Below are 69,487 nucleotides of genomic sequence, written 5' to 3'. Positions count from 1 at the left end.
ACCTGTCAGCAGTGAAAGAGGCGGGTGTTGGGGGCTGCGGAGTCTGCAGACACGGGGAGCAGGGTGAAGCCAGGCTGCCCATTTTGGCTGGCGGCCCCTGCTCCTCGTGGTGGGCTCCAGGGGAGGGCACGCTAAGAGCAGAGGGATGCAGATGGGGATGGAGGCAGATTAGTATAATCACTATATTAGCAGCCCCACTCACTCCCCCACTTTTTCCCTTAATGGTGATGATTAGGCTTATTAGAGGCTCAGCTGCCAATGGCTATAGATTCTCCCCGCTGCAGCATTGTAAGCCGAGATTTGTAGCTATTGTTGGTACCACGAGCCTCCAAGCCTCCGAGGACCCCAGGACAGGTGTGGAGCTAAGCGATGGGACCTTTTCAGCCAGGCAGGCGAGGTCCCCAGGGTTCCGGAGTCACACAGAGCACCTAACTCAGAAACATCCGGCCTCAGTCTTCTGGCAGCAAAGTGGGGGATGGAAAGGGCAGCGGCCCCACCCTGGGCTTCTCTCCACAGAGGCCGATCAGCAGTTTTTTTCCAGCTGGGGCATGGCTGGCACTGGCTCTACGGGATGGACCACCGCCCACTCCCCTGGCCAAAGTGCCCGATCTTCCCTGCATCCCTCCTTGACCACCCGGCTGGCTCACCCACATACCTCCCCGTGGTGCAGAGGGCTGAGCAGGATAGAGCTTGGGACTGCGGAGCCAGGAAGGAGCAGTGGTCGTGGTGAGGTGGGTGTGGCCACGACACCGTGCCGAGGTCTCTGGGGTCAGGGGCGAGGGTGAGTGAATAAACATTTGCTGAAGCCCAACTATGTGTTAGGCAGCGTGTTAGGAGCTCTGCCTGTGTTATTTTCTTCAATCTTCACATCAGCCTTTCCAACGGCAGGCGCATCACTAAACCCATTTTACAGAGGAAACAGAAGCTCCGAGAATCAAAGTGACTTGCCCAAGGTCACTCAGCTAGGAAGGGGCAGAGCTGGGCTTGGACTCAGGTCTTGTATTTTGTAGGTGAGGAAAACCACATTTCATAGACTGGTGGTGGCAGAATCTTCTAGATCTTTGTGGATGTCAGTCCTGCACGTCCCAACCTTGTTCTGTGCAGGCATTGAGGATCCTCGATGAGCTTTAGAGTCACCCTGCACTTGAGAGCAGGAGAACGGAACTTGCCCCAGCTGAGGGCCACTGGCCTGGGCTCTGGGGTTGGGCAATAGCCCTGGGCCACCGAGAAGAGCTCCTGGGCCCCCTGCCCTGGGCTTCAGCTCTGGCTCCTGGTGTGCCCTCCAGACCCCCTTCTGCACTGGTGTGCTGTGGCTGAAGCCCAGCCAGGCAGGAGGGCTCTTGTGGTCCCAGGGTCCTGCTGCCGGCTGGCGCCTGGCGCTCTCCCACCCCTCAGGATGCCATCCTGTCTCCCGGCTGGGTTTGTGCAAACCAGGGCCATGCGAAGCTCTTGAAGCAAGCGCAGAAGGGGGAGTGGCCAATAAAAGTCAAGTGAAAATTCAATAAATCAAAGATATTAAACATTATGCAAATGGATTTCATACACCCACAAACAAATGGATGTATAATGTGAACAGTTTTCAGTTCAACTGAAAAGATTAAGTGAATTAGGTGTTAACAGTTAAAAATGATTGCAGGCCTTTGTGGTTGGCGACTTCGAATTCTGGGTCCTTCTGGGGGCCTGCCCAACGGCTGGCTTATGCCCGAGGGTCAGGACAGGCAATGTCCCAGGCTCAGTGCTGCCAAATGCTTGTACTGGAAATGTCGCAGAAATCCTGTAGGGGGGATTTGTCCCCGCACAGAGCCAGGCCTCAGTGCTCCTTTGACCCGGGGCCCCTCTACTTTCTGAGAAGACCAGAAGGAGGAGGGAACATAAATGTCTCCAAGGCCTGCCCCCCAGCCCCATGAGAGGGGTCCCTTTCTCTCTCTCTTTTTTTTTTAAGATTTTATTTATTTGTTTGAAGAGAAAGAGAGAGCACAAGCAGGGGGAGCGGCAGAGAGAGAGGGAGAAGGAGACTCTCCGCTGAGCAGGGAGCCCGATGCGGGGCTCCATCCCAGGACCCTGGGATCATGACCTGAGCTGAAGGCTTAACCGACTAAGCCACCCAGGCGCCCCCTGAGGAGTCCGTTTCTCACGCTGTGCATAGAGCTCCTGCCCTCCCCCTCGTGTCCCCAGCTTCCCTTTCCTTGCCCCCTTCCCCGTCTTCTCTGAGAACTGCCTCAGGGCCTGGTGCACAGGCAGGCCAGGCTGTCATCTGGGAGCTCACGCGGGAGACCTGCAGGTGACTTCTGCACTTTGGACAGGATCACCCACGTCCAGGGCAGGGCCAGAGCTGGGCGCCTCCTCCAGTGGGGGCGGCCATAGCCTTGGCCAGCCTACTCGGCCCTCGACCCCAAGGCCGGGGCTCTTTTGGCCCTGGAGCCAGTCCTGTTGTTATTGTTATTATTACTTTGATTGGTTTGTGCCTCTTTCTCTGCCACCCCTCCCCCATCTCTCAGAAAACTGCAGGCACCCTGGGCCCAGCTCCCCACTCAAGGGGAGTACCGGCTGTCCCCTGGTTTCCCCCCAGGGTGCTGCTCCAGGCCTCTGAGGTTCAGGCCCAAATACCACCGGCTCGGCCGGCCCACCAAGCTTCACCCTGCTCTTGCCCCCTGACCTCCAACACTCCCCCGCCCCGAAGCTCCAGATACAGCGGGACAGCCGCCCCCGCATAATTGCGGGGAGGGTACATTCCTCCCTGCGGGGACATAGCCTGGGGACAGGAGAGCTGGGGCTGGAATCCTGCTGATTAGCTGTGGGTCATGTGGTAAAGCTCATCATCCTTCGGAGCCTTAGATTTTTCTCATCTGTAAAATGGACACAGCACCTGGTCCGAGGTCTGGATCGAATGCGAGAGTGAGTGTACAGCGCTTAGCCTGGCATCTGGCGCACAGTGGGCCCGCCTCCCTCCTACTTCTCCATTTCCCTTCCCTCCTCCTAGCTAATTTGTGTTCTTTGCATCTGGTTGGGGCTGGGATGTGACAGGCCTGCGAGTCGTCCAGCACCAGGGAGCCCTGATACTGGCCCAAGCCGCTGTCACCTTGGCCTCAGTTCCTGCTCCTAAGAAACGATGTTTCTGGATCTACATAGCTTCTGTGGCTCCTGATGCAGCCTGAGACTTGGCAAATGAGTCACAGCAAAGCTGATACCACAGACAGGAGAGAAGCCAGCACTGTGATCTTGGTATGATAATGAGCGTTAGGAGCTTCTCCCCTGAAACTTGGAAATGCATCAGAGAGGCAGGCTGCTCTCAGTCCCTGCCCTCAACAGCTGGGATTCCGATACAAAGGGTCTTTGTTAATCTTCCCTCCCCTTCCACACACCTGTTGCTCCTATTTTTAAGTGGCATCAGGTGGAAGTCTCCTGGGAAAGGAGCCTTTCTGGGGAGAACGACCTGGCCTCACATTCCAGGTCTCTCAGAGGCCCCGGAGCAGCCCCCTTGGTCACCACGACTGCTGGCTGGGTTCCAAACGGGGGCTCCCAGAGGGAGAGGTTAGCACACCTCGTATTTCTCTCACAGCACAATTCAGTATTGCTTCTGTTTGTCAAGCTCTACGTGTCAAACAATGGCAAGCACGGTGTGTGTGTACGTTATTTAACTTAATCCTCATAATAACCCTGAGAGGGAGTGCTATCCCCATTTTAGAGACGACAAAAGTAAAACACAAGAAAGATAAACTACCTTGTGGCAGAACTAAGATTCAAGCCCAGGTTCCTCTCCATGCGTTACCCAGACAGGGCCTTGTCCCAGGACGATCGTCTAGGGGCAAGTTTTCTCCCTCTTTCCTCCTACTGGTGAGGAGAGAGGCGCCAAGTATGTGTGAGTTGGGGTCTGTTGGGGGGAGTGATGGCAGACACACGCGGGCAGGGCGAAGGGAAACCTGCAAGGGGGGTGTAAACTCCCCTGAAGGGACACGGAGAAGAGCTATCCCAGGGGCTGGGGAAAGCTGTGGCCTCCCTAGAGGGGTGTCACCAGAACCTTCAGGCCTGGCAGGAGGTGTGGAAACCATAGTGAATGAGGACCAAGCGGTCTTTGCCCTCCCATAGCCCGTCTCCATCAGCTGACCCTGTGGAGGCTGCACGTCCAGGGAGCCCGGTTCTGCTGCCTTAAAGTGGTCAGTCTTCCAGGCACAGAGCACAGAGCAGGGGAGAGAGTCAGGGGGTGCGGAGGAGGGAGGGATGGCAACTAGTCCATGCAGGGAGCTTCTGGAACTTTCTGAGAATCATACACGGCTTTACGTTCCAAGAAAGGGGTGGGCCGGGAAAAGCAGACGGTGCTGTTTGGCCTGTATTCGGGGCATCAGCTTTTTACCTGAAGTCCTGGATGCTTGAGCTCTAGGGCAGGAGCGGAGGGGAGGAACTGAGGCCCACCTGTATAGAGAGGGAGGCCAGGTAGAGAGGGGAGGAGTTGGAGAGAAGAGGACTGTCTGAAGGAAGGAGGAAGGGGAGAGAGGGAACAGCAAAGGCCAGCCCACCCAGGACGAGCGCCTGCATGCTTCTCACCTTTAGAAACGCTCGCGTTGCCAACATCTGCATTCTGTTCTGACTGCAAGGCCCGTCCCTGCTGTCGTCATGGGTGCTGCTGTCCATGGGCCGCCTGGCCCGTGAGAGCTGGCTTTCTACGTGAGTGAGGAGGGGGCGATGCCGCTTCACGCACTGCCTCCTCCAGGTAGTCCTCCAGCTGAGCACAGCCCAGCCCTCCGGAGCTTCTGTGCTCATACTGCTATAGCACTGCTAACAGGCCTCCCTCTGTGGCCCTCAGAGGGCAAACTCCCGAGGAGGGGGTACCTGTGTGATTCGTCAGTATAAGCCTCATACCTGGGAGTAAGGGAGCTACAGGGCGGGAGTGCTCAGTTGAGAGATGCTCTGTAATCCTCCCCGCCCGCCCCAGGCTCACCTTCAGAGAAGAGCTCAATGACCCGATCATGCGGTCCTTTTCTTTTCTTTTCTTTTTTTAATATTTTATTTATTTATTTGACAGAGAGAGAGAGAGCAAGAGAGGGGACACAAGCAGGGGGAGTGGGAGAGGGAGAAGCAGGTTCCCCACCAAGCAGGGAGCCCAATGTGGGGCTCGATCCCAGGACCCTGGGATCATGACCCGAGCCAAAGGCAGACGCTTAACGACTGAGCCACCCAGGCGCCCATGCGGTCCTTTTCTGTCTGTTGGGTGGGCGAGCCCAGGAAGGGAGGCTGCCTCCAGCCCCAGGACCCCCTCCCCCAGGGCCCTGCCTCTATCAGGGAGCCACTGGCGAGGGTGGCTCTCCTGACTGTTTCTTTGTTCCCACCCTCCCCCAGCAGGTGATGGGGAGTTGGGGGGGGGGCGGCCCTAACCCGCTAGCATCCTTGCTGGCCTGTGTGTGCCTGGATAGGACACCTGCGGCCCGGAGGCCTGAAGCGGCCCTCGAGGGCTGGGGGAAGGGTGGGCTGCAGCCTTACCCACACACTACGGACGGCCCAGCCTGCCTGGCAGCTCACGTGGCAGCTTCCAGAGAGATCACTGCAGGTTTGTTCTACCTGGGGCCCTGGAATGGAGTCCCGACTGGACCTACTCCCAGGAGATGTGTCTCTCCCTCTGCTAGCTGCTGGCCCCAGTGTGTTTTATGCCTGAAGACGTGGGGTTGAATGGAGGCTGAATTCACGCCAAGAGAGTTGGGGGCTGGGCCCAGTTCTGGGGCCCTGGCACTGGGAGCAGGCTCGGCTGCTGGGTGAGCCACTCCTCAAGGTACCCCGCGGCTGTCCAAATCCATGTCCCGGAAAAGAGGGAAGAGATGATCTTTTGGATCTTCCTCTCTCACCTTCCTCTCTCAGCTGTCCCCAACCTCTCCGTGTCATTTGTGTCACAGGACTTAGGACCTGGTTGGAGAGACAGAGAGGCAAGGGGAGATGGCTGAGAGAGGGACCAGCTACCCCGCTGCCCCCATCCAGCCCCCGGGGCCTCTCTCTTGCTTCCGAGTTGCTTTGCCATCATATTTCTCTCTCTGCTCAGCTCCACCGGCCTTGGCTGCCCCGAGCAGCCCTTGCCCGCTCATCCATCATCCTGGCTGCAGGGCTCGGAGTCCATCTCACAGAGAAACCTTCCTGCCCTAGGCCTCCAAGGAGATGGGCTCAGCTGTCAGAGGAGAGAGGGGTTTCCGAAGGGGTCAGTCAGAGCGCCAGGCCCTGCAGGATTGATTGGCTATGAATTATGGATGTCACATCCCACTCGGTCCCAGTGCTCCCGAGCCAGAGAGGGTGTCCCTGCCTCCTTCCTTCCCTGATCGGCCCCTTCTCCCTGGCATGGCTTTAGCATGCACTTCTTTGACAGTAGGTGCGTTTCTTATTAATATTACTTGGTTGCTTTTTTAATGAGTGGGGGTTTTGTCCCGCCCCTGCCCCCTGCAGCGAGAGCTCTCTGAGCAGGAGGGTCTTGCGGTGTCCATCCACTGGAGCCTGCCAAGAAGTCTGGATGGCCAACTGGTGCTCAGCATGGAGCCGTCACTGTGACTGATGATGGGTGGCTGGAGGAAGACCCAGGGGATGAAGGGAGAGGCAGCGGTGAGCCCAGACTGCTCGCCGGGCGGCCAGGGCACCGCCAAGCCCACCGCGGACTCTGCCCCACCGGCTCCCAGGGAGGCCGGCCCGTCTCCCTCAGGCTTCCTGCCTGCCCCCTTCCTGCCCTTCTGGGTCCCCTCTGCGGCAGCTGCTGCTCTGCCGCCCTGGTGTCCCTTCTGCGCGCGCGCCCACGGGGCCGTCCGGGGCCGGTGCGGGGCCAGGGGCTCCGGGGAGTCGGTCCCAGGGCCACTGCCGGATGCCGCTCGCCCCTCGGCGCAGAGCCCCACCCGCGCGATCTATGGCAGGACCGACCCGCTCACAACTCACACCTTCCTCCTGATTCCCACCGCCTCCGCCCCCAAGCCGGCTCCACCGCCTGCCTCCGGCCTCATCCCGGTCCAAACCCCCTCGCACAGGACTTCCCCAACCCCGGCCCGGCCCTCCTGAGCCCCAGTGCGAAGCCCCGGCCGCTCCAGGCCCCTTCTCCTGAAGCTGCTCAGCCCTGCGCACCCGCCCCCTACGGCCCCAGCCTCGCCCAGCACTGAACGCCGAGGCCACTGGTCGTGCCTGCCAAGCGGTGGGCCTGGAGGGCCTCTCGCCCGCCCGCCCTTCACCCCGCCAGCACCCCTCTCCGCCACAGGTCTCTTCTCCAGCACCTTCCGTACCACCCCGCTTCCTGCGCGCCTTCCTGGGGCTCCGTCGCCACCGAGGAATGGGGAGTGGCCGTCCCACCTTGGCGCTGAGGGCCACCTTGGCAGCGGTTAGGCTTTGTATTTTAACGGTTTATCCCTGGACCTGCGCACCCCTGCGTCGGGCCTGGAGTCCTCGGCACCTGAAAGAGATGACTCCAAATGACTGAATGCACCGAATGAAGGAGTGATGGGGCGTGGGTGGGCCCGGGGGGCAAAGGCTCACAGGTGAGGGGCAGGAGGACAGGGGACCCCAGGCAGGACAGAGGAGCAGCCGAGCAGGGATGGGAGAAAACAGAGCCAGATTCAGCCACGGAGGTAATAATGCTTTCACCCTTTCCCTAGCTGTCCCTGTCAGCACCTTCTCAAAGTAGGAAAATAAGGCTGTTTTCTTTATGCTAAAGCCTGACTTGATGATAAACCTTCTCAGCTTCCCGGGAGGTGGCAGTGGCTCTGACGGGTGGGGAGGAGGCAGGAGGAGAAGGTAAGGGGTGGGGGAGAGAAACAGAGAAGGGAGGAGAGAGACAGGAGCGGGGGAGGAGAGGAAGAGAAAGCTCTTGTTCTGTGCACTGATTACTAATGTGGTGGAAAGCGCAGCGGGTTCTGTGGGGGAGCATTTATTGTGCATGAGAAAGCAGGCAGTGTGTCCAAGAAGCTATCCCCAGGCTCCTGCGGGAACTAGAGGGAAGGAGCCAGGAAGGAGAGGGCTGGCCAGGGTTTGGAGCCTGTTTGGCCCTGAAGCAACAAGGTGAAAAGGACGCAGGGCCTGAAATCTTGGCTCTGCCCGCCCCCGCCAGGCCCTCTCACCAGGGGGCAGGGCTCTGCTGCTCTCCAGGGTGGGGATCGTTCCCCCACTGAAGTCACAGACTCCTTCCTTGCAGGGGCGGTGTTTACACGGTCACTGGGGCCCTTTCTCTGCCTTGCAAGGAGTGGGGGCTGCATCCAGCCCAGCCCTGGCATGGAAAGATGGCCACTTATGGAAGCTTCTGGGAGTTCCTGTCCCTGAGGGAGGGGCAGTTCCTTGGAGGTGGCTGGGTCTGAGCAGTGCGCAGACACCAGGAGTGAGTGGGCATGCCCCTGGAATGCTGCTCCCTCAGCACTAAGTGGAGCAGAGGGACCCACCACAGTGGGGTGGCCGCTGTTCCTAGGGTGTCATGGGGGGGGCGCTGCACACTGGTTGGCTCTGAGACTCAGTAGGTGGCCTCAACTCTAAGCCCCACCTTCTCAGGGCTCTCTCAAGAAAACCAAAGGCCATGTGGCATCTCAGGGTCCCAGACTGTTTATACCTTGGGGATCATCGAAACCAACTCTGTCATGGCCAGAGGAGGGGGACAGAGAAACCACCTGCCTGAGGCCACACAGCAGGTGAAGGTTCCCGCGGGGACACTTCTCACCTGGGTTCCAGTCTCCATGGCACCCAGCACAGGGCCTCTGCCTCTCCGGACCACACCTCGAGCTACAGACAGCCCCAAAAGGAACGGACGTCTGACTCGGACAGGTCTGAGACAGAGTGGAACTCTTGGTGCACAGTCTTCTCGATCGAAGGACCCAGGGGAGATGCCACTGCACGGGCCTAGCCCGGCATCCTGACAACAGTGCGGCCCCGGGAGCGGCTCAGTCCCTGCCCTTTATGCTCCAGCGCGCCAGACTCTCCTGCTGTCTCTCCTCCCTCAGCTCGGGGTGTCTCCCTTCTTACTCCACTTCCGTTCCCCGTTTCCACCCATTACCCTACCCAGGCCCCCAAGCCAAGCCGTGGCTTCTTCCTCCTTAAAAGATCATACTGGCTCTGGTCATTGTCACCTTCCAGTTTGTGAATCATGCTTCCTTTCCCTCCTTCCCTGCTTCTAGCATCATGAACAGGGACACAAAGGGGTAAAGGTGTTTGAGCTCCTTGGAGGAGGTCCCATGGTTCTTCTGATGACATCCCACAGAACCTTCATGCCTCCCACCCCACCTCCCACCCTTCTCTGGCCGCTCTGCTGGGTCCTCCTCCATCCTCACACTTGCCCCGCTTGCTTCGGTCTGCCTAGGGCCTTGCTCCCCCTCTTCCCTCTCTGCCTGGAAAAAGGTCCCCTCGCTTTTTGCACGGCTGCTGCCTGCTGGTCATGAAGGCCGGGACTCAACGGTCACCACCTCTGAGAGGCCTTCCTTGACTACCTTTTCTAATGTCACTGGCCTCTACTACCAGTCTCTGCCACATGACCTTAGTTCTGTTGTCTTCTAGTATCTGTCTCTGCCTGAATTATATTGTTTATTTGTTATTGTTATTGTTTGTTTATGCCATTACTGTCTGTCTCCCCCAAAAAGAATAGGGGACCTTGTCTGTCTTTATTATGATGTCCCTGGTGCTTGGCATTTAATAAAGGGGTGTTGTTCAAAGAGTCAATGAAGGACGCTAGAGATAGTTAACATTGAGGCACGGCCTGGATCTATGTAAATCTCTGTCGGTGGACCTTGAGGACTCAGGGGTTCCTCTCCCATCCTCCTCAGAAAACTGAGGCTCAGGATCCATGTGAGCCTGGATGGAGAGGTAGGGGATCCCCATCAGCCCCCGTGATGGAGGAGCTGTGGCGCGTGTCCTCTTTCTCTAGGGTTGAGGATTCTGCCTTCTTTATTACTGCTTCTTGCAGGCTGTCCTAGCCGGGACTTAGAAAGCCCACCCACCAGACCTCCCTCTGGGAGTGAAATGGTGTGAATTGGCTTGGCAGTGGCTCAAAACAAACAAATAAACACACACACACACACACACACACACACACACACACACACACACACCCCGCATGCACTTTCTCCTTCCCATTCCTCTTCCAGGATTCCAGGCACAAGAGTGAGCAGCTCCTGAGCTCCAAAAGGGAGCCCCTTGTCTCCCAAGCTATAGTGTGCAAGAATGTGGGAGGTGGCAGAGAGGTGGGGGGGCAGGCCTGGGGTTCCTATCTGCACTGGGAAGGAGCTCAAACCCCTCCTGAAACACACCCCCTGGGGCTTGTTGGGATTCTGTTTACCAACAAGCGGGAAGGAGCCCATTGTGCTCAGGGTGGAAGGAACAGGAAAGAAATCAGTGAATAGGAACTCAGGAGCCAAGAAGCTGGGCTCAGAGACAATAGATAGGAAGGGAGGGGGTGTGGGAAGTTCTGCATTAGAAAGGCTTGGAGGAGAAATCCAGGTGTGCCTGTGCCCCCATTTGGGGATGTCAGGAGAGGGAGGGGGCAGAAGTGAGCCATGGACATCTGATCTCTTCGGCAGGTGTGCCTCCCCCCACCCCGCACCCCTGTGCGGAGCTGGCCCGGTGCTGTGTTTATTGGGTTTGTTCAGTGTGCAAGGCTCCTGGAGGAAGTGTGAGGTGCTAGTGATTTAGCCCATGTGCAAGACACCGCACTGATCCGAGTGGCCGAGTGAGGGCTTTGCAGTCTTTCCACTCCGCTTCTTACCTGTGTGACCTTGGACAAAGAACTTAACCCCTCTGAGCTCTTCTATAAAATGGGCAGTGCCCACCTCCTAGAGATACTCTGGGGATGGAATAAGGTCATCCACGCAGTGCAGAGGGCTGGCACAGAGCCTGCCACCGGGCCCTGCAGATGGTGGCTAGGTGGCTTTCCCCGGACCTCCAGCTATGACTTAAAACCAGGGGAGCCGGCCTTTTGCGCTAGGTGAACTCCTGCCTGGACACAGGGGCTTAGACCAAAGGACTCAGGAATATCAGGGCCGTTGGAATATTGAATTTTTCCCAGCTTCCCATCTTTCTCTACCTCCCAGAATCTCTGCAGGGATGATATCTTGACGTACTGATTTTAAGAAAGACCCTATTTTCAGACCAACTTGTTCAAAGGAGTAGCATCTACATTGGCAAGGTGATTTTAACCCAAGTATATAGATGATCTGGGAGACTTGAATCCCTAAAGACTGCATTTTTTTTTTCCTTCCTCTGCAGGGTGCTTTAGCTTGAAACAACTGAGTAACTGCTTAATACCTTCCTACTGGGCAGAACGTTCCCAGCTTGGGGGCAGTTTGCATCTTTCCGGCCTGGTATTTTGCAGGATTACCCAGAGCCATGGACCTCAGGCACTGCCGGGTGCCACCTCTCCTATGCCCACCCCATTCCTCCCTGCCCCCCACCGCACCCCGTAAGATTCTTCTGAAGGCCAAAGTCTCCCCTGCCATTGCTTGTCCCCAAGGTTCACACCTGCCATCCTGCCTGTCTCCCAGAACACAGCTCCTTGGGGATTTCTTAGATTCCCCAAGAGAATCGCCAGGCTCCAGGAGCCTGTCCTGGGATGCAGGGTGCCCTCTGGGGGAGGGAGCACCCCTCCTGAGCTTGCATTTGGTAATCCTTTGGTGGGCATCTGTTGATTACATACCGCATGCGGTTCAAGACCTGTTGCTTCTTGTGTCAAGATGGGTCAGCACAGGCGTCCCTGTCAAAGGTTCCTGGGCCCAGGTGGGAGAGTTTGGATTGTTCCCTTTTCTGCGGGACCCAAGAGGGGCTCAGGAAGGCTTGCAGCTAAGCCGGCTTTTAGGGTCAGAGTGCAACTGATTTGGGATCAGGCACCTTGACTTGGGAGACGGGACATGTCCTGTGCTGTCCGTACTCTCTGTCCTTGCTTCCCTTAGTTCTCCTTTACCATTGGCATCTCTTTGTCACTGTTGGTCTGTGTCGCCGGGAACAGTAGGAATGGGATGGGGATGGGATAGAGACAACACCCTTCAGGCTTGGATGTGCTTTGCACGAGGGAGCTGGGGCCCAGGGAGCTCCAAGGGGAAGGTGGACAGAGTAAGGTGCTGGTGTGACCTGGCTCGTGTCACCCAGCAAGTCGGGGGCCTGGGGCTGCAGACTCTCATTCTAGTGCTCGCTCCCTTGCACCGCAGTCCCTTTGCAGGTGGCCACAGCAGGAAACACTGCACCCCCACCTGTGTATGAACTATGTGCTGGACATACACTAAAGACAAGGATTCTGGAAGACAGGGCTGGCACCATGCTGCAGGAAAAGGCTAGAAGCTGTTTGCTTTGGTGCCCAGGGCACAGAAGGGGACAAAGGGCAAGGAGACAGAAAACTTTCGGGGGGTGGGGGGGGGAGAAGGGGCAGAAGAAAGGGCAGTGTATTCTGGGTGCATGCTCGGGGGGTGTGCTCGGGAGGGGCTGCTCAGGCATGCCCAGGGCCACAGGCTTGGCCACGCCTGGGAGGGACGCACAGGGTGGTCTAAAGAGAAGGAGGCCTGAGTTTGGAGAGTTTATTGCAGTGAAGAAGGAAGAAGGTGGTCCCTCGGCTGCTTTGTCACCCCTGGAGGAGAAGGGAGACATGGGAAGGGTGGGGGGAAAGCCACGTGCTGTCTCCATAAGGAGACCCTGGTTCAGGCCGGCAGCAGCTACAGGCAGGAGATGTGTGAGAAGAGATGGTGGAAGCTGGAGAAGGTGAAGCTGGCCGCCCGAGAGACAACCTTGAGAGAGAGGAGGGACAAAACCGAGCTGTTGTGTAGCGTGGGGGGAGGGGAGGGGCGGGCGGAGGAAGGAGAGGAGAACGCTCCAGACGGTGGAGGGGGCGGGGCAGAGCCCTGTCCACCTCCGTCTGTCTGCCTCCCTCCTTGGGGCCCGAGCAACAAGGACGCAGACACGGGCATGTGGGTGCTGGGCCGCCCACGTGCCTGTGGGGTGGGGGCAGAGATGGGGGGCAGTGTGTCCTTGAGCCCTAGGGCTTTCCTGAGCTCAGATCCTCCGAAGCCACAACCACCTCATTACCTTGTGTGCTCCATCAGGATTCGGGGCCCTGATGGCCTTGAGGCAGGCTCAGGACTCAGGTCTGTGGGCAGCTCCCATTTTTTCAGCCCGGAAGATGCTCTCCCCACTCCTTGCTGGTCAAAGAGCTCTCAGGGGCTGGGGAGGGAGGGGGCTCATCCTTTGCTCCAGCAGCTGGGGATGAGATTTCTCATTTCTCTTGCAGGAGTTCCCAAGAAATGACAGCTTATTTAAGTAATCTCTATACCCCACATGGGGCTCGAACTCACAACCAGAGATCAAGAGCCTCATGCTCTTCCGACTGAGCCAACCAGGTGCCCCCAGTCTTGTTTTCCTATATGTTAAGTCATCTCGCTCTTGAACAAATCACTCAGGCTCCCATAGTCTATCTGGAAAGTAGGGGTAATAACACCTTCCTCACAGAGTTGGTGGGACTATACATTAAATCCCGGATGTAAAAGAGCTCTGTAGAGTGCAAATTCGCAGCACAAACATTAAGAGATTATTCCTCAAGGAGGAGACTAAGGGGAAAGGCAGGAGGAAGAAAAGTCTAGGTGGGGTCACTCCCTGGCACCCTCCATTCCCCACCCGTCCCCTCTGGCCCTGGCCTTGCTGCGGAGCTGAGGACAAGCAGGTGGGGCGCAGTCTTTGCAAACTCCCACTGCTGGTGTCCCCTCCCTCCTCCTCCGAGCCTCACAGAACAGGGCCGGCAGAGGTCCCAAGGTCATGGGGTGCTGAAGAGGGGAGAGGTGCTTCCTCCTACAGGGCTGGCAGGACGGCCCCCTAGGGAGCCACCCAAGAGCCAGGGCCGTCATCAAGATGGCCAAGGTTGAGCACAGGTGGGGATGGCCACTGACGACCCAGATGAGGGAGGCTTGGAGAGTCCTGCTCTTGGAAGGGGTGGATTTTGAGCCAACCTCGGACTGTTCCCTGGCGGTGAGGCCGCCCTCGTGCCTGACTGCCCCTCTCTCCCCGCCGTGGTCTCCTCCTCTGACTCCCATCCACCCACCCTCAGTGTTGGCCATTCGGCAGGACAGGAGGGCCTCGCGCTGGATAAGAGGTGCTCTCTGCTCCCCGGCCGGGAGCCTGACCCTAACCGCTTTAGGCCCCCGAGAAGTCAGAGCCCCAGCTCCTTCCTGTTAGGCTGGAACAGCTGCTGGGAGCCGCCTCGGATTTCTCGCCCCGCCCAGCCCCTCTCTGGATTCTGGAGGGGCCTGGGGACAGATGCGCTGTTTAGAATTTCTTCGGCAAGGCAGCCAACAAGGACATTCATTCTATTCCTTGGGCTTCCCTAGCCCCAAATGGGAGATTAGCGAGGAGACAGCTGCACAGGCAGCCGGTGCCCCGGGAGATCCTGTCCCAGCCTCAGGAAAGCAACAGTCAGGAGCTGCCTCCCTCCACCGGCCTTGAAAGGGGCGCCCATGCGGACGTGAGGCATGAGAGCAGGACTTGGGACCCCGTGCCGGGAGGGACCCTGTTTTGAATCCAGGCTCTGCCGCTTCCTGCTGTGTTCTGTACGCCGGTTGCCTCACCTCCAGCGTGGGATAAACATCCCTACTTTCTAAGGTTGTTGTTGGGATTGGATGAGTTGATGTGCATAATAGCTTCTATTATGGTATCTGGCAAATTCCAGGAGTCCAGGAATTACTGGCACCCTTCTCTGCCCTAGAGAGGGGGTCAGATGATTTTCTGTACTCAGCACAGATTAACCTAGGGGCATGTGCGTATGATGTGGTTTCTAGCCCCCAGGAACCCCAGTTCTGGAAAATTCTCTTTGTTTTTTTTTTTTTTCAAGCCATGGTTTCTTGTAGTTGGGGATCTTGAGGCTTTCAGCTGTTGCATGCCTAGGCCTTGTCGTAATCCAATAAAGCAGGACATGGAAGAAGATAGGACTGGTGGATGAGAGAGAGAGAGAGAGACAGGGAGAGGCAGAGAGACGGAGAGCCCTCCTACTGTAACGAGCTCCTTGGAAGACAGGAAGAGGAAGGGGCAGAACTTCACCGTTCTGAAATTCTACTGCTCTCTACTGCTCGGAAAGACAGGGAGCTATTGGCTCACAGTTTTCCCGGTCCGGCATCCCTGGGTCTCTAGGAGAGAGGGGGCAGGCAGCGCAGGAACCACGAGGGCACCTCTCACCTTTAAGACTTCCCACTCCGTTTGCAGCCTGTGTGTTGTGTCTCGGTCCAAGCCTCAGATAGCCACGTGAGCTCCAGTAAGCGCTTTTATCTTCTGGAGTTCTTGATTTCTTCATCTCAAGAATGTGACTAAGAATCCCTGCCTTGTCTGCTTACAGGACTGTCCTGAGGATCCAAAGTACTTGGAGGGGTGCTAGACATGCAGGGGACGCAGATGAGTGCAATGGCTGTCATGTGGGCCCAGCCAGACTTGGGGACCCCCCCACGCTCCGCACCTTGAGTGATTGCCTTGACAGCGGAATGCCTGGCTAACTCCTACTTCTCCCTCAGGTTTCAGCTTAGATATTGTTTCTTCCAGGTCTGCTGGCCTCCTAGACTGGGTCTCCCCCGTAAGCTCCCGCAGCACTCGGTGGATTCCTCTTACCGTCGGAGTCATGAGTTGTATAGTGTGAGTTGTATAGTGTATAGTGTGACTGTTGAATAGTGTATAGTGTGACTGTTGCCCATGTGTTTTCTGTGCCACACTCTAAGCTCCACGAGGAAAAGGAATATGTCTGTTACACGTCATCTCATCACCAGCATGGGACACGGTGCCCAGCACATGGCAGGTAGGTGCTCAATAAAATTGCCTGCCTCAACCCTCTTCTATGCTTCAGTCAACCCCCGATGCCAAGCACCCATCTATTAGGTCCCTCTTGCCCAACATCTCCTTATAAGGAGAAGGGTGACATCGCTCCTCTCTTTAGAATTCAAGGAACAAGTCAACTAGATCATAGTTGGCCTTCTTCCCATCTCCCATCACAGCAGACCTCGCCCAGAAGCCAAGGTTGCAGGTGAGAAATCGCTATATTTATTTATTTCTCTGCACGAGGCTGCCCTCTGGTGGTTAACCATGGAAGAGGGCACGGCAAGGATGGAAACCCTCTGGCTGGTGGAGCCACGCTCAGAGGCTGTCCAGTAAGCCAGGAACAGGGGAGCGCTACAAAGAAGGCATCCAAGTGAAGATTCCTGTCAGTCTCCATCCTTATGAACGGCTCCCTCTAGATCTAACAGGCAGCCCTTGGCCTAGGAAGAGCAAGAAAATAAGAAAGTCCCATAGAAACCCCACCCTACCCCTAGTGGTGAAATAGCTCTTCTTTCTCCTCAGTGGTGTGCTGGCAGATGCTTAACCACCAGCTTTCTCTCTCAAAGGATCCAGGCATGTAGAATTTACTGATTTCTGGGGTGTAAATATTTTCACCACGGCCAATTTCAAACTACCAATGTGATGTCACTGAGTGTCGCTGGGAAGAGATGAGCATGAGGGGTATGTCATTATATAGTATGTCATAGACATAAATAAGTTCAAGAACATGGTTACTAGTAAAATATAGTAAAATAATGGGAAAGGAATGAGTTTGAGTATTTATTACATTTATTTTCAACCTAATATATTTAAATGTGAGCTTATAATTTAATCTTTAATAAAAGCTGTGTTTAACGACTGGCTTACAAAATTCTGGAAAATGTAATAATTGGTTCCACAAGCAAGCCTAGTAGTAAGAGCTGGCTGAAGCCCGCCACTGCTTCTCCCGATTCCTCCTTCTCTTTCTCCTCTTCCTCTTCCATGACTTCCCGGCATTCCGTGTGGGTAGGGAGGGGATAGGGAATATGGCAATGAGCTTTGCTGTAGACGCTGCTCTTCTGAGTCAGGAGCCATAAGGTGTTAAGGAAAGAGGATGAGAAATGCAAATTTGGCTACTGAAGGACATTAACGCACGCACGTGTGTGTGTGCGCGCGCATGTATGTGTCTCCGTGTCTCTGTGTATCTGTGTGTACGTGTGCATGCGTGTGTGCATGCGTGTGTGTGTGTGTGCACGAGCGTGTAGAAGGTGGCGGAAGGGAGTGGGGGTGAGTTTTGCAACTGGATCCGGAGGCCGATTCCGGCCCGAGCGAAAGCTCATCGTGCGGAGGCGGCGGGCGCCCGCGGAAGGCGGTGAGGGCCTCCCCAGCGCGGCCGGTGACCTAGCAGCAGCGGCCGGTGGGGAGCCGCGGCAGGCAGAAGTAGGCGCTGGGGAAGAGGCCCAGGTTGATGGGATTGCCATCCAGGCGGATGTCTTCCAGCCGCCTCCGGCTGTGTTTGTGCTCCTCGGAGTCGCAGAAGGCGTCGCTCTGCATGGTCTCTATCATGTTATTCTGGAAAGAACACACTGACAGCTGCCAACCTCTGCCTGGAGAGTGCCCTCAGGCAGCGCCGAAGGCGCATTCGTCAGCTCTCCCCAGCAGCTCCCCTCTTGAGAGTGGAGAAACCGAGGCACGTAAGGCCAAGGCCATGCAGCAAGGAGGGAGGAGAGGTGGCATGTGGAGGATGGATGGAGAGCCAGGGGAGAGAGTAAGAGGGACGAGGGAAGAGGAGGAGACAGAGCGGAGGGGAAGGCAGGGGAGGAACAAGCAGTCAGCTGAGATGGGAGGAAGGACATGGAAGGCAGGAAGCACTTTCAGGAGAAGGAAAGGAAGGACGTCACGCCGAGGCTGTGGACAGTGGCCTGGGCAAGACCTCCGATCCCTGTCTCCAGTGAGCTCTCAGTGAAGGAGACGCCTGCCCCTGCTGCCTAAGGAGGCTCCCGGTTATCTGACCTCCACCCCCTGGGCTGTATTCAATGCTCTTGCTCTTGGGGGGGGGGGCTGCTCACCTGCAAGTGCAGCGAGCGCAGGCTCGGGGGCAGAGGCCCGGGGATGGAGTCCAGAAGGTTGTCAGCCAGGTAGAGGAACTGCAGCTTCTCTAGCCCCTAGGGAGGAGGCAAAGGGCACGGGAGGCTGGCAGGTGCTGCTGGACCCGGCAGGGATGGGCGCCTGATATGACCCCATTCGTTCCCTGAGGGTCTCTTGAGCCTCAGCCACGTGCCAGGCTTGGCACTGGGGGCTGCAGGGGACACCCAGTCTCTCGGGAGTTCACAGGCCTAACTCCCACCGGATGCAGAAGGATCACGCCTGCCACTGAGGTCTGGCAGCTGGGGGGGCGTGAAGGAGCTGGTCAGCTGCAATGAGCAGCAGGTGAGGGGCGGGCAAGGGGCAGGGATGGCATGAAAGGGAGGACAAGGGGACAGTTCAGTCCAGCCTCAGCCTTTCTGCTATCAGAAAGGGATTTTCCCAAATGAAAAGTCTCCAAATGTTAAACCCAGGATGGCTGTGAAGAGCATGTTCAGGACACATCCAGAGCCACCGAATGAGAGCCACAGGCACACAAGGCAAACTAAGTCTGCAAGTGTGACGGAGCTGGGGGCAGTCGTGACCATGCTGCTCGTCATCTCCGCACCAGAACTACTCCTGGAGTTCATCCAAGCCCTGTCGAGTGGGCAGCTGCTGGGGCCCGATTTGTGCCCAGTGTTTAGCCCTTCCCATCAGAACCGGCCAGCCAGCGATCAGTCAGATTGTCTCCCTTAAGCACTTGCTCACAGAAAGACAAGGATTAGTTAGTGCTGGGTTTTGGAAATAAAGGTTTCTGTAGAGTTAGTCTTGGAGTCAGCACTATTGCAAGTCACGTGCAAGCCAATGTTTTTGGGGAGCAGAAGCTGAGGGTGCAGACAGGTGAACGGAATGGACGCACGGAGAGAAGCCAAGAGACTGCGTGCCTGGTAGAGGGAGAGGGAGAGCTGCTGACCTTGGCTTCTGATGCCCCCCAACCCCCCATTTCCAATAACAGGCCCACGAGGCCTGAATTTCCTTCTCCTGGAGGTTCTTGGGCTGGCATGTTGTTAAACACTCTTTCTTGAGTCAGAATTGGTCTCTTGCAACAACAACAACCAAAAAGTTTAATAAAACAATGGGAACAGATGAAGAAAATGGGGTTTGATTTTCAGACCCAGAATGGGGTTGGAGCTGGGCTGTCCCAGGAGGGCATGGTGTGTGTGTGTGTGCACACGCACGTGTGTGTGTGGCTGTGGGCACGGGTGGCAGGTGGGAGATGGTGGGCTACATGCCCTGGCTCACCCTGAGTGCTTCAGGCTGTATCCCCGAGCTCCGGAGCCGGTTCAGGCGGACGTCCAGGACCTCGATGCTGGCGGGCAGCACGGGCAGAGATGCCAGTTGGTTCTCTGGGAGGATCAGATCCTGCAGGGCAGGCAGCAGCCGGAGAGCATCATCATCAATGGAGAAGATGGCATTGCTGGAAAGGTCAATCCTCTTCAGTTTTGCTATGGGGCGTGGGGGAGAACACAGAGAGACACAGGACCTATCATCTTTCCTTGCCCCTGCTGGACCCACCTGTACCCTGCTCCATCCCTTTTAAGATGGGGAAGGCCAGCCAGTTCTCCACCTGCATGGGGTCCCAGCTGGGAGAAATAACATCATAAACCAGGACCCCCTGGAAAGCCCTCAGATTCTGCAATACAGAACTCCAATAGCTGGAGTTCTATCCTCTGTGGTGGCTGCCCACCTTGGATGGGTTTGGTAGAGGCAAGACCCAACAGGCCCACCGATGCCTGGACCCATTCCACCCCCACCCTTCACCGCTGGTTTACATAAAAGGAGGCCGTGGCCCAGAAGGCTGTGGGAATTAGTGGCAGAGTCTGGATGAGAGCCCAGGTCTCCTAGCTGAGGCAGAGTATAAGGCATAAGGGAGCAAAACACAACAAACAGCAAACAGGTAAACAGCATCAGGGCTATGGAGCTGATTTAGCCCGGCCTTGTCCAGAGGCCAGGAGGGTGCAGAGCTACAGTGGCTCAGAATCCTGAAAATGTAGGCTTGATCCTATCTTCCCCTTCCCAGCTTTCCAGAGCTTTGGGGAGAACACATGAAACAGGGCACTTTTATTACCCAAAATCTTCAAGGGAAGGGATTAGAGAGACTTGGGGCTATTTCCATTTGGTACCGGGGAGACTGAAAGCTAACAGGGAAAGGCTGACTCAGGTGGGACACCGTGTCTGTGACTGTTCATGTGGCTGGGGGGGGGCAAGGCAGAGGGCCTGGGGGTTCCCTCTGCCAGGCCTGCCCTCGTCTTCTGCCAGGGCACCACATACTCAGCCCTTGGAAGTCTCCGGCGCGGATCCGGCGGATGCGGTTGAAGCGGGCGTACAGGTAAGTGGTTGTCTTGGGAAGAGGAGGGATGTTCTCCAGGTCAGTATCGTCACAGTACACGGAGGAACCGAGGCACACGCAGACCAGACATGTAGGCAGGCCTGGCCCAGGTGGAAGACAGAACAAAGGGAGACCCTTCTCAGACCTCCTTTAGCCTCTGGGACCAATGGTGCTCACTCAGGGAGTGGCTGAGCCATGGCCCAAACGGAAGGTCACAGTGTTGGCTGCTCCCAGCCTGGCACTCAGCCCCCAACCTAAGAGAGGCAGATCCATTCCCAGTTATTACCCAGTCCCGGCCCCCTGGTGCTTTTATCAGGCTCCAGTCCTCTGTAGGTTTTTCTGGGCCTAGGTGGGTGTTTCTAGGACATCTATCGGTCTCTTTTCTATAAGGCTCCTCTCTGTTCCCAAAAGGCACAATGACGATGAAATAAAGCCAGAATTAAGTGGACTGGCCAATGCTTGCTCGCCCTGCCAGCTGCCTTGTGGGTGAGGAGCGTGTTCTGTATGGCTCTGAGAAGTGCAAGAAAGCCATGGTGGAGTGGACCCTGCTTGCCCAGAATTCATTTCCCCTTCTTAGGGGGTCAGCATCCCAGTTTTCTGTTGGGCAACAGCTCTCTCCTGTTCTCATTCCATGACCAGTGGTCATCAGACATGGGCCAGGCCATCCAACCCAAACTGGCTTTAAAAAGTTGGGAGGCTTTACGGGCTCATAGGCCTGAAGAGTGCAGGCGGTTTCCATCACTCGCCATTACAAGGGACAGAGATAATGGGAGACCAGCAGTCGTCCAATGCAAGGGGGAGGTCGGCTAGCAGTGACACAGCCCCACAGTGAAGAGGCAGCTCTTCTTTTCAGGCAGTGACCAGGGTAGGTGGAGCAGAGATGATCTCAGCGTCCTTCTTGGCCCAAGGCCTTGAATGACACATCCAGCTGAGGCCCTTTATGGTCTCTTTAAGCCCGAGACCCTGTAGCTCTGAGAGGTCACAGATTCCTATTCATGCCCCAATACCCTAGATCCACCCAAGGCAAATATCTCAAGAGAACAGGAGCCAGGGACAAGCAAGTCAGGAATTAACTGCATCCCTCCTCTGCTCCAGTCCTGATGCCCAGCAGAGCGCCAACCCTTCCCTGCCGGATATGCCAGCATCCCCGTCTCCAGGAGGGCATCAGGGAGGGGAGAAGAGCTGCTAAGGGGGGAATTTAGAGCCGAAAAGCAGTATGACTGCCTCATTTGCCCCCATGCCAAGTGACAGCCACGAAGTTATTTATTCTTCTCGACAGGCTTTTAATTGTCTCTAATCTAATTACCACTCAACCTGGTCCCCTAGTGATGCTGTTAATTAAGGTAGGGTGGCTCTGCTAAGCATAGCAGAGTGCTGACTTTTTCTTTTTTTTTTTCTCCCTCCTATCCAATTTGTGCATTTAGCCAAAAGCATTAGGGATAGCCAGCTTCCCCCTTTGGGTTTTCTTTCTTTCTTTTTTTCTTTCTGTTCTTCCTGTGGCTATTTCTCCTCCTCTCCCTTACAGTGAGGGCTAGCCCCAACCTTTCACTCCCTACCCTGACCACACTTCACCATGGTAGGCCTAGTACCGGGTCATGGATGCATGGCCTATGACCCATGTGCATCGGGACCTGTGACCGTGAACTCACCATGGCTACTTGGCGAGTCCAGGAGGCCCAGCATCGTAGGCCGGCTCATCTTGGGCTTTGAAGAGAGTTTCCTCGGAGTCACTGTGCTCTGAGTGGAACCGATCCTGGTTGCAGGAACCAGGCTGGTCACTTTGACCTGGAGACAGAGCACACAGCACACAGTAGGCGAGTTTTTGCCTGAGAAGGACTTTATTTTGAACTCTGGGGGCCTCAGTGACCAGTTTCAAACTTGCGAGTCACCGTGGAGAAAAGGGGAGGGAGGAAGGGAACTTCCTAAAGAGCAGCATCTTCCTTATATGGAGAAGGAAATGAGCCCAGGGAGGGACACTGACCACGCTCACACAGCTAATGGGTGCAGGCTTTGGATCAGCCCCTGCAAAGGCCAGGAAGGGCCAAGAAAGGACTTCAGACTAGAAGACAGCCTAAGACAGACGGGGTCGTGGGGCTTCTTTTTCTAGTGAAAGTATGAAGACATGGCTGACCCCCGCCCCTCCCAGTGAGATATGGTTTATGGTCTGACTTAAAGGCAGGGGGACAGATATAGGACTTCTAAGCGGGGGAGGATCCCATCAAGTTTACTACAAACCAGCTAAGAAATTGAACTTTTGTTGTCCTCTTTCTTAGTATCATCTAAGTGACAAGTTTCTATGGAAGCACAAGCATCTCCTCCTCCTGGAGAAAGAATGGAGGCTTGGAAGGCCTGCACGGTGGACAGCGGGAGAGGGGCCAGGCCCCCGATGCCCAGTGTCTTGCAGGGAATGCCGCTGGTCTGCTGTGTGCCCCTTACCTCGGGGAGCTGGTCCCCATAGTCCGTGAGCCCCTCATAGTCGCTCAGGTCAATGACCTCGTCGTAGTTGTCCAGGCCCAGGTCATAGTTGTCCAGGACTGCATAAGCATCGCCTTCTCCGAGCGTCTGATCTCTCCTCTTCCTCTCCTTGGGGAGAGAAGCTGTCCCTGCCCCCAGCAGCACCAGACCCAGCAGGCTCAGGAAAGCCAGGAGCTTCATGGGGGCCCTGGGAGGAGGCGGCAGCAGAAATGAAGATGGGGCTGAATCACCTAAGCGTCCAGTCCTGGGGAGTGGGCAGGAGGAAGGGCAGCCATCTAAGAGACAGGGCTCTCTCGAGCTTCGGCTTCATGGGAACCGCTCACAAACTTACCCCACTTCCCGCCCCCACACTTGCAGACCCACGCCATTCATGATACACTCAGTGCAGTGCGTTCATTGCATGTGCAAGCCCCCGAAAGGCTGGGGCTATCTTGGTGGGAGCATCTCCTGCCAGGCCCTCCCACCGCCACCCCACTTTAGTGCCTACATGCTCACACACACACGTCTATTCACTCACACAGTCGTGTGTAGACACCTGGCAAAGGCTCATTTACTCCTCGCATGCACACCCCCTCCTACTTGGGCACACTCTCGTGCATTTATACGGATGTTCTCTCTTGTACAACCACACACACAGAGTACAACCATTAGTCACTAAGCTAGGTTTAGAGAAACTTCATCATCAAGGAGTCTTGTGGCTTTTTAAAAGATTATTCATTCACTGGGGCGCCTGGGTGGCTCAGTCATTAAGCGTCTGCCTTTGGCTCAGGTCATGGTCCCAGGGTCCTGGGATCGAGCCCCGCATCGGGCTCCCTGCTCCGCGGGAAGCCTGCTTCTCCCTCTCCCACTCCCCCTGCTCGTGTTCCCTCTCTCACTGGGTCTCTCTCTGTCAAATAAATAAATAAAATCTTTAAAAAAAAAAAAAGATTATTCATTCACTCACCCCTTTGCTCAACATTTATGGGGTGTCTATTATGTTCCAGGCACTGGATTTTTCTCTGGGGGTGCAGAAATAAATAGGGCACACCTAGTGCATTCAGAGGACATGGGTTTAAAAGCTGACATACAGCCTAAAAAAGAATGTTGGTTTATAAAATATACTTTCTAAATGCAGCTTTTTTATTTTTTTTTTTTATTTTTTTTTTTTTTAAAGATTTTATTTATTTATTTGACAGGGACAGAGACAGCGAGAGAGGGAACACAAGCAGGGGGAGTGGGAGAGGGAGAAGCAGGCTTCCCGCGGAACAAGGAGCCCGATGCGGGGCTCGATCCCAGGACCCTGGGATCACGACCTGAGCCGAAGGCAGACACTTAACGACTGAGCCACCCAGGCGCCCCTAAATGCAGCTTTTTTAGAAACAAATGATTACAGAAACAAAAGTGTTCTTTGTATGTGGCCGTGGGAGTATGTGCACATCTAGAGCGTTCCCTAGGTGTCTGCGTGTGTGCTCAGGTGATTGTGGACGTGCGCGATGAGCATGTGAGCGCGTGATGAGCGTGTGTCCATTTATGCTCATATGCACGGAGCGGGGAGGGAATGTATGTGGTGTGGGTGTGAGGGAGCCGGTGTGTTTGTGATAGTGCAGCCCTCCCCAAAGCCAGCTGCCTAAGCGTCTAGCAGATTCTCCCCCTCTGTTAATCTTAGCTGGGCTAGGGGTAAGCCCTCTGTGGTAGCAAGAGTGAGCTCTTCATCAGAGCCTTCCCCCAACCCCACCCTCCCACTTCCCTTGCTTAGAGCCCTAAACTCCTTCCACCCCCCCCAATCCTGCCCGCCTGCACCCAGGCCCCTCATTTGCATCCCAAAGGGGCCCAAGGGCCTCAAACCTTGAACCTTACCCGCAGGTGCACTCTTGTTTCAGAACCAAGCCTTGCAGCTTCCAGAGAAGTGGGGACACTGGTGGAAAGGCCGTCTGCGTGGGCCACGGTACAGGCGGGGAGCTGGCTGAGGCCAGCATGTGGCCAATCAGACTTCTCTTCTTCCTGGTGTCCAGCTGTTTCCCCTCCTCTCCGCTCAGCGGGAACCCCATCCCAGTCTTTTGTTTGGTGAGAGGGCGTCTCTCTCTCTCCCTCTACCCCCTCCACTCCCGCCCTCATATGCACCCCTCCCCACCTCCCACCCTCACCTCTCCTTCTCTTTCTCTGTCTGCTGCTTTTCTCTTTTCCGAGCCACTGTTGAGAGGGCTGGCAGTTTCTTCTCTCTAAGGGAGCGGGCAGCAGGTGACGGAGCACTCAGAGGGATGGGGCTTGCCTCTCTAGCTTTTTTCAGATGGAATCCAAAGATTCAAAGAGGCTGAGTTAAGGCACTCTGACCACACCGCCACCCACCACCTGGAGCCCCAACATGGGACCATGACTGAACCAAAATCACCAGAGGGAGGCTCTGGTCCAAGAGAAGGTGAACGGGGGATGAGGTAGGATTTGAAGACCAATTTCAAGTTCCAGGATGATGATGGCAAGGAGGATACAAGAACTTTTCTCCATCTGCTGAGGTTGGGCCCCAATCATGAACACCAGAAGCCACTGTGTGGGGTCCTCAGGGGGCTGAGAAGAATCATCTCCCCTCATCCCCCACAAAGATGTCTGTATCAGGAGGATTCTCGTTTGCTTGGTGCCTCGTGCTGCAGTGTGAAGGCAGGAGTGGGGGGTGGGGGGCACGGCTAAGTGTTTGAGGGGAGTTCTTCAATGCTGCCCCTTGTTCCCTCCTCCCTCCCCCGACCAGACCCTGAATCCTGGCTGTGAAGCTCCCGGAAGATCATCTAGTCCAACAGACTTGGACCGAAGTTGGCTTATCCACCAGACAAGAGACTGAAGTCCAGCTAGGTGCAGTGACTTACCCAAGGTCACACAGAGCCAGGGTCAGGGCCTAGATTTCCTGACGCCCAGGCCAGAGAGTTGTCCTTTGTTCATGTGACCCTGCCCCTTTTCACCTTAGCCCCCCTACCCTGCACACCCCAGTTCCGAGACCATGTGCCTCGATGCCCTCGGAACAGATGGCCTTGGCAGGACTCATCTCTGCCCTGGCATGCCAGGTGAAGGGGCAGATCGCACAGCCTGGCCCAAGGTGCAGTGCTTGGCCTGCGGTGTTCCTGGCCGCCAGCCGGTGAGGAGGCGGCATCCCCCAGCCCAAGGACCTGGTCACCAAAGGGACGCCTGTTTCCATGCCCCTGGCAGCTCACCATCTGGGGAGAGGCACCAACAGGGGCTCTGCTGGGTGGAGGGGGAGGTAGCCCAGGAGCCAGCAGGGTGCCCAGGAAGCAGATGGTACATTTGGCGCGCTGTCCTCCCCGACTCTCTCTGCACAGCCTGGGCTTTGCAGGCAGAGACTAACCCTCCCCCAGGCAGGCTGGGCTCCGCTCCCCCTCCCCGTCCCATCCCACGCCCTTTATTCCCTGCGAGGAAAGCAAATGAGACTGTTCATTCATTCCCCCTGCCGCCTGCCCCCACTCTCCCTCCCCACTTTCTCGGAGACACGCACCCGCAATTGGTCCTCCCCCACGCGCTTTTTAAGCTCTTGGCCCCGCAGGCACAGCCAGTCTCCTAGGGCGCATGCGCAGGCTGCCCCCCCCCCCCCCCCGCACCCCAGGAAAGAGCCCCTTCGGCGCAGTAGTCTCATCTCAGACCCTCTCCCAGCTTCTACTCTCGCTTTTACAGGCTCGCCGGTCACACGCTCTAGTTCCCGTGGAGTTGAGGACTGTCCATGGCATGCGTGTGTGACCTGCGTGGGAACGCGCTAACCTTCATGCTGTTGTGGCATGTGGCTCTGCTCCCTGGGGGCCTGCACGAAGGGGCCGGAGGTGCGGGACCCTTCTAATCCCCGTGTCTCATTAGGAGAAGCACAAAGCATGCTGATGGAAAGGAGGTGGCAGGCTGTGGGGACAGGAGTCTGGCCAGCTGACCCTGTTGCTGCCCCTTTCATGGGCGGGCATGGAAATTTCAGGAACCCTCCTGCTTTTTGGACAACAGGGATATATTCCCTGCTGAGGGCCTGTAGCCACATAACTCTGTGACCTAAACCCATTCCTCTCCCTTCCTCCGGCACTACTCCATGCCTTCCTACCTTTTGGCTCATGCTGTTTCCTCTCCTGGTTATGTCCGTCCCCACCCCACCCCCCTGCCCCCGCTTCCCCCACCAGGCAAAATCTGATTCATCCCTGAAGATCCAGCTCAAATGACAGGAGCCATTCTGGTGTCCCTCCACGGGGGTAGAGGCCCTCTCTACCATGCTCTTTGTACGCTGCATCACTACAAACACTTAGGACATGGGATTACTCCATGGACTTTCCCCTTTCCCAAGCTAAGAATTCCTCACGGGCAAGGACCCGGATATTACCTATCCTTGAATTCTTGGACCACGCAGGCGAGGTCCACTGAAAGCCTGCTGAGTTGAACTAAGCAGGTGTTAAGGAGGCAGATTGGGAGGGGTGGGGCAGCATCTGGCAGTTTTCATGCTAAAGAAAACGGGGGAGAGGGGCAGGGGGATCACAAACTCACTTCTGAGTCAACCTTCTGCCTGAAGACAGACTTCCGGGCACCGGGTCACGCCCTTCGGCATGGCCTGGAGAATCTTCGTTCTTCACCCCCGACACAGCTCTGCGGCTAGTTTGTCTTCCTTACGCCGCAGCTCTGCAACTAGCCTGTAAATTGCCCTTGGTGGGAAATGGTGACTGTTTTGTGTCTTTCAGCATCTGGCTCTGGACTGAGCATTTGGGAGACGCTCAACAGTTTGATATCTGTGGTTTGAAAGAATCTGAGCCTCTGGGTTTCAAAGGTAGCTATCGGATTTCTGATCTGACTTCTGGAATAATTTTTCATGACAGTTGTGAAGTTTGGGGGAAATTTGCCAAGAAAAGGCTTTGGAATTGTTTCCTTAAGAGTTTCTTAGGAATGAGGGGCGCCTGGGTGGCTCAGTTTGTTAAGCGTCTGCCTTCGGCTCAGGTCATGATCCCAGGGTCCTGGGATCGAGCCCCACATTGGGCTCCCTACTTGGCGGGAAGCCTGCTTCTCCCTCTCCCACTCCCCCTCCTTGTGGTCCCTCTCTCGCTGTCTCTCTCTCTGTCAAATAAATAAAAAATCTTAAAAAAAAAAAAAAAAAGAGTTTCTTAGGAATGGGATCCTTTCTCCACCCATCTCCTTGGAGCCAGGTAAGAGATGGGAGGTGGGGGGAGAAGGGTGGCAAGAGAACTTCAAGGTATTCTTGACTTGTTCACGCTGTCAAGTTCAAGCAGGATATTTTTCATATTCCTTTATTTCCTCTGCTGTGAAGCGTGTTGGAGTGTAAAAATTGTTTCACAAAGTTAACATGGTTTTGAAGAAGGAACAGATATATGTAGAGTAACCTGCACATCTACTCACACACCTGTCTACGTAGGTGCCAGTGGCACTGAAAGAATGAACTTATGGATGGAGGAGGGGCTTCCTGAAATCCCCGGGAAGTCAGCACATTGTATGCGTGTGTGTGTGTGTGTGTGTGTGGTGTGGGTGGGGGTGTGGGGTGTGGGGGGTGGGGGGTGTTGTTTAAAGGCAATTTCACCTGAATCCCCTCCGGCTTATAGCTGTAGGGAGCAATGGAGGAAGCAGACTTCATCTAGATGGGGGGATGGGATGATGGTGATTGTTTTGCTGCTGAAACAAAACAGTTTAGGTTTGGGGAGCAGAAATGCCCCCTGCCCCCAGGGGGACCCCAGGCGCTGTGCTCCCCTGAGGGGCAGAGGTTGCAAGGTGTGAGGACGGCGCAGAAGCGGGGCTTATCCAGGCCTTAGCACCAGGTTGCTTATAGCCACGATAAGATATTGACTTTAAGCAGGAGCCTTGGAGAAACCAGCAGCAGCTAGGAAGGACGGGGCATTATATGGGAGCACGAGGGAAGGAGGCTGAGAGGAAATGGGCCCTATTTTCTGTAAATGAGCAAAAGAGAAAGATGAGACAGACTATAATGGGAATTTCTTGAAGTTAGGGACCTAGCTTAATCCAATTTCTTAAAAATCTCTGGAACTTTTCTTAGCCTAATGAGGCTAGGCATGTGTCCTACTTACTTCTAGAACAACCACCCCCACCCCCCCGCCCCCAACATATACACTAGGGAGCTATAGAGGGGCAGCATCTCCTGGAGGAGTGAAGGAGAAGGGGAAGGTGAGTGAGCCCTGTGGGGCCCAGGCTCTGCTTGGAGGCCAGCCAAGCCACTCACCTGGCCCAGGCAAGGAGGGGAGGGGATTTCAAGGGGAGGGACAGTCCATACAGGGAATAAATTACTGCAAGGGGCAGGGATAATAGATAATCAGAGCACGGTTTAAAGAGCAGAGCTGCAGACTAGACCGTGGATGCGGGGCGTCTTAGCCACCCCCTTGGTTTCCAGACGTGGGGGCTGAGGGCAGAAGGGACCCACGAGGTCAGACAGCAAACAGGAACAAACCACCTCCTCACCTGGGTTCCTGAGGGTTCCCACTTGTGCTCACTCATGATGGGGATCAGCCCCCCGCCTCGAGGCCTCTGTACCTTTGCGTCCTTTACATCCCAGAGGGGCGACTGTGCACATCGCCCAGGCCTCTTCAAGTTGGAGCCTGAGGCCTGCTCCTTGGCCTTGTAAAACCATCCCAAAGAGGGGCGAGGAGGAAGACAGGAGCCCGCTGTGACCTGCACCAGCCACCAGGTGTCACTGATGTGTCTGCCTTAGAGGGGGAAGCCTATCTGTGCTTGTGGAACAGGCTTCTGGGAGATTTCCCGGGGCTCCGCCCCTTCCAGAGCACTTTCTCATGAGCTGCTTCCGGGCTTTGGACAGGATTGGGCCATCCACACTGATAGGGAACAGATGGCGGGGCGGGGCTGGTGGCTCTGGACCCTTCACTGTGGACACCGTGTGGCCCAGGCCATCAGGCCTCTTGTCCAGACTGGCAAGGGGGCTGTGGGATCCATCTATACCCACAGGGGCCCAACCCTGGGGGGCTCTGATTGCCACCCCTCTCCCGCTGGCTGATTCCTGGTTCCCCGAACTATTCTCCTTGACTATTCCTCCCCGCTCTTACTCTTGAGATAGAGAGGCCCGGCCAGAAGGGCGTGTGCAGAGGAGGGCCCCGGCTGGCCCTGTGAAGAGACTGCCAGATGCAGGCCCCTGCGGGAACCCTGATCCTTCACCCTCCTTCAGCCATTCCCTTGCACTTCCTTGCTGGAGAACGCGGGCTGGGAAAGAGCCAGCACAATGTCTGGTGCCAACGAACAGAGCGGTGGAGCAGCAGTTTTGGAAGGCGGGATCCGTGGCTAAGGGGCCTGTTGGGGCCAGAGCTGCCCATGATGGTGGAGTCTCCAGCAGGACTTCCCAAACCTCACCTCTGGGCTGCTCCTGACCGCCTTCTGCTTGCTTCGGCCAGGACCAAGTTCCAGATGTCAGCCCATGGCCCCAACTTACCCAGGAGTGACAGGGTAGAGGAGGAGGAGAGAAGAGTATGTCTTTAGACACACCTGTGTGCTTCTGGGGCCAGAAGCGTGGGTGTGCAGTGGCTGTCTTTGAGCTGGGTGAACCAAATCAAGCCCTTAGAAGTCTTGCTCTAGAAGCCCCGGGTGCGGCAGAGTATGTGGCTGGTCCCTGCCTCGGGAAGGTGGGATAGGAAAGGCAAAGCTGGGAGCGAGAAAGGAAGATAGAGGACACGAATGGTGGGCACAGGCGCCCGGGCCATCGGCATTCAAGTGCGGTCAGAGGAGATCCGGGGGGGCAGAGTAAGGCCTAAATGACCACGGACTGCAGCAGACGGAAGCACATCATGAGGTCCAGGGGGATGGGTGGCTTCAGGTGGTTCCCATCCAGCCGCAGGTAACGGAGGTGTGGCACGTTCTCCAGATCCGAGGAGAAGTCATGGAAGGCAACTAGATTGTTGGGGCAAAGCTGGGTCCCATTGATCTCTGTGGAGAAAGAAGGGAGAAGTCAGCAGGCGAGGTGGGTGGGGGGTCGGGACAGACGGGGCTGGAGGCAAAGATGAGGAAGGAGAAGGGGGGTGGACAACTGAGGATAAGAACTCGAGTTCTCTTCTCTGGAACTGGCTGACCTTGGGATTGTGTGACCAAGGGTGAGTCAACCCTATCCCCCCCACCCCCCAGGCTCACTTTACTTGTTTGTTGAATGAATTAAGTCAGAACCAATCAACTATTGTTATTGGAAATTCACTCGGTGGAGTCGTGGAGGAAGTCAACTGTGGGCTGGACCTTCAGAGACGGGTGGGACCACAGCAGGTGGAGATGTGGGGGATGGTGTTCTGCTAGAGTGACCTCCGGTTTGAAGGAAGTTGTAGGGGCGCCTGGGTGGCTCAGTCGTTGGGCGTCTGCCTTCGACTCAGGTCATGATCCCAGGGTCCTGGGATCGAGCCCCGCATCGGGCTCCCTGCTCGGCGGGAAGCCTGCTTCTCCCTCTCCCACTCCCCCTGCTTGTGTTCCCTCTCTCGCTGTGTCTCTCTGTCAAATAAATAAATAAAATCTTTAAAAAAAAAAAAAAGAAGGAAGTTGTAGAGGCCGCTCAAGGCAGAATCCGGGAGTAGTAAATAGTACAGTGGGATGTCCTAGGGGAGATAAGCTGGACAGCTAAACATTAGCCATGTGTGTGGTAGGCTTTCAAATGGAAAACGAGATTCCACTGTGTCCTTCGCCTCTGGTGCGATGACACCAGGTTTGTCATCTTCTGAATGAGCTGTATTCCCCCTAAATCTTGCCTCTTTCATCATCTGTGGGGTCAGCGTTGTTGTTAGTGATGTTGTTGTTGTTGTTGTTGTTGTTCTTCTTCTTCTTCTTCGTCTTCTTCTTTCTCTCTTTTCATCACTGGAGAACCCTGACATCGGTGGATTTTTTTCTCATGACCGCTGTGACTTTGGACTGTCACCTTACCACTCTGACATTTAGTTCCCAAATCTGTGAAATGGTGAGAATGGTGCCTGCCCCCCACCCCAGATGAGAGGATGTTGGCAAAGGCATTGTGCAGACTGTCAAGGATGGGGCAGGTGGCAGCATTAAGATCATCGCTGTGAACATGGCCATCACACTGACCGAGGGCTGGCTCTGCCCACTCTGTCCATCCTTGACACAGGACACAGGCTGGGCGCAGGGGATACAGGTGGACGGGGCATGATTTTTCTGACTTCAGCCTCAAAAGGCAGGATATCCCCTAGGAGCCTGCCCTTCCCCACCCTGATAGAGACCTGCCGGCCATTGAGTAAGGTATTCTTTCTGCCTATCTAGCTTTTGGGGTAATGCGTTCCATCAGTTCACTACCTGCAGGATGAAATTAAACAGTTTCCCCTTTTCCTGAATTTGTTTTTTTGCAAGCTTTAAAAAAAGCCCTCCCCAACTTCCTGTAATTATCCCAGATGAGTGAATGAAACTGTTCTCCCATCCATTTGTTTCAAGATTGTAGGAATTCAACAATCTCCCTCTCATTCTTTGGCTTGGAAACTAAGGATTCCTAATATTATCTTAGGGGTGCTGCCCTTTCCCCTTGGTCCCCTTCAACACTATAGCTGCTACATTCCTGGTGTGGATGGAGCCTGGCTTTGTTCAAGGACCAGATAATATACTCTCTTGTTTTTGAAGCTTTCTGTCGATGCTCTGCTCAGAGCTGACATTGTTGATCGAAGCAAAAGTGGGACTTCCAGCTTCTTCTTCTGGGTTGCAATCTTTACCCCAAGCCCAGAACCCTATAAATGTAGCTTGGGCAAATTCTACCTTAAATGTGCTCTTACGTGATGAAATATTCCCCCCTTCCAGCTAGACTCGGAAAGCGCCTGCGCACTGGCATATTCCTCTGGCTGCCGGATCTTTACCAGCTGCCTACCCCGAGTATGTAGCTGCTTTGCTGTGAACATCTTTTAGAGATTCTTCAAAACCTAGGCTCAGCTTTCCTCTCACAACTGGCAGCTTGTACAGGGGACAGATGCAGGACATTTCAGAGTAGTGACATTCAGAACACGTCACTGTTCTGCTTTCACGAGAATGTCTGGGACTGCATTCCGTGTCTACCCAACTGTAGATCTGGAGGGCAGAGAACCTGGGGCTAGCGAGAAGGGACAGAGGAGGAAAAGCTCTTACCCTCCAAGCATGGTATTCTGGGCACTTTATCCATATTAGCCTATTAAATCCTCATATCAACTTTGTGACCGAAGGTATTGTTCCCATTCTCATTTTACAGATGAGACAACTTCCCAGAGAGGTGAAATATCTGTTCAAGGTCACACAGATAGTAAGTGGCAAGGTCAAGATTTGAAGTCCAGTGCCAAACTGGGTGCTTTTTTGCTCTACCCCCCACCCCCTTCACCCCAAGCTCCTAGAAAGGATTGAGGCAATAAGAGCCTCCACTTCCCTGGCCATGGCCGTGGCCGTGGCCCTGCCCCCACTCACTCTCTATGCTGTTGTTGTTGAGGTACAGGTGCTCCAGCTTGTTGTTGATGGCGGGCACACTGCTGATCATGTTGTGGGACAGGTGGAGCACGAGCAGGTTGGAGATGTTGAAGGAGTTCTTGGGGAGCCCCCTGTCTGACAGCCTGTTGTAATTAAGGCGAATGAAGGCAAGGTTGGGGAAACCCTTGAAGTAGCCATTAGGGATGGTCTCGATCCTGTTGCTGTCCAGGTAGAGCTGGTGAATGGCCGTGGGCACCTTGGGTGGCATCTTTCTCAGGATGTTGTGGGCCAGGTTGAGCTGCATGAGGTTCTTGAGGCCCTGGAAGGTGTCAGGCTTGAAGACGCCATCACTCAGCTTGTTGTGTTGGAGATCCAGGAGCAGCAGGCTGTCCAGCTTGCTGAAGACGCCGGGCGGGATTCTGGAGATCTGGTTCTGGCTCAGCCTCAGCTGCTCCAGGTTCCGGGGCAGGGCTGAGGGCACCTCTTCGAGCTGGTTCTTCTCCATGTAGAGGAATACCAGACTGGGCAGTTTCTCCAGCACCTTCTGGTCTATCTTGCGAATTCGGTTGTTATCCAGGTTGATCCACCTCAGGCCCGTGGCATTCTGGAAGGACTCCACTGGGAGCTCAGTTATGAAGTTGTTCTGCAGATAGAGGTAATGGATGCGGGGTGGGATGACAGGGACCTTTCGGAGGTTGCGGCTGTCACAGTAGAGGGCAGATGGGAAATCCGGGGGGCAGTAGCATTCCCGGGGGCAGTCAGGGAAGATTGAGGGAGGGCCTGGTGGGAGGGGAGGGGGCAGGTCTGTAGGCTCCAATGGCTCATGGGGCTGAGAAAAGCTGGGGGTGGGCCTGGGTCTGGGCCTGGGCCTGGGTCTCGGTCGTCTTGTCAGCTGGCCTTGGGCCACTGAGGCCAAGATGAGGAGAAGTGGGAGGAGCCAGCAGAGGGATGACCTCATGATCCAGGTGACGCACCTGCAGGGAGGAGACACAGGGAGTCATTAGCCTTCTGGGCCCTGTAATTAGAGGCCCTGTCCTGGCACGAGAGTTGGCCAGGATGGGCTCCAGAGGGGCCATGGGAGAGACTTGTCGAAGCATCTCTTTGTCTGCCTGTATCCAGCAGGTAAGAAAATAACAAGGACTTGAGGGTCTGGACTCCCGGCCTATAGGCCTTGCCTGCTCTGGTGAGGATGAGCCATCCTGGCAGAAAGCACATTGGCTGTGAATCAGGAGCACTGGGGCTTGCTGGAGAAGACCCTTAACCTCTCTAGCACTTGGTCTCCCCACTTGCAGCATGAGCAAATCATCCCTGTTCCTAGAAGAGGGATGTTAGGAGACATGAACCATAGAGTCCTAAGTGGTCCATCTGGAAGGGTCCTTAGAGATCCCATAATTCAGTGATTTTCAGACCGTGCCCCTGTTTCTGTAGAGTCCCCCGAGGGAGGGAGACCGAGTGGGTGGCCCCAGGGCACCGCCAACTCACCCCTGTGCCAACCTGAGCAGCTCTGTGCTTTTAAATCTGTTATATAAAGAGGTTTGGCCAAAGCATGTATTTGAAAGAAACTCCGCATTGCTAAAAATGGTTTGAAATCCACCAATCGAGCCCAGATTCTACTGTTTACAGAAATTGGGTCCTGGAGGGATGGAGTGGCTTGCCCAGGCCAGAAAGCTTGAACAGCAAGCCCAGGACAAAAACCCAGGTCTCCTGCCTTCCAGAGCAGGGCTTGCGGAGGTCCTGGAAAGGAAGGAAAGTGCTGTAGACACACTCGTGTCTTGTGTCTGCCCCTGCTCGCTCCTCACCCCTGCGCTCAGCTCAGGGAACGCTGCTCTTTGCCAGCCAGAGGCACACCAAGAATTTCTCCCCAGATGTGGAGGCTCCTGTGAAAATAAACAGGGCAGGGATCAAAAGCTGTGGGGAAATCACTTTCCTTTCTTCTGACATGTTCTCGCCGCCCCCATATCCACTGGAGCTGGCAGTGTTGAGACTGGATATGAAGAAGAATTTCCTGCTGGCCCTGTGACATAGTGGAATAGGTCACTGAAGGCTATTTTGGGGCCGTGCTCTCCAGTGGCTCTGATGGACCTTCAGATAGGATCATGGGGGTTGAGTTTAATTAAGCTGGAGAAATAGCAAGAGGACCAGGGCTGCCGACAGAGTGGCAGCTCCCCCCAGCTTTCTCCCCTCACTGGCCAGCCAGCCAGGAGGAGTGCCGGCAGGGGTGGCCTGCACCCTCTCCTCCAAAGGGCCATCAGCCCGATGATGCTCCCCTCTGGGCTACAGCCAGCGTCTCTGTCCCCACACTGCTTCCCCTGGCCCTCCTTGCTGCTTTCTTACGAGGTGATGTCTGCCCCCCCCTCCTGGGGCCCCGGGGCGGGGGATACAGGATTCCTGGGGTTCTCTGACCTAGGGTGGGCCGCCATGTGTCTCCAGCTGCATCTGGACGCTGGGATCCTGCCCCTGTGCCAGGCCTCTCGCTGGCTTTCCTTTGAGCCCCCATCAGCTTGCACTCCTTCCTTGGATGCTTCTTGCTGGCCTTGCTCAAAGGAAGACAATAGAAGCCTCTCACCAGCTGCTTAGTTCTGGGCCAGATGCTCAAAAGGCACCGAGTGTGACAAGAAACAGCAGAGAGGGCAGACCTCAACCCGAGGGGTAGAGGGTGTCTCCCTGTACCTTTCACACACACACCCTCCACACCTAACCTGCTCTCTCTCTCATGCACACACACACACACACCTCCCCACACCACACACATAAGCAAGCCCATGTTTACATGTCCACTGTGTGTATGTGTGTGAATCCTTACACAGTACTCTGAGAATGGGAGGGAGGGAGGGAAAGAGGGAAAGAGGGAGGGAAGAAGGGAGGGAGGGAGGGAAGGATGGAGGGAAGACTGATGAGGAGAAAGGAGGGAAGAGATTGCCCGGCAGTCTCTGTGGTTCTCCATCTCCCTCTAAGGGGGTCTCTCCCCAGGCAGGCCTCTCCAAGAGGGTCCACGAGGGCCATTTCCCTGGGCCTCCTATCACGAGGAAAAACCGTGCAGTTAGATTCTCGGCTTTACCTCCAGCTGAGGATCCAACAGTCCCACAAGGACTGAAAAGAGCAGACATTCATTGTAAACTTGAGTCTTGTTGCCGGGCCCCACACCACTTAGGACTGGTGAACTATGCATTAATATTTCATAAGTCCTGTAATTTTCTTGAAAATAGCACAGTCATATACGTTTTAAGGGGGTGGTTAAAGCATTAGTATGCTGAACACAAACATTTTTAAAAGCCCCAATTTTTGTGACCCTATTTGTTTTGGCATTTCTTTATTTTCCAATTACATGGGAGCCAGAAATAAGCCAGAAATCCCTCAGGATGTGAAGCTCCGCTTCAGGGAGGCTCCCCATTTCCCTCCCTTGCCTCTGTCACCAAAAGCATCTACCAGGTATTGGGCCTTGAGTTAAGCAAGTAAAACTTGTCCAGAACTTCCAGCAAAGGCTGCTCTGTGGAGCTCCAGGACTGGGCAGCTGGCCTTTGCTCATGGGTGTCTCCGGGGGGCTCGGGACCCGGGCAGCCCTGGTGCTCACTGTTAGGAGGGACAGTGCTCCTTCCAACCACAGTGAGCACAAGTCTTCCCCATCCCCAGCTCCTGCGCCAGACCCTTTGGGAACTTCCCTATCTTCCCCCCCCATCCCCCCACCCCCCAAGCCCCAAGCCCCAAGCCACCTTCTGACCCTCTTACATTCCAGACTTCTGGGGCTGGCCAAGCTCCTCGAAGAGCCACAAGGAGGTTTCGGAGGAAAAGTTCTCTGTGCCTGTTCCATGGAGAAACACTGCATCTGTTCAATTCCCCTTCTCTAAGCCCCAGGGCTCAACCACTCTCCACTGTGTGTGTGTGTGTGTGTGTGTGTGTGTGTGTGTGTGTGTGTGTGTGTTTGCGCCTGCGCGTCCATTCTGCTTTCTTGAGAAAATAGAGTTCATTTCTAAGGCTTTTTTCACTGGGCTACGCCTCTTCCTGCTGGAGCCTGAGTGTCCAGAGGGGAGGTCCTGACTGCAGCCGTTGCTCCCGGCGGTCCTCAGCGAGGTCCTAAGTCCCCGAAAGCAGAATCTGTGTGACAGGGTGGAGGTCCCTGGACTCCCAGGGGAGTCATAACCCGCCCCCCCTTCAACAAAGCCCCAAGTCACACTTTCTTCTGCTCCTGCCTTCCAGAGCTTTCCATCCAATCATAAACTCCCCTACTTAGGGTGGGTCATGAGTGTGTGCAGATTTTTCAATTTCGTATGCCTTTGCAAGCACACCTCCCCACCCCCTGCTTTCTGCTGGGCAGCGCTCCCTGCTCCGTCAGCGGACTCCTGTGGACCCGCAACCACAGTTCTGGGCACCAGCATCGGCTCAAGAGAGCTGCTGCTTCATGGGAGCAAAGCCCAACCCAACATTCACTCTCTCACTTCCGAACATTTCCTGCGAGAGTTCTCCGTAAATTTCAGTTCCAAGTATTGGAGATCTGGTCTTGCATCCTGGCTCTGACCCTCCTCCCCAGGCTCCTCATTTGTGTGAGGATGAAATGAGATCACACACATGAAGGCATGTTGTAGAGCAGAAAATCTCTACCAATGGCAGGGGGTTCATTTATTCACCTATTTATTTATAAAAGAGCCAATTCTCTCGGGAGACTGATTTTTAAAGTGAGATAACCCTCATCCCTACCTGGCTCGTGAATTCATTCATTGAAGGCTTGAACACCCAGGACCAGTGCAACGTTGAGGCTCAGGGCAGGGCTGGGTTGAAGTTCACGTGGGTTTGTCAAGTCAGTACGAGCAAGTTTAAGGGTAATTGGCTTTGCATGAAGAGTCTGGGATCGGGGTTGGGCTGGGAGTAAGGTTGGGTATGTCTCCCCGGGTTGAAGAAGGGTTACTCCACACTACAGTTGACCCTTGAACAACACAGGTTTGAACATCGTGGGTCCACTTATACGCAGATATTTTCCGATAAATATATGTACAGTCCTATAAATGTGTTTTCTCTTCCTTAGGATTTTTAAATCACATTTCTTTTCTCTAGCTTACCTTGTTTTAAGACTGCAGTGTATAATACGTATAGCTACAAAGTATGTGTTAATCCACTGTTGATGTTATTGGTGAAGCTTCTGGTCAATGGTAGGCTGTTAGTAGTTAAGTTTGGGGGGAAGCAACAGTTATAGGCAGATTTTTGACTGTGTTGTTGGGGTTGGCAACCCTAACCCCTGTGCTTTTCCAAGGGTCAACTGTACTCACTGGCAGTTTTGTTCTTGTCAGATTTCCTGCCTAGTTGGTCACCCCTAAGCCTCCATGGCTTAACTCAGCCAGTGACCCTGCCATGGATAATGGGGCTGCCCCCGCCCCAGAGCCACACCCATGGACATTGGGGTGACCCTCTTTCTTTGTTCCCTTCTTTCTGTTCTACACTCAGACTTCTGAAAGCTGTCCTGCTCCCTTTATCTCTTCCAGAAGCCCAGAAGGAGGTTGGAAGCCAGGAGAATCAGATGGTCATTTGTTAGCAGAGGAGTTGAGACAGCCCCCCTCCCCATCCAGGCTGCCTGAGCCCCTTTCAAGGCCTCCAAGTAGGGCTCATGTGGTCCTCAGGGAACAAAAGGGCTGATATCATGAATGAATTCAACACACTACTGATGCAGCTGCCCCTTTCCTGGGGGGTGAATCCGTATAAGGGTGAGCCTGACTGGGGCAGTGGGGATACTAGACGGGGGGTGAGGGTTCTCAGCCCGTCTTCCGCTACCTAGTTACATGACCCTGTCTTCAGCCTCAGGTTCCTTACCTGTAAAACGGGGATAACAAATCTTTCCTATCCCTATATTCCTCACCCAGTTGTTGTCAGAAACATGTGTGATAAGCGACTTTAAAATGAACCGCAGATCAAAAAATACTAAAAATAAATATAACACTATTATGGAGAGACCATCTGTCTCCCCAGTGTCTACCACAAGGCGAAGTGTAAACAGAATGAAGTTTTTTTGGCCTGAGGCCACTAGTCCAGAAGAGCACGTTTTCCATTCTGAGGGACTAGGGACGAAATGGGGTGAGACGGCCGTCCTCCTCTGACAGCCTGGCACCTCACCATATCCTTCATTCTGCCTCCAGCCCCTACTATCTCCAACCCCTGAAGAAAGCCTAGAAGAATCTGTCTGATGCCTTGAGCACTCATAGATCTGGGTCCCAACCCTGCAAGTCTCCAGTTGCTTAGCTGGATACACTTGGGCAAACCTCCTACCTCTACTGGGCTCTAGTGTCCTCATCTGTAAAATGGGCATATTAACACCTTCTTACCAGATTTTTTTGAGGGTTAAATGAGTGAATGTGTTTAAAGTGAGTGCTCAGTGAACATTAAACTGTTGTTGACATATTTTCAAAGTAATTAGATCTCTTTCCCTCTAGCTTGGCCAGAGGGCAGCCCTGCCCTTCACCCAGACGCAGGGATTCTTGTAGGTGGGTATTGGCTTCTGGATTTTCCCCAGCTTTTCCACACAGAGCAATATCCTCCCTTTGGGGCCTGTGAGACCACCATTGGGTCTTAGAACCAACGAGTCGGAGAGACCATAGGAGCCCCCAGCCACCTGGTAGAAGGCTCACTTTGTCTTTTCAATTCACTAACCCCACCTGAAAGCCTTTCTGTAGCGGGTGAGGGGATGCTGGCCAGGGAAGGCACAGTCTCACCTCCTCAGCTGGCTCTGGAGCCCCCTGTGATCCGTGACTTCCCCTCCCCAACCTTTCGCACCTGGCTTTTTTGCCCCTTCCAGCCTTGACATGCTTCCCTCACCTGCCCAGTAAATGGGGCTGCCCACTGGGGAAGGGGAGGAGGATTGCAGAGCTTGGTGTTCAGCCTGTCCTCTCTCTGAGCACATCAGGACAGACAGCTGTGGGGCAAGGGGAGAGGAGATCTAGAAGGGATGGGGAAGGGCCCAGTCCAGTGCCCAGGGCAGGCGGATTAGCAAGTGAGAGGAAACATAAGCGCTTTGGAGCTATCTTGGGGGAACTTTCTGGGATGTTCCCTATGATGTGGTTGCCGGTGCTTGTGGGGAAGAAGGAGGTGGGAACGAGCACCTGAAGGAACAGGCTGGCCCATCTGGGACACTCTGGAGCTCCTCCACCAGACGGTTCTTGTCCAGGAAACCACACAGCCCTTCTGCCCAGCTAACAATGCCCTGAGTCCTGGGCTCTTCAGTCCCAGCATGGGTGACTCTCAGGCCCCTGATTCAGGTTCTCAAACCCTGGCTGACCGTCAGGAACCCCTCAAGTATTAAACAATAGATTCCTGGGCTCCATCTGGAAGGTCTGGAGTGAGGGGTCCAGGCATCTATATTTTTAGTAAGCTCCCCTACCCCCCTGAATCAGTCAGGACGGGGGAGATTTTGAAGATCAACCACATTTCGGGACCCTGATCTGCCCATGCTACCTGCCCTGGGAGAACACTCTCTCTGCTGTTGCAAAGTTGAGTAAGTTGGGGGGAGGGAGGGGCTACTTGGAAAGGAGCCCCATTCACTGACCCACTTTAGCTCCCCCGTCCTGACTGATTCAGGAATTACTGTCTTTTTGCCCTCTGCCACAAGGATCCCTTGCCAACCTGGGATGATTTTGAAATTGCTTTAAAGAGAAATCTTTTCTGGCTGCCTGCAGAAAAAATAAATGAGTTGCCCTCCAGAGCTGGGAATTACGACCCCCAAGTCTTGGAAGCTGGGTTGCTTTCTTCCCTTTCTTTCCAAAAGCCAAGTGCTTTGGACCAGAGAAGGAAATTCAGAACTACTGGGAAGATACTGTGCAGGTTGGAAAGGCACTTTTTTCTCCCTCCTACCCAATTAAGTTCTGAAGAATGAAAAAAACCCTTCCAGTGCTTGCTCTGGTTCATCTCCTCCCTCTCGGCCTCAACTCAGGACACATGATTTTCTTTCGGCTCTGCCATCTCAGTGGGAAGACGCACTTTCTCTTTGCTTTTCCAGCTGGGGAAGTTTGTGAGAATGTGAGAGACAAGATGGAGAGAGAGAGAGACAGAGTGTGTGTGTGTGTGTGTGTGTGTGTGTGTGTGTGTGTGTGTCTGGGGGCGGCCAGGCTCTGTGCTCTAGCTCTGCATGTGGGATGCAGAGTGGAGCTGAACGGACAAGACACCTTCCTATCGTGTGTGTGTGTATGTGTGCGTGGGCAGTGAACACGCAGCCTCCCTGTGACGTGTGTGTGCCCCTGTGGCAGGGTGTGACAACATGGGAAAGGTGCAAAGAAATGGGTTCTAGAGTCGGGTTTCCATAGAAACACCTGCTGTGTAGGAATACCGTGTGCAGCCTAACTCCCTGTGCTACAACAAACCTCTGAACCGAGAAAGTTGAACTTTTGCATCAAGCAAATACATGGGCACAGAATGAGGGAGAGAAGGTAGAGGAGGAGGGTGCAGAAGAAATGTGGAAGACTCATTGGAGCTCATTTGGAAGACGTCTTTCCTACATCAAAAGGAGAAAAGGTGGGAGGAAGGAAGGAAGAGAAATGGATCAGTAAGGTCAGTTGGACAGAGTAGGAGGAAACCTGCTGGAGGAAGGGGTCTTCCCCCCCATCTCCCCCCTGGGCTTACCTGCACACACCTGCCTCTCCTCTCAGCTGTGGGTTTAGTCCCCCGGCAAGGCTCCCCCTCTTCCTCCCCCACCCTTCGGTGGAGCTGTGGCAGCAGAGAGCCTGCTAGAAGTTCTGATCTCCCAGTGGTGCCTGCGTGCTTGTGTTTGCCTGACTTTTCCTCTACCAGATCCTAGCGGGGTGGGGAGGTTAGGTTAGGGGGAGGGACAGGCAGATTGTAGGGAGGGAGGGGAAGGAGGAGGGGAGGGAGGGAGGAGGGAGGAAGGGAGGGAGGGAGGGAGCTTGGGAAAGGAGGAATGACAACAATAAAGTCTTTATTTGGCAGCCAAAACTCCCAAAGACTTCATCCACACACCATGCCCACTAACGGACTCCTTTTTAATAACATTTCCTTCTGCTGCTGCTTCTGGGGGGAGATTGTTTGACCCATGTTTGGAAAACAAGCCAAATCAACAGAGGAAAAAGGCATGAAAAGCAACCTCTGTACAAGCCAGAGCTTCATAGCTGGGTCCAACCCCAGCCTGTCCCATTCCTCCTCCTCACCGTTGCCCTACTTCTGATGCCTATCACTTCCCTGGTGTGAAATTCCCAAACCAGCGAGGGGTGTGGGATGTTTCCTCCGAACAGTGACCATCCTGCCCTTCCTCACCTTCTCTAGGAGGGTTACAACGGAGTGGAGTCTTGCTGGGCAGTGAGCTGGCAGGGAGATGGCCTTGGTTTGGCTGCCGGAGGGATGCTCTGAGGACCAGAGAGGGAAGAGTCTGGCCTGGGGGTCACACAGTAAAGGCAGACAGAATTAAGATTTGATGTAAGACCTGAAGTCTCTGTCCCTAGCTCAGGTGGACAATATCAGTGTCTTATTTCAACTTCTCTGTACATCTCACACTCAGGAGAGATCTGGGGGCTGTATGGTCCTCACACAAAATACATGAGGAAATCCAAAAGCCCCCTCTCCATGTCATCCCAGAAGACCCATTCAAGTAAGACCATCACTTTCCAACAATCCCCCTTAATTAAAAAGCTGCAACACATTTGCAGCTAAGTAGTGCCCAGCAAACTTCCTGCCGCCCCAGGCAACTACTTAGAAAACTCAATGTTTACTATTTCTATCATCCCAGATAGAGCCATGGAGGCAAGTGACAGTGAACTGCTTCCACCCGCCTCCAATCTGGGGTAGAGGAAAGAACCCTGACATTAGGGTCAGCGGCCCTGGGCTCCGCCACTTACAAGCTGTGCTATGTTGGGCAAGTCACTGGATCACGGGGAGCCTCTGTGTCCTCATCTACACAATGAGGATGACACCTGCCTCACAGGGTTGGGAGGGTTCAATGATATCATAAATGGCGGGGGGGACACTTTAGAAACCGGGAAGATGTTCGGGTTTAGGAGAGAGATGATGGTGCCTGGGAGTCAGCCTAAGCAATGGAAAAGGAAAAATAAAACCCACTTTTTCTCTTCCCACCCCGTTTCCACCCTAAAACTCGTGCCTTCCACATCCTGCTGGGGAGGTCTTGCTGGAAGCCAGCACAACTCTAGATTCATATTAGCCCTGGAGGTGCCAGGCCACTCATGAATTTTGTTTTTCATCTAGATGGGATATGTCCCCTCCTGCAGACTGAGCCCATCAGCCCCTAGACTTGCTTGTTTCCCATGGTTTGCCAGGTGGTAAGGAGAGTTCAAGAAAGATGAGCAAGATACATGAAGCACAGGGAGAGCAGGCCGGGGCGGGAGGGGGGGAGGGGAGGAGCTAGACAGTGTGGGGGTGGGTGGGTGTGTGACTTCTATCCATTTTCGTGGGGTTCCATCCACATCCCAGAGTCTGTGCTCCTTGATGATGACCAGCTCCAAGCCCTGTCAAGCCAATGTTTCTCCCTCCCTCCCCCCCGCCCCTCCCTTCCTCCCTGCCTTCCTCCCTCCCTCCTCTGCCCTATCCTAGGCTCAGAATGAAGAGAGAGAGAATCAGAGAGAATCAGAATGAAGCATACAGATGGCCAGGGGGATATTCTGGAATGTCAAGAGTAAAGTTTGCTAATTGGTGGCCTGTGGAACTAAAATGGCTCGAGGACCCGACATGTGTTTTGATAGCTCATTAACAGAAAAACCTTTTTATTATGGTTAATTTAAAACATATAGACATTTACACATTACACAATAGTATTAATACACAATACACATTACAGAAGAGTATTAATAACCCAATATACCCAACAACCTGCTTCCACAATCACCAACTCATGGCCCATTGTGTTCCATCTCTGCCCCCCCCACCACAAAACCCACTGGAATATTTTTTTTTAAAGATTTTATTTATTTATTTGAGAGAGAGAGAATGAGAGAGAGAGAGAGAGCACAAGAGGGGGGAGGGTCAGAGGGAGAAGCAGACTCCCTGCTAAGCAGGGAGCCCGATGTGGGACTCGATCCCGGGACTCCAGGATCATGACCTGAGCCGAAGGCAGTTGCTTAACCGACTGAGGCACCCCCCCCACTGGAATTTTTTTAAGCATTGACTTATTGCAAAGATTTTATTTATTTATTCTAGAGAGATAGCGGGGGGGGGGGAAGGAGCAGAGGGGAGGGAGAAGAAGGGGGAAGGAATCCCAAGCAAGGCTTGATCCCACGACCCTGAGATCCCATGACCCTGAGATCATGACCTGAGCTGAAACCAAGAGTCTGACATTCAACAGACTGAATGGGGGTGGTTGCCCAGTCGCCCCAAAGCATTGATATTTTCAAAAGTTGGATTTGAAGCTTTTAGGCAGAGAAAGCACTTCTCAGCTGAACACAGTCATCATCCTTCAGTGCTGTCTTATCTTCGAGTCGACAGCCTAGATGACTTCGCTCAATAACTCTCCTCCCTGTTCCCCGAGATGCTTGAGGTCACAAGCACTGGTCTAGGGGCAGCAAGTGAGAAATGAAGTGAGTCGGGACAAATCAGGGATGCTATAAGGGAAGCCATAAGGGAGAAAGTGGCAGGTTATCTCAACCAACCTGCCTTTCTCATCCCCTCGACAGAGGACAAAACCACCTCTAGACTGGGAGACAGGGGGCTGGGTTCTTGAGACCTGGCTTTGCCTTTCACACGCTGTGTGACCTTGCAGATGCCCCTCTCCCTCTCTGGCCTCAGTTCATCATCTGAAAATGTGAGGTTGTACTAAGTGACCTCTGAGTTCTCTTCCAGGCATAGTGTGAAGAGAGCCTGAGATTTGGGGTCAGGACCCGGGGTTAACATCTCAGTTCTGCTACTCTAGCTAGTGGGTGAACAGGTCTTGGGCAATTACCCTTGTCCTGTCCAGGGCGCCCGCCGGGATAACTCAAGGGTCATTGGAAACATCAGCTGGGAGAGCATTTTGTGGTTCACTGGTTTCATAGAGCCAGACACTGACCTGAGACTCCTCCAGAAGAGCTTCCTCTCCTCGAGTCTTGGGGACCCCAGCTGGCATAGCTTCACCCCAAGGGAGGCATTTATCTCTTCCCGGATCTCAAGGACGACATGAGGACAACCCTGGGGCAAGTGGTGAAAAGTCAGGATATCCTGGCTGTTGATGCTTGCTCCTAGGAGGGGCTGGGGCAGCCTGGTCGGGGGGAAGACATGGGGCAGAAAATTCGGGGAAAGAGGCAGGGGAGGCAGGCAGTGCTCCAATGGGGTGGATTGCAGCTACGTTTACAGAGAACCTGGACTCACTCACTCTTCCCACCCAGGCTGAAACCATCTCAGAGCTCACTGCTTATTTGACCCGCACGGTAACTGCCGTCTTGTTACAAGCAGTGAATACTCGCAGCCCAAGAAGAAAGGGCATGACTGTGTCTGATCCTTTCCATCGAAATACAGAAGGGAGGCTGCTCAAGCTCCCCACCTCCCCACCGCCCCGCCCCAGCCTGTGCCAGGAAGGAGCAGTGTGGCCCGGAGGGGTTTTGGCTCAGACTGCCCCGTGGTCATGAGGCACACAGAGGCTGGCCCTGCGATGGACCCTCGGCCCTCACCCTACTGAGGCTCACAGCGCAGGGTGGCTGGGGGTCCTGGTCAGTGCGGAACAGCGAGAAGCTGTGGGAGTCCTGTGGTCGCTTATCCCCCCACCCCGCCTGGGGGGCCAGGGTTGCCTGGGGTAAGTGGGCTCCTGGTGGTTGGAGGCAGTGTTCTGCTCGTCATGGCATAACCCACAGCCCCCACCAGGGCCTTGGCACACCCTGGGTGCTCAGTGGGAGTCTGTTTCATCACATTTAAGAGGGCTGAACAAGGAGATTCTCTGTCACTCGCTTTATAAAAAATGTTTTTTGAATATGAATAGGTAATACATTCTCTTGATTCAAAATCCAAAAGATACAAAAGGTTGTACAAGGAACAGTCTTCTTCCCCTGTCTGTCTCCCCATCCCCCAGTTTCTTCCAGAAGACAATCAGCATAGCAGCTCCCTGGGTCTTGCTAGATTTATTTAATGCATATACCAGCGATTTGTACAAGCAACTGTGCACTTTTATTTTTACTTTGTGGCATATCTTGACGATCATTCCATCTTGGCATACAGGCTCTCTCTCTTTCTCTCTCTCTGCCCAGTATTTATTTGACCCGTCCTTCTTGATGAGTGTCTGGTCCTCCTGCTGCATTTTTAAGGCAGGCAGTGCCGAGCTTGGAGTCTCACGAGCTTGGGTCTGGTTCCGACTCTGCCTCACCTCCACGTGAACTAGGTGGCCTTGAGCTTCTGGCTTGTCCTCTCTGAGCTTCCATTTTCTCAGCTGTAGGTGACGGGTATCCACTGCAGGCCATCAGCTCAGTAGTTCAGTTATTTTATAGTTTAACTTTCTTCTACCATTTAACTTAATTTCCGAATCTGAGTGCTCATTTCACGCATGGCGGAAAACTTCCTCTCAGTCCTTCTTGGTATCCCTCCCCCTGGGGTTGGACAGCAGTTGGGGTGAGTTTATGGGGCCCCAGGGCCTGGGTGGGAGGGTGTCAGGGTGCAGGTGGGCACAAGGTTCCCTGCGAACGTTCCACCTGGCTGGCCACGCTCTTCATCCAAGGAGGCCCCTCAGCGATTAGCCTTCTGGCACTTTCTAAGACTGTGTACAGAGGACAGAAACCTTCTGCAGAACTGTCATTTCCTCCTGGAGATATGCTGGCTGCCTGGCTCTCTGCCCGGGGCTCAGTTCCCACAGAACCCCACATTCTCCCCTGACCTGGCCCCAAGGAGGGGCCATTTGTTCTCTGCGTGGAGGAAGCTTCCTTGTCCCCCTTACTTCTAGCCAAGACACTGTATCTATGCTCAGAAACCCCCAAGGGCTGAGGCTTGTGGAGCATGAAGCCAAAGCCGCTTGTAGACTGCTTCCATCTCTGTGTCCCCCGAGGCAGGGAACACAGAGCTGGTCTGCTTGTCCCAACCAGAGGGAAGGAGGGGCAAAGACAGGGGAGGAAGAAATGGAATATCTGTTGGCCATATGGTGAACGCGCTAGGACAGAAGGACCTGAGATCCCTTTCCACTCATGGTCCACGATCCTGTCTAGGGGTTGACAACTCGTGGGCCACCAGCTGAGCAGTCCCGCTACACTGTCAGCTGGTGTAAGCCGATCACATTGGCCTGGGGATGCTTCATCAGCATTGCTTCTGGAACTCTCGGGGGCTGGAGAAGCCAGGCTCAGGTGAGTGGTGATGGCATTCTGCCTTCCAAGGGGACATCTCCCAGGTTCCGGGGTGCCTCTGCTGCCCCAAAATCAACCCAGAACTCTGGCTGAACTTAATTTTATGTTGTGAAAATCACTTTTCACGAGTCACAACACCTGGCTCTAACTTTCAGGTCCCAGGTGTCACCTGAAAAGCCACCAGTGCCACCCTGCTCCAATGCAGGAGAGTGCTGAGTCGTGACGCTCACAGAGGGCACTCGCTGCGGCCAGGTGACAGTGACCAGTGTGTGGACGTGTGTGGTCAGTTACGCCCCATATCGCAAGGTCTAGGAGGACAGGAACTAGGCAGCCACCACATATGGCCTCGGGGGTCCTCACCTCCACATGGGCACCTAGCATCCTCGTTAAACTGGCTAATAGTGACAGCAAGAGCTAAAGCTTGGTGAGGCTTACAGGTGCCAGGCTTTCTTCTACGAGTACAACTCTGGTCCTCATTCAGCTCCACGAGGCAGGTGCTGCTGTGACGCTCATGGCGCAGGTAGACCACGGAGGCACGGACAGCTTCCGTGCCCAAGGTCATGCATCCAGTAATGGTGGCGGTAGGACTCGAACCCCGGTTGTTCTGCCTCCCACGCTCTTGTTGGCGTACCTCTGTGCTCATGTGATGAATAAAATGCAAATCCTTTCAGATCATCTCTAGATCCATGCAGCTGGGTATCAGCTATTTTCAACTCATGCAGGTTTACCGATCATCAAAAATTTTTTTTTGGAAAAGAAATCCCCACACGGGAAACTGTTGAGAACCACTGATTCAGGACTCAGTTTCTCATTTCTGAAATAGAGAGTTAGTCTCAATTCTTCTTTATCCCTGGACGGGTTCCCTGAGATCTGTCAGGTCTATTGCCTTAATGGCTTTTGTGCCCACCGTCCCTTTCCTGCCATGGCCCTGGACCACTACCGGAGCTGCCTTCCGGGCCCCCCTGCCCTGCCCCTCCCGCTGCTCTTCATTCCCCCGGCTCCTGCTAAGGCACAGATCTGCCCAGGTCCCCCCTTGGTGGCTCCCTGTCCCCACAATGGTTCTTACTCCGTAGCACGTGTCAGAGTCATCTGAGAGCACTGAAAAGTGCTGAAAGGCCCCAGCCTCTGAGATACCAATTCAGGCAGATCTGGATTCTTAAAGGCTGTCACGATGAGTGATTTGGGCCCACACCCTTGGCTGACAACCACAGCGCACAGAACGCAGCCCAAGCTCCATGCTCCGACCACTGCATACTTCCCCAGCCCCATTTATCGACCTCGAAGACGGTCTCGCAGCAACCAGAATACCCCAAGCTATTTCATATCTACACATCTTTGCTCAGGGTTTCTTCTGTCGAGAAAGCCCACCTTCCCCCAGGTGTTCTGTCTTCTAGAATGCTCTGCTGACAGTGCTCTCCTCTTCAACCGAGGGAGAGATGACCACTCTGTCCATGTGTTGCGGCTGTCCCCTGGTGTGTGGCCATCCCAGGACCTGCGCCACGTCCCTGCCCTCCTCTCTTCTCCTCTCGACCTGGCTTACCAGCTCCCCAGGGACCTGTGATGAAGCGGATTCCTCCTTGGAGCCAGGGACCTGGCAGGGTTCCGACGCACAATAGATGCTCCGTGTCCTGCATCCTGGTCCCAGTGTGACCCGGCGGCAACGAGCCTAGAAGCACTAGAATAGTCTCTCCTATTGTGGGGACAGGGAGCCACCAAGGGGGGACCTGGGCAGATCTGTGCCTTAGCAGGAGCCGGGGGAATGAAGAGCAGCGGGAGGGGCAGGGCAGGGGGGCCCGGAAGGCAGCTCCGGTAGTGGTCCAGGGCCATGGCAGGAAAGGGACGGTGGGCACAAAAGCCATTAAGGCAATAGACCTGACAGATCTCAGGGAACCCGTCCAGGGATAAATGTGTTTTGTGTTTGCTGAGTCGTTGCAAAATGCTCCCGTGTGTGTGTTTCTGCAACCTGCTCACTTTCTGATCTCTTTTCCAGGACCCACGAAGTGTGTTCTTTCCCAAGACACACACCTGATCATGCAATTCCCTTGCTTAGGATTCGGCAGTGTTCCTCAGCTGTTTGCGGAACAGAATCGAATGTTTTAGCGAGACACCCGTGGCTCCCACAGCCTGACCCCGCTTTCTCGCCATTTGCATTTCCTTCCATAGTTCTTCCAGAACCCCAGAACCAGATTTGTGAGATCAGGTTTCCCTGGTTTTCGTGTCTCTAGGCCTTTGTCCAACCTGGGTTCAGATGTCCTTCTTCCCTTAGTCTCCATTCGGGGAGCTCCTATTCACCCTGCAAGGCCTAAATCTTATATTACCTTCTCTCTCTGATTGCTCTCTCTGATTGCTCTGGGCAGAGTGCTCCCACCTGTGCTACCCTGAGTCACAGTTGTGTCACTGCACCCACTGCAAGTGACTGCTCATTTCCCCTCTACCCCCTTGTGTGACTGAGGGTCTCCGAGGCAGAACACCAGATCCTGGCAAAGGACCTGGTAGATCAGTCATGAGCAGAAGAGCTAATGGGTACCCAGAGCTTACCCTGTGCTGTGCGTGCACTGTGCAACAGCTCGTGTCGCCCTCATAACAACCCCGGGGGCGGGTATTACTATCACTGCGTCATTACCATTTTACAGAGTGTTGTACAGTCCCTAAATGTTGAAGCCAGGATTTGAACCCAGGCGGCCTGGATCCAAGTCCATGCGGCCTACACCAGGCTGCTAGTGCTCACAGAATGAATGGTAATCCACAGGGTGTGTGTGTCTGTGTGTGTGTGTGTGTAGGTGGGATGTTAGTTAACAAAGCATGACATGACTTAGTGTTTGCTCACGTCATTCCTGGTGTCAAGCTAGGTTGGAGCCCTGGTCTCCGGAGGGCTGGTCTGTGGCTTTTACTAAAATAACAGAGCTGTCATCTCTTCTAGCAGGTGACATGGATGCTCGCCCAGCCCTCCCATTACCTCACAGGCTTTGCCTCCTTTCTTCTTGTTTCTCCTTTCTTCTTTTTTGTGAGGTCTGAGAAAATGGTTGGCCTGCAGGTCGAGGAGTAGTGCTCCGTCTCCCTCTTGGTCCCGTGGGCCCCCTCCTTCCACATGTCATGCAGAGCCCTGACCTTACACAGGGCCGGACGACAGGGCTCAGGGGCCGCCCACCCCCGGCTCCCTTCTGAGTCTGTGAGCCTCCTGACTCCGGCCCCTGCAAAGGGAAAGGACCCAGCCAGAGGCCTAGATGGAAGCCAGAATGTTCTCAGCCCCCACTTTCCTGCTTTCTCGGCCTGCTGGGTCAGAAGTGCTCCCATGGGGTGTCTCAAGCAATGTGTGTATTTAATCCCGCCCACTGCCTGAGGCTTCTGTCGCCTCCTGGGGCTGGTGACACAGGGTAGTAGACTGAAGCAAGAAGGACTAGGGAGAGCAGGCATGTCCGTGGGTAGCCGTCTGGACTGCCCCATGCCCCCAGGCTTGGTTCTGCAGACAGTGGAGGCCCCATCCGGCTTGTGTGCAAACACCCCTCCTCCAGGGAAGGTGGCCCGCTGAGCAGGTCCCTGGAGCCCCTCTGCTCCTACACTCAGCCTGCCTTCTGCTCACATTCACTTGTTTATGGTTTGTACTTAGGTCTCCTACTTCTGCTCTTCATATGCTGTTGCTCTGCCCTTAGACCAACAGGTTGAGTGTGTCCCCAGACAGACGCCGTGTCTCCCCCATCAGACTGGCATTTCCTGAAAGCAGCATGAGAAGGGTTTCTCCCAGGTGATGGTGTGGGAAAGAGCTGCCATGCTCGGCTTCATCCCTGCTCTCCCTCCCTACTCAGGGCTCTGTGAGGATGGCAGGGGCTTGGGGCCCAGAGTGTTCCGTGGAGCGAGCAAGGAGACTTGCTTTCTTCTCCTCTAATTACTGGCTCACAGACTAAAATGGGCAATACATACATAGACAGGACAATCAGGACACCGAGACCCATAACGACTGTCTGACCCCAAAGATACACAGTAAAGGATAAATAACTTTTTATGGCTGTGGCTCATGAAACAGTATTATGGAAGGATCCAGAGCATTGTTATGAAGTGTCTTCGCCAAGAGACACTGTGTTTCCTTCGTGGTGTTTATGCTGGCCTTGGCGTCCATCGACAGAGGATTTAGCCAAGGGAGCTCCAGGCTGTGAGCAGGGAAGTAATTTACTGGGCACAGATGCTGCCCCTTGGGTCCAGTCACCCCTGCAGTGAGCTAACGTGGCTCCCCCAGCCAGGTCGCAGACAACCATCCTGGATGCCCTATCTGGGGATGGGACCGGGGGCTGTGCAGCAAGACCCCCGAGGCTCCAAGTCACGCTCCTGGCTCCTGACGCCCCTCCCCCACTGAGGCCCGGGAAGCTGCCCCTCGTTAATCTAAGGGCCCCAGGCCTGCTGTCCCATCCCAGAAATCCGTTCTGAGGACAGAGCAGGGCTTTCAGGCTGGAAACAGTGATGTTACCGATGCAGCGGCCCATCTTGGCCCACCTCAGGTGTGGGGAATTTTCAGGCCCCATTGAGCCAAGCCACAGAATGAAGGCAAAAAGGCAAAACATGTTTTGGAAGGTAGTTGGCAGCCCCATCTGTCTGCTCCATGGGCCAGGGCTCAACGAGAGGCCGTGGGGTTGGCAAAGTGGTGTGTGTCGGGGCGACACAGCCGGGACGCTGGTGGCTCTGCTTTCCCTAGAGACCCCCAGAAATGAAGGCTGTCACCCCAGCATGCTTCCTTCCTCCAGTGTTCCGTAGCCTGAAATGATCTTGTTGGGAAGTTCTTCCTTCCTTCCACCTTGCCTCTCTCATGCTGGAATTCAGCCTCCTCTCTTGCATTTAGAACCTTATTGGAGAAGAGGGAAGCCCCCTCCCGCCTTCAGCGGAACTTGGATTTTAGGGAGTTCTGGGCTCCTTGGAGATAGGCGCTGGGTAGCCAGGCGTTCTCATTGGCGCTGTTAGGTCATTAGCATTACTCATCTGTCGGCCCTTCTGAAGGCAGTAGCTCTTGGCAGGCAGCCACGCACCCGTCTCTTCTGGAGATGGGGGGGTGTAGGGGGCCTGGGGACAAGGTGGCAGGCCGGGGCGGATGAGAGCCTGACCTGTGGTGGCACTGACGCAGGGCTGAGGCAGGGCGGGTGCCGTGTGGGTGACCCGGGCTGTGAGGCTGTCACACTTGGACTCGGTGGCCAGGAGACCGGTTCCTCCTCCGTGGCCTTCCTTCTCTACCTTGTCCTGCCTTCTCTGCCCCCCTCCGCCCCTTCACCTGTCCTTCCGCTGCCTCTCCTCCTGGGCCAGGGTGGCTGCTCGCTCCTGGCTTCCCCCTCTTTCCTGCGTCGGGCTTCCTCCTGCGGCCCAGCTCGGGAGGGGATGTGAAATTCATTAGCAGCCACATTGCCGCAGGATTAAGTCATGGGCCGAGGCTCTCCAGCAGCTCTCCTCCCCTCCCGTCAGGGCCCAACAGCCTCCGCGCCCTGCAGGCCCGCCAGGACTGCCCGGCTTCAGCTCAGTGTGGGCCGCCCACTGCCCCCAGGCCCTGGGACCCGGCTCCCATCCCCTCCCCATCCGAGCACCCCCTCCCTCCCCCACCGTGGTGGGCACAGGTGGCTCTAAGCTGCTCCCTTTCCAGCCTCCCTCCTGGGGTCTTCCCCCACCCTCCTGATCCCACTCTGCTTCCTAAGCCCAGCGCTGGGCCCTTTCTCAGGTCCCCCACCCTGCCGTCCGATCGTCCCATCTTCTGATGCCCCTCTGCCCGCCCTGCAGGACTCCTGGGCCCGCCCCCTGTCATCTGCCTCCTTGGCCCTATCCTTCTCTCTTCACTTGAGGCCCCTTGCCTGATACCTTCTGCTCATCTCTTGAGACTGCCTTCGGAGGAATTACTGAACTGAAATTACGCGAGCTTCCCCTTTAGATCACAGCTCGCGGTGTCCCCCAGCACCCTGCACAGGCTTGGCGCCACTTACAGATGTTTACTGGGGGCCTACTTTGTGGCTGGTGCCATGCAAGGCTCTGAAGATGTCAAAAGAGACATGGTCTCTGTCCTCCGGGAGAGCTCGTCTAGTGGGAGAAACAGAAAATAAAACACCTTTAAAAAGATCATCGTGTAAAACCTAAATAGATACAATTTTTATTTGTCAGTCATACCTCAAAAGAGCTGGCAAAAAAGAAAATAAACCCGTAAATATAATATCACAAATGGCCAGGTCATAGGTAGTGCTTTGAAGGGCCAGGAAAGAATGCATAGGAGGTGCCTAATACATTTATGTAATACATGAATGATGAATTAACTGCAATTTTTTACAATTAACTACTATCTCTTGCCCCTACTTGCTTCCAAGCCTGAAGGCTCTCTGGTCTATACCACCTAAAAATATCTTTAATTATACCCTGTCTTAAATTAGTCTCTCATTTGTTTGCCTTGTATTAGTCTTGTTTCATTAATCATAATAATCATAATTTCCATACATTAAATGGCTTCTATGTGCCAGGCAATATGTTAAGAACCTTAACATACTGCCTCAGTTTAATTTTTATCCCCATTTTCAATATAAGGAAACTGAGACTCGGGGCTGCCTGGGTGGCTCAGTCGGTTGAACAGTTGCCTTCGGTTCAGGTCATGATCTCAGGGTCCTGAGATCGAGTCCCACATGGGTTCCCTGCTCAGCGGGGAGTCTGCTACTCCCTCTCTCTCCCCACCCCCTGGCTTGTGCTCTCTCTCTCCCTCTGTCTTTCTCTCATTCATTCTCTCTCAAATGAATAAATAAAATTTTAAAAAGAAAAGAAAACTGAGACTCAGATTAAATAACTTGTCAAAATCCTCACAGGCAGCTCCAGTAGAAGATCTGGGTCCTACATTTCTTCATCACCCCATGGGCGGGGCCCCCAGGATTCCACACAAGTTGCCGGGGAACCAAGCTGATGGGGACAGACAGACCTGGAAGGACAGCTCTGCTCCAGGCTCTTGCTGGACCCAGCAAGTGGGTTGGCAGGCTTCCTACCACTTGGAGGGCTCTGCCTCGGGTGCCTTCATGCACCTCTCTGCGCCTGAGGAAGCACGGGAAGATCCACCCTGTTCTCCAGGCCTTGCCACCCACCTCCCAGAACGCTCCACCATCTTCACTTCTATGTCTCTCTACCGACCCTCCCTTCCATCAAGATCTGCCCATAAGAGCAGTAGGGATAAGGCATTCTAGGCCCTTCTCTTCTTGTAAGACATGTCTGCCTCCTTCAAGAGGCATCTCTGGGTTTATCCCACTCATCTCTAGCTCCTCAGGTGCTCCAGACCCATTTCCACTTAGCTCTGGATTTATTCTGGTAAACAACTCAACCCCATGTGCTACCTACTGACCCATCTTAACAATTATACAAACTCATTAACACTGCACTTATAAATGGGGGAATTTTACTCCCCCTGCTCCCCAAGCCAGACTTTAGGTTCACAGATGACTGGGATGGTGAACAGTACCTAGTCTTTACTGTCTCATAAGGATCTTGTACAGGGCCTCTTGCTACTCTATAATCCATTCTTCGTCAGGAACAAGAGATATTTCTTCTTACTTTTTAAATCAATTTTCTTTTTTAAGCTATAATTTGCATAGAGTAAAATGTACCCATTTTCAGCATACAGTTTGATGAACTTTAGCAAATGTACATACTCTTTGGGGTAACCATCACCCAATCAGGTATAAAATGTTTCCAATAGCCTGAAAAATTCCATGTCATGTCACCACTACCCCCAAACCATTCGGTGAGATTTCTAATCTTCAGTAATGGTGGGCTAAGTTAACTGAACCAACCTTATCACTGAAAAAAAGAAAAAGTAAAACTGAGGGATGCCTGGGTGGCGCAGTCAGTTAAGCATCTGTCTTTGGCTCAGGTCATGATCCTTGGGTCCTGGAATTGAGTTGGCATAGGGCTCCTTGCTCAGCGGGGAGCCTGCCTCTCCCTCTGCCTGCCACTCCCCCTGCTTGCACGCTCTCTCTCTCTCTTTCTGACAAATAAATAAATAGAATCCTAAAAAAAGAAAAAAGAAAAAAAGTAAAACAGATAAACAAGATATTAAATTTTTTTCTCTAAAGAAACAAGAGCTGACAAGAGAGTTAGTAACAGAGAATGAACAACCAGGCCAAACTGAAGAGGAAATATGGAATCTCCAGAGACAGAAACTGAAGGTTTACCCTGAGGGCATTCCTGATCCCAGTATATTTGAACCTTTGTCTTGGTTCCTGCATGGGTCAGGAGGATGCAAATCAAAGCTTGGGTCTTGAAGAAGACAGGAAGATATTCTCCTCTATAAGCAAGGACCCCAAAGGACTACACCCTGAGGGTAAAGGCAAACCAAAGTTAAACCAGCCTGGTAACAATTTCACAGAGTTCTCATCACAGTCTGGTTCAGGGAACCTCAATAACTTGAACTTGACTTAAGGTGGTTCCAGATCAGTGCCCACAAATGCATGCCAAAAGCAAAAAACCAAAATGAAATAATAACACTTCTCTGGAGGAAGGCACTCTTATCCCCTCCATGTCAAACTATTTCACCAAATTATTTTTCAAGTAGAATGAGCAGCAAACACAAAATAATCAAATATACCAGAGAATGGACACCATGAGTAAGAAAGTACAGATACAACAGACAAGAGAAACCAAACTGCAAAAATGTCAGATTTTATATTTATCAGGCACAGATTACAAAACAAGTATGATTACTATGTTTAGATAAACAAAAGACATGCTTGAAAATATTTGCAGTTAATAAGAAACTATAACAATTTATATCAGGAAAAAGACCAAATCAAACTTCCAGAAATAATAAATTCAATTATTGAAAATAAAAGCTCAAAAGATACAATTGGAGAGAACTAATAAACTACAAGATAGAAAAAATTACCCAAAATTTAGCCCAGAGGAACAAAAAGACAGAGACTATTAAAGAAAAGTTAAGAGCTAGAGGGACAGAGGGAGAAGAACCAACACATGTCTAATTGGAGTCCTAGGAACACAAGAGAGCTAAACTGTCTCAGAGAAAGCATGGTAAACAGATCACAACTGATAATGCTCCAGAACTGATGAACAACAACAACAAATCACAAATTCAAGAAGACAAATGCATCTCAAGCACGACAAACAGATATCCACAACCAGACACATCACTGTGAAACTTTAGTATACCAACACACAAAGAAAAATATGAAAGACACACACTCTTAAGAAATTTTTTTCAGGGATACCTGGGTGGCTCAGTCAGTTAAGTGTCTGCTCGGGTCATGATCCCAGGGTCCTGGGTTCAAGTCCCGCATGGGGCTCCTTGCTCAGTGGCAACCTGCTTCTCCCTCTGCTTGCCACTTCCTCTGCTTGTGCTCTCTCTCTCTCTGACAAGTAAATAAATAAAAAATCTTAAAAAAATTTTTTCAATATCCTGAAAAATAATAGCTGCCCAACTAAAATTCTTTTTTCAGTGAAAATACATTTCCAGAACAAAGGTGAAATGCAGATCTTGCAGATGATAAAGTTAAAAAAAGGGGGACCTGGGTGGCTCAGTCAGTTACGTGTCTGCCTTCAGCTCAGGTCATGATCCTGGAGTTCTGGGATCGAGTCCTACATGGGTTCCCTGCCCAGGGGGGAGTCTGCTTCTCCCTCTGCCCCTCACCTGGCTTGTGTTTTCTCTCTCTCCCTACCTCTCTCTCTCTCTCTCAAAGAAATAAATAAAATCTTAAAAAAAAAATAAAATGAAACAAAAAACAGGGCGTTTGCTACCAGCTGATTGTCACTAAGGGAAATCCTGACCTTTAGGCAGAAGGAAAATGCCCAAATGGAAAGTCTGAGAGGTGAGAAAGAATGAAGAGCAAATAAAGTGGCAAATATGTGGGTAAATCTAAATGAGCATTGACTATATGAAACAGTAATAATAATGTCTTGTGAGGTTTAAAAATAAAAGATATAATGGGTTTCTCAAACTTACAATGTCCAAACAGAGATCTCTGATATTTCCCCCAAACCTGATCCCATCATATTCCTCCCCATCTAAACAAATGGCAACTCCATTTTATCAGTTGCCCAAATCTCAGAATTCTCTGTGTCTCTTTCTTTTACTTCTCATGTTCAACCCATCAGCAAGTGCTCTTAGTTCTACCCGGCAATGTGCGGACACTGGCCTGTATTGGCTTGCAAGAGCCAATTGTCTAATTGTTGGGAATCCTGTGAGCCAGTTGACATCCTGTTGGTGGCTTGAAATCAGCCATGTCAGGGATATTTACACCACGGAAACCAACCCCCCCACCCCCTGGAGCCGGTTGTTAAGCCTTTACCAGCATACCACTGGGTTTACCTACCAAGTATGTCCAGAGTTGGATCACTTCTCACTACCTTCACATCACCACCCTGGCCTCAGACATGGGATTATTGCAATAGCCTCGGAAAGCCTCTTTTTGCTTCATTGTTCACTTCTCTTCATTCTAGTGTCAACAGAGCAGCAAGAATGATCCTGTCACTCCAACTTCTTAAGTGCCTTTCCTGCTCTTTCTCCTTAGCAGTTATTATTAACACACTAAAAATTTTACACATTTATCTTCATGGTATGTCTCTCCACTTAGAATAGCATAAGCTTCATGAGAGTGCTTTTGTCAAGTTGTATCCCATACCCCCCAAAACGAAATCTGACATTCCCGTGTGACCCACCCCAGGGGCACTTGAATGTTTGAATTCAGTTGAGGAAGGTGGGGGCTAATCCCAGCTTTACTGGCATCTTGGAGACAAATGTGTGGGCCCGAGTCTGCAAACTGGCAGCCTGCAGTCAAGTCCAGCCCAAGAATGTGTTTTGTTTAGCCCACTAGATATTTTAAGCGAAATTAAATCAGTTTCCAACACTTAAAAATGGGAAATTTCGCATTTTTAAAAAAATCCAGATTTTCAGCTTCTCTGGAAAAATCAAAGATCCGCAATCCTGAGGCTGCATTCCCACCTGGGAACAATCAGCGGGCACTGAGCAGTGTCCGCTCTCCTGTCCCCACCCCAGCCTGGCCCGCTTCAGGCACTCATGAGTCTGGACCTCCTGGCCTCCCGGCTTAGGTCTGTGGCCGTCCAACAGCGAGGTTAGTAGCAAGACCTCTGAATTGGAGGCAGAAGCTCTGAGTCTCAGTCCCTCATTGTAAATGGAGGTAGTATCAATACCAACTCAGAAGGCGGTTGTGAGACAACATCTGTGAACGGACGGTGTGGGTGGCAAAGCCTAGAACATTCTGAAGGGACCATCACGGCAATTCACATAAGCACTTCATAACAGGCTGCCCACACAGCCTGTTATGGTCTCTGTCCAAGCTGGTCCTGTCTGAAGATCCCACCCAGATAGTCTGTGCAACAGCCTCTGCCTCTCAGATGACATCTGGCTCCCAAGCAGAGCCGGTCCTTGGTCTGTCCACGGACTCTTACTCAGTCCCCTTCCTAGCACATCTGGTCTACCAGGCTGTCTCAGTGGCCAAGTCCGAGGGTCTGTGGCATCCCCACCGGACAAGGCTCCCCTGGGCTGGGCTCTGGGCAGCGGGGCCCACAAAGCCTGACAGGTTGATACAAGGAGATAATCTATAGGATTCTGTGCAGCCCAGGCCCTGGGAGAGCCCGCTGAAAGCCGTGGCTCCTGCCCGCCCACAGCGCCCACCAGGACTGCCACGGGAGCCCAGTATGGCTGCTGCCGGGCTCCCTGCCCGAGACCAGAAAGGCAGGAGTGTAGTGAGGGGGACACCATTCCCTGGGCCCATGGTGGCTTTGGGGTGGGAGCGCTGACTATTAACTGGAAGACTTGAAGAACGTGTAAGGAAGCCACAGGAATGCCAGAGGAGGGGAGACGGAGGGACGGTAGGGCTGCCAGAGCTCAGGGCGTCCATATGCCACGTCTGTGGGGCTCAGAATCCTGGCTTTGAATAACCCCGTGCTCACTTAGGAGCCGTGCTGCCTGAGGCAAGTCATCTAACTTCTTTGAGCTTGGTTTCCTCTGTGAAGAGGAAATAAAGATATTACCTACTTTCCAGTTGTGACAATCACAGGAAACTAGGTGAGAACAACAGCTATTGAATGAAGGAGAGGATCACAGGAGGAACCTCTGCTGTGTGGCGGACCCTGTTCTGAGCACTCTGGACACGCTAACTTACCCGCTCCTCACACAAGCACTGTGAGGTAGGCTGAGGTAGGCGCTATTTCCACTTCAGAGATGGACAAACCGAGACACAGCATGGCTAAGGAATTCGCTTATGAATTTACATTTAGTAGGTGGCAGAGTGGGATTTGAACCCAAGAAGCCTGGGTCTAGAGTTCAGGACCCTTTTAAGATCTTGCTCTATCTCTTTTCTGGAAAATGGTGCTGCTGGAACCACCCTAAAATCTACACTGAAATGTAAGGGCAAATTGTTCAGTCTGAGAGCCGGGCCTTCCTTCACGGGGAGGGGGGCATTTCTAAGGGGAACAGACAGGCTGTCTAATCAATCCCTCGAGCCCCGTGGGGTGCCAACTCCTGCCAGGAGGTTCGGATGCAGGAGGCCCACAGCTCCCTGGGGAAGCTAGGATTAGCCAACTGAGGAGAGAGAAGCATCAGCATGAAGAAGAGCCCCAGTGTTGAGTTGTGTGTGGATGCCCAAGAGAGGAGACCTGTATGCGGTTTCCAGGAAGGCTCCTGAAAGAGGTGGTTGCCCAAAGGATAGGGCCTTGAAACATGGGAGGAGACTGAGGATGGGAGCCACCCAGGTGCCACAGTAGTGGTGTGATTTGGGGACCTGCTCGCTGACTCTTCTGCATTTTTTTTTTCTGAATCCTCTGGCCCTTCCAAACAAACCTGGGGCTGGTAGTGGCCCGTGATTCATTCTGTGGTAAGGGGCAGGATTCTGGGGTCTCAAAGGCTTTGTTCAGCTTTTGGGTAACCGTGAATGGGCACAGTGGCCTGCCCCCTCTGCAGGCAGGGGCCTTGTCATTACTTTATGATATAAACTATTCTCCTGGTCGCTTTCCGCCCAAGAGAGCCAGCAGCAGCCAGAGGCTGGGTCTTGGGGTCCGTGGCCGCAAGAAGGAGATGGGAAACAAGAATGCATCCTCCCCGCCATGGTATCATTCCTGTACCACGTGCTCTCATCTTTGGGAGGAGCCTGGCTGAGACTGGACTGTCCTGGGGCTTCATGAGTGGGTTTCTGGAAGCCCTGCTCTGCTTCGGCCACCACATGAGTAGCTCTCTTCCAGAAAGCAATCACATCTGTTCCTGGAGTCTCTCCTTCTCCCCTCCCTAGACATGATCAGAACAGAGTGAGACACTTCTCGCCCCTGACAAAGCCATGTTTATGAAATGACTCACATTCAGATTTCTCGAAACCAATCAGCTCTCTAGAAAGTATGATTCACTCATTCATTCATTCATTGAGTATTTCCTCATCTAGCAATGGGATTAATGGCGTATCTCATGGGGGAAACCATGAGGTGTTGAATGGGCCAGTACATGTCAAACCCCTAGAACAGTGCTGGGCACACAGCGAAGGACACATCCGGGTTCGCTCGTGCTGTTAGGTCCTGGCACTGCTCTGTGTGCCCTGGGGACTGAAGTGACCGAGACACGATGCCTGCTCTCAAGGAGTTCACGCAGCATGATGGGCAGCCTATGGAGGTGGACCAGCGGTGCTAGGGCAGGGCTGACCAGTTCTGCCGGGGTCAGGCAGGGGAGGCTTCCCGGAGAAGCTGCTGCCCGAAGGTTGCAGGCAAAGACAGTAGGCAACTCCCTTCAGGTAAAAGGACCAGACGCATTACACTGATGGCATTTTCGGGGAACTACTGTAAGAGTCTGCCGGAACCTGTGGAGCACAGGTTCGGGAGGTGTGCGGTTGAGATCAGGGAGGAACTGCTGGGGGATGAAGCCAGGGAAACGGGCAGGGGCTAACCTCTGTAGCTCAGTGGTCATTTTCTTCTTCAGTCAGAGTCTGAAAAAGCAGAAAGAAAACATGGATCCATGCAAAATCCTGCCTGCAATCTCCGGAGGTTCTCGGGAACTCTCCCCTGCCCGCCCCCCAAGCCCATCACAGCTGAAAACCATGGTCAAATACAACACACTGAGGTACGGGATACAAAGGAGGATCGGGTTTACAAGGGGAGTTAATGAGATCACTTTTGGACAAGTTGATTTGAGGTGTTGCAGATTTGATCTCTGCTGGAAATGTCCAGCAGGCAGGTGGGTGTGGGGCTATGGGGTTTAGGTGAGATGGACGGGGTGGGCTGGAGACAGAGATGTGGGTCGTCTGCAGCCTGGTGGTAGCTGAAGTCATGGGAGTAGCTGGGGTGACCTAGAGGCGGTGAGTGGAGGGAGCAAAGCAGGGGGAACAGGGCGCACGTGGGACTTACACACATGACACTCACCTTTACTGCCTTCAGAACACCACACTAGGCAAAGCAAACCCTGACCGTAAATGATTTGCATACGAGAAAAGTCAGGGATGCTACCGTTGGGGCTAAAGGACAAGAACAAGGACAAAACGAGTGGGGAGCGAGAGATGTCGCTCTCACTAGTCCAAGTTCGGGCACGATTGACTCGCGAGGTCACTTTGTTAGAGTCCTTGCAACAGATAGGATTCCAGAGCTCTCTGGATGAGGGGGGAGCTGCCCTGGCAGGCTCTGGGAACCAGGGGGCACACCCACGGTTCCTCAAGAGCTGCAAGTAGTCAGGGACACCCCCTCCTTTCTCTGGAGGGCTTTCTGAGAAATGCCTTATTCTCATGCAGTTGGCACACAGGGGCTTGCTGGCGACATCCACTTTGCCGTGAAGCATCCCACACACGTGTGAACTGAGGCTGACCTCGGGGTCCTCCCCCCTCCCCACCTGCACCCTGAAATATAGCTATAGGAAAAGCCCTGCTAAAGGAGGCGACTCTACGCAAATTTAGCTGCAGACTTAACAAAAGATCTCCTTTTAAAGAATAAAATTAACCGAAATGGCGACTGGCATAGACAACAGTGGACACGTGGTCACCATATTTAGGCTGGGCAGGAAAACTTTGGGAAATATTAGCTTATGTTCCCACATCGTTTCCTTCTCTTTTGCCCCTCCCTCCAACGTCAGGCCTTTCTCCATTCATCACCTCGGGGCAGGGTTGTATCTGCAGAACAAAATCACTCTCTGCCTGGCTTTCGTCCTCTGGACGAGATGACAGAGACTAGATAAAAAATTCAGGAGAGAAATATCCCCCTCCCCCTGTCCAGAATGACAGTTGCTAAAATTCAGAAGTATGGCACTGGGGGGAGGGAGACAGAACGCAGACATCGACAAGTTTTGGAGAAGCTGGCCCTACACCCATTTCTTCACTCAGTGACCGGGCTGAGCCCCAGAGAGGGGCAAACACCAGGGAGACAAGAGGGATCTCCCAACAGGGCGTGTGGACCTTATATACTGGACAGCTCCAGGCAGCGAGGAGCTCAGGGAGGAGACAGGCTACGCGGGATACCTAGGCAGGTGAAGGCCTTATGGAATTTTCTCTATGTTCCACACGGGGCGGGGCTCCGGAGGCATCGCCGAGTGCAGAGAGCTAACATAGAGAGCCGTCAGTCTGAAGGGATCACGGGGCAGGAACAAAGGGCATCTACCCACAGTCTCAAAGGTCCACTGACCAAGACCGGGTGGGGGTGGTGGAGGTCCCAGAGGAGGTTTCTGCAAACAGGGGATATGGGCCTACTCCACCCTGTCCGTTAGATACCACTTGGGGAAAGGGTTTGGTTCTTGAAGATTCTGCCAGTCCAACTGAATGAAAAGCCAAAATAGAAATTAAAGAAAATAAGGCAGTTACACTTCTCGTACACATGACTTGGTGAAAAACTCCTAAAATTTAAGTCATATCTACATAGAGATTTAACAAACTGCCTTTTAAAAAAACTGAGACTTTCTGGAAACATGTAAGGCAGGTGACTGCTGTACTATAAATCTGAAACTTTAGGTGCCTTTAAAAAAAATTTTTTTTTATTTGAGTATGGTTGACACACAATGTTACATTAATTTCAGGTGTACAACGTAGTGATTCAACTTCTTTATACGTTATGTATGCTCACCACAAGTGTAGCTATTTAGGTGCTTTTTAAAAGAAGAAGGAAAAATTATTCCAACTCCTCTCTCTTAAAAAAAAAAGGAGAAAGAGGGTCATTGTAGTGCTGGCAGCCACTTTCCAAACATTTCACTGAAAAAAAAAAAATCTCTTGAATCTAGTCATTCATTCATCTTAGGCAAATAGGGAAAAACAGGAAGAATTAGCAATGAACAGTGAAGTTACCAGAACAGGGGCTGGAGATGGAAAAGGTTTTGCAATTTCATAGCCGTCGCCACCCCGGGTGGTGTCATGGGTCATGAACACAGTGTGTTGTTTGGGTCCCTGCTGGTAAGGGCAGCCCGGAGGAGAGTCCAGACACAGGCTCCTTTGACCTTTATGTCTTCAGTGTCCCGGTGGCCTTGATGTCTGGAACAGCTGCTAACGGCTCCTGTGGAAGGCAGTGTGGCCAGTCCTGCGCTCCCCGCCCACCCCCGCCTATCTGGGAGGGGGAGCCACGGAACCTTCTGCTTCAGTGGCTTCCCGCTGGGATGGGCTGCAAACATGGACTTGGAAAAGATTCTTGCTGAAGAAGAGGGGGACCCGTAAGAAGGGAGAGAAGGGCTTTGGAGGGCAGCAGGGGGAGAGGGATTTATGTTAGACGTCAAGGAGTGTTTCCAGATCATCTGGACCAAAAAGCAGGGTTCATGTCCTCCCCGGGGAAATTGGGGTGGTGGGAGTCGGGTGAGATTTCCTGGAAGCAGGGGGTGACTCTGTCCCTTAATGCCATCATTCAGTTTTGCATTTTTTAAAGGATCTTCCACTTTTATTTTTTATTTTTGTTTGAGAGAGAGAGGGAGAGACACCGAGCAAGCATGGGGGAGAGGGGGAGAGGGGAAGGGGCAGAAAGAGAGGGAGAGAGTGAATCCTAAGCACGCTCCACGTTCAGCATGGAGCCCAACGCGGGGCTTAATCTCACGACCCTGAGATCATGACCTGAGCCAAAACCAAGAGTCGGATGCTTAACCGACTGAGCCACCCAGGTGCCCCTAGAAACTTCCACTTTTAAATATTCCCACAGACACACAAGCAACAGTTTTACTGCCCAGTTCTCTCAATGGTGCCTCAGTCCTCCAACTAGGCTTTTCTCCCTCAGCCTTGCCTTGAAGAATTTTCTCTTACCCTGTGGACTAGGAGACCGAAGCTTGAAGGATATCACTAGAGCAGAGCAATAAACAGAACAGAGAGGGTAACAATCCACTCCCCAGTCCCAGAGTCTCTTGTCGAATTCAGGCATATTTCTGAATTCATTAGCCTACCCCTCTGACCTTGCCCATAGTGGGAATGGAGAACAGAAATGCCTTGGGTCAAGGCAGTCACCCCTGTCTCCCCACCTCCCAGCATCTAGTCTTCTAGATAAAGACCAAGGGATGAAGTCAATTGCGTAATGAGTTACTCAGAGCTAACCAAGCAATGAGAGTCTAAACATTTTTTCAGCACTTAATCTATGCCAGGCCCTTGATGTGGTCTGTCGTATTTAATTCCTCCAAAAGCCCTAGGAAGTAGAGACATTTATCAGCTTCATTTTTCAGAAAAGAAAGCCAAGGGGCACCTGGATGGCTCAGTCGGTAGAGTGTCTGACTCTTGGTTTTGGTTCAGGTCATGATCTCAGGATCATGGGCTCGAGTCCTACATCAGGCTGCATGCTTAGCACAGAATCGGCTTGAGATTCTCTCTTTCCTTCTCCCTCTGCCCCTCCCCCTGCTCACGTTCTCCCTCTCTCTCTGAAATAAATGAATAAATCTTTAAAAGAGAGAGAAAGAAAGAAGAAAGAAAGAAAGAAAGAAAGAAAGAAAGAAAGAAAGAAAGAAAGAAAGAAAAGAAAGAAAGAAAGAAAGAAAGAAAGAAAGAAAGAAAGAAAGAAAGAAAGAAAGAAAGAAAGAAAAGAAAGGAGGGAGGGAGGGAGGGAGGAAGGAAGCCAAGGCTTACAGAGGCTAAGTAACGCACCTAAGGCTTCATGGCCATTAAGAGGCAGGTTGGGGTTTGAACCCAGGTTCCTCTGACTCCAGAGCCCAGGATCTTAACTCCTAGACTCTACCATTTCCTAGAAAGGATGTGGAGGGATTCATGACATATAGAAAGCTGGGCGATAAGTAGAGTAGTTTATGAAAAGAAAGGAGGGAGAAAGTCTGTTTTAAAACTATAGATGGTGTCTTTGGGGCAAGGTTGAAAATTCCATTGTTGAAAATAGTGACCCTGTTCCTATGTTTGGCAAATACAGACACGGAGGCCACAGCTGCAAAAAGCTTGTAGATAATGGAAGCCGGAGTAAATGAGTTGGAAGGTTTGGGATGCACCAACTTCTTCCAAATACAGGTTTCCCCCACTATCGGGAAGTAGGGCCTTCCTCTGAAAACGTTTGCAAGAAGAAATGACATAAAGCAAAGAAGCACTTCCCATTAATTTACATGGAAAAAATTTTGAGTGTTCCCAGACCCCCAAAATAACCTCTCTTAGGCTTTTCTGATACCTCAGGACACGTCTTGCTAACAGATGCACAGAATAAATGGAGATAAAGCACAGATGCTCCCAGACACAGTTCAGAGATCTGGGGGCTGGGTGCTGAGGTGCTGAGTGTCATTCTGGGGCAGGAGCTTGGGCGGGGGGGGTGCTCGCTGCTGCTCCGGGGTGCGCGCTGCCTCTCTGGGGGCTCCCTACAAAACCAACACTGCATCCCATTTTTACTTGTCACCTTTGTTCGCGAAAGTGAAAATCATCTTCGGATTTCACTCAGTTATGGAAAACAAGTACTAATGTAGGCCTTTCACCAGTGAAGCCGCATCCCCTGAACTTCGGAAAAGTGGGAAACCTGTCAAGGCAGGTTGCTCCTTCTCCCTGTCCTAGCTCAACTCCAGGCCCCTGCTCTCTAACTCCTAGGACTTCTGTTGAGCCATGCTCCCCACCCTGTCCAACCCCACCAAACTTCAGGCCTCACTGGCGTCCAAGGAAATGGCAGGGTGGGACGGCCAGAGATGACAGCTCCAAGGGAAGCTGCCAAGCCTGCCCTGCCTCCAGAAGCCAATGGAAGGCATGATACAGAGAGGAGGAGAGCCAAGCTATTATTACTGGGTGGGAAGCTGAATTCTCTGTCCAGACCATCTGTGGGCACCTGTCCAAAGTTTTGTTCCTGAGACTTCCCTGAAGACTCTGAAAGGACTGGGGTGGGGTGTGGGGTGGTCAGTAGCTCTCTGAGGGGTAGAAATTTGGGGTGAAAGATTGAGCAAGGGTAACCAGCTGCCTAGGAGACAGGCCTGGCTTAAGATAGGGACTGGTTGCTGGGCTTCCAAAGAGTGTTGAGAGATCTGGCAGGAAGCTGCAAGTTTTCTTATTACAAGCTTTGAAAATTTCAGAACATCACTTCTGCCACCTTCTATTGGTCAAGCAAGGCACGAAGGCCAACCCAGATCTCAAAAGGGGGAGTAACCATTTTTGATGTACCACACATCCCCATTTGCCAGAAGGAATAAGTAAGGCCTATAGTGGTATCTGAGTGCTTCTAGGTCATACCGTTAGTAGACACTACATTCGTTTTGTGTTGCTGTTATAACAAATTATCGTAAACTTAGTGGCTTATAACAACACATTTATTCTCTTACAGTTCTGGAAGTCAGAAGTCTGCAATGTGTCTTACAGGTAAAAATCCAGGTTTCAACAGAGGGTGTTTCTTCTGAAGGCTCTAGAGGAGAATTTGTTTTCTTGCCTTTGGCAGCTTCTAGGGTCTGCCTGCATTCCTTGGCCCTGCCCTTCGTCCTCCAATCTCTGCTCTGCCCTCACACCTCCCTTCGGACTTTGACCCTTGTGGTTAGACTGGGCCCACCTGGATAATGCTGGATAGTTACTCCATCTCAAGATCTTTTTATTTTTTTATAGTGAAAAAATATATATTTAGATTTAGCCAGCTGGACTGAGTTTATTTTATTTATTTATTTTTAAAGATTTTATTTATCTATTTGACAGAGAGAGTGAGAGAGCACGAGCCGGGTGAGGGGCAGAGGGAGAAGCAGGCTCCCCACTGAGCAGGGAGCCCGATGCGGGGCTCCATCTCAGGACCCTGGGATCATGACCTGAATCAAAGGCAGACGCTTAACTCACTGAGCCAACCAGGTGCCCCAGTTTAGATGATCCCTTTTTCTTCTTCTTCTTTTTTTTTTTAGAGAGAGGGAGACAGGAGGGGGAGGGGCAGAGGGAGAAAGAGAATCTTAAGCAGGCTCCATGCCCAGCACTGAGCCTTAGGTGGGGCTTGGTTTCACAACCCTGAGATTATGACGTGAGCTGAAATCAAGAGTTGCATCCTTAACCAACTGAGCCATCCAGATGCCCCAAGATGATCCCAATTTTGTTGGCAACAGCCAAAGCATCGTAGTCAAGAGCCAAGCAAACATATGCCTTCTTCTCTCCATTGGGCCTGATCAGGGTGTTGACCTTGCCCATGTCAATGTCATAGAGCTTTTTCACAGCCTGTTTTGATCTGGTGCTTGTTGGTCTATCTCAAGATCCTTAATGCCATCTGTAAGGTCCCTTTTGCCACATAAGGTAACATATCCACAGGCTCTGGGAGTTAGGATGTGCACATCGAGAGGCTGTTACTCCGTCTACTGTAGATATCAAGCCTGACCTAGAACAGAGGCTCCCAGCTCACGAGGTGTTTTCCATGAGAATAAGAAGAGAGTGCTATATGAATTACGTATTGCTTCAAAGATGCAGCTTAAAGATCAACTCCCAAACTTGAGGCCTTAAAACTATACATGCTCATGTAGCTCACAAGCCCATGGGGTATTGAGTGGCTCTTCTCAGCTTCCCTGGTCTTGCTCACATATTTGTGTGTCGGTGCTCTTTAGCTGGGGCAACTGAGGCAAATCGGCTCCTTTCTGCATGTCTCATATCCTCCAACGGGCCAGCCCAGCTTATTTTCCTGTCAAAGGCCTAAGTGCAGGAAGCCCAGGAGAAACGTGCGAGTGCATTTAAAGCCTGACCCGCATCTGCTAACAACCTATCCATCAAGCAAGTCGTATGGTTGGGGCCGGAGTCAGGGTAGGGAAGACATGCTAAGATTTCATGGCAAGGGTGTGGATCCCAGGAGGGGCGAAGAATTAGGACTCCAAATGTATTTTCCTCTTTATCTCAGGCTCCCTGTGATAGCTATTTCAGTTCCAGGTGCCAGTGGGTGCTAAGTTCACCACAGTGAGCATTTGTTATGGGCTCGCAAGGGCTGGAGATGTTGTGGGTTCTGTCTTCTCCAAAGGTGGCCATGCCTGTATATTTATGCCATCCCGTGAGCTCGTCTTACACTGTGGCTGGAGCTCCTCCCATTGAGAGGCAGGGTTTAACAGCCCCCTTGCGTCAGTGGGAGCCTGGGATTGCCTTGACCAATAGAGCACAGTGGAAGCGGTACTATGTGACTTCCAAAGTTTAGGTTATAAAACGGGATTCAGCTTCTGCCTACCTCTCTCTGTTTCAAGATGGTTTTCCTGTGGAGCCCAACAACCGTATTGTAGGGAAGCCCAGGCCACATGGAGGGTTTAGTGGGAGAGGAGGACCCGAGATCTTCTGCCAACAGTCAGCACCTACTTGGCAACCACGGGAATAGGTAACCTTTGGAAGTGGATCCTTCAGTCCCAATCAGACCTTCAGATACTGCAGCTTTCTGACCACAAAGGCATGAGAGCTGAGCCAGAACTCCCCAGCCAAGCCACTCCCAGATTCCTGATCCACAGAAACAATGAGAGATAATAAATGATGACTGTTCTAAGTCATTAGTAGTTGAGATGCTTTGTTATGTAGCATTAGCTAACTAGTACACACCTGTTCATGAGGCTTAACACAGAATGAGAATAAATATAGTCTGGGACCTTAAGGAACTTACAGTCCCCAGGTGACCAAGCAGACATTAATGGACTCAACAGCAATATATGTGTGAGTCTGTTTGGGCTTCTCTAACAGAATACCACAGACGAGGTGGCTTATGAACAACAGAAATTTATTTCTCATGGTTCTGGAGGCTGCGAAGTCCAACATCGAGTTACCAGCTGCTTGGGTGTCAGGAGCCACTTCCTGACTCTTCTTGCTGAGTCCTCACATGGCAGGAGGGGCAAGGGAGCTCCCTGGGGTCCCTTTCATAACACCCCTAATCCATTCATGAGGACAGAAAGGAGTGTTACTTCACCCACCAG

The 69,487-nt window shown here is 53.2% G+C and overlaps 2 protein-coding genes across 7 annotated transcripts; both read right to left on the bottom strand.

Annotated features, from left to right (window-relative positions):
* Positions 1 to 16,554: 16,554 nt before the first annotated feature.
* Positions 16,555 to 24,703, bottom strand: OPTC (opticin). Its single transcript, XM_078076880.1, has 7 exons — positions 24,491 to 24,703; positions 22,616 to 22,898; positions 21,829 to 21,964; positions 20,122 to 20,280; positions 19,093 to 19,295; positions 17,796 to 17,891; positions 16,555 to 17,298 (listed from the first exon to the last, which is right to left on the bottom strand). Exons 1-7 carry the CDS (start codon positions 24,679 to 24,681, stop codon positions 17,128 to 17,130), a joined length of 1,239 nt encoding a protein of 412 aa, XP_077933006.1. The 5' UTR covers positions 24,682 to 24,703; the 3' UTR covers positions 16,555 to 17,127.
* A 3,178-nt stretch (positions 24,704 to 27,881) lies between these two features.
* PRELP (proline and arginine rich end leucine rich repeat protein) lies at positions 27,882 to 41,789 on the bottom strand. Of its 6 annotated transcripts, none has more exons than XM_078078279.1 (4): positions 41,615 to 41,789; positions 34,822 to 34,899; positions 33,023 to 33,996; positions 27,882 to 30,544 (listed from the first exon to the last, which is right to left on the bottom strand). In XM_078078279.1, the coding sequence occupies exons 3-4, from the start codon at positions 33,978 to 33,980 to the stop codon at positions 30,369 to 30,371; spliced, it is 1,134 nt and encodes a 377-aa protein (XP_077934405.1). In that variant the 5' UTR covers positions 33,981 to 33,996; positions 34,822 to 34,899; positions 41,615 to 41,789; the 3' UTR covers positions 27,882 to 30,368. The 6 variants fall into 6 exon arrangements, with proteins under 6 accessions (XP_077934405.1, XP_077934406.1, XP_035935454.1 ...); XM_078078280.1 differs by lacking the exon at positions 41,615 to 41,789 and adding an exon at positions 35,426 to 35,555; XM_036079561.2 differs by lacking the exon at positions 34,822 to 34,899.
* Between the last annotated feature and the right edge of the window lie 27,698 nt (positions 41,790 to 69,487).

Source organism: Halichoerus grypus, chromosome 7, assembly GCF_964656455.1.
Source record: "Halichoerus grypus chromosome 7, mHalGry1.hap1.1, whole genome shotgun sequence".
Lineage (NCBI taxonomy): Eukaryota > Metazoa > Chordata > Mammalia > Carnivora > Phocidae > Halichoerus > Halichoerus grypus.
This window is presented reverse-complemented; position numbering and strand designations above follow the sequence as displayed.

Bases quoted from the DNA above. Each gene is read 5' to 3' on its own strand.
- OPTC (XM_078076880.1), bottom strand. From the start codon at position 24,681: ATGGGGTTCCCGCTGAGCGGAGAGGAGGGGAAACAGCTGGACACCAGG. The intron at 21,965-22,615 runs GTAAGGGGCACA...CTCTGTCTCCAG, and splicing joins ATGGGGACCAGCTCCCCGAG to GTCAAAGTGACCAGCCTGGT. The intron at 17,299-17,795 runs GTGAGCAGCCCC...TGTTCTTTCCAG, and splicing joins TGCGCTCGCTGCACTTGCAG to AATAACATGATAGAGACCAT.
- PRELP (XM_078078278.1), bottom strand. The intron at 30,545-33,022 runs GTGAGTGGGGGC...CTTTCTCCACAG, and splicing joins CAACAACAACAGCATAGAGA to AGATCAATGGGACCCAGCTT.